Source organism: Bidens hawaiensis, unplaced genomic scaffold (genome assembly GCF_021521415.1).
Source record: "Bidens hawaiensis isolate Kalapana, Puna unplaced genomic scaffold, B.hawaiensis_p1.1 tig00003760_1, whole genome shotgun sequence".
Lineage (NCBI taxonomy): Eukaryota > Viridiplantae > Streptophyta > Magnoliopsida > Asterales > Asteraceae > Bidens > Bidens hawaiensis.
Window position 1 is genome coordinate 977238 of NW_027491216.1, and position 72089 is coordinate 1049326.

The 72089-nt window shown below is 36.4% G+C and overlaps 3 protein-coding genes and 2 pseudogenes across 3 annotated transcripts; 1 reads left to right on the top strand and 4 right to left on the bottom strand.

The window, feature by feature from the left end:
* The first annotated feature begins 1084 nt into the window (after window positions 1–1084).
* Window positions 1085–4705, top strand: LOC143624327 (GTP-binding protein ERG-like). Its single transcript, XM_077095021.1, has 8 exons — window positions 1085–1636; window positions 2232–2321; window positions 2413–2558; window positions 2712–2870; window positions 3316–3386; window positions 3512–3615; window positions 4127–4266; window positions 4478–4705. The coding sequence occupies exons 1-8, from the start codon at window positions 1085–1087 to the stop codon at window positions 4560–4562; spliced, it is 1347 nt and encodes a 448-aa protein (XP_076951136.1). The 3' UTR covers window positions 4563–4705.
* A 710-nt stretch (window positions 4706–5415) lies between these two features.
* LOC143624301 (protein disulfide-isomerase-like) lies at window positions 5416–12173 on the bottom strand. The gene is made up of 13 exons (XM_077095001.1): window positions 11804–12173; window positions 10517–10924; window positions 10055–10102; window positions 9345–9441; window positions 8466–8496; window positions 8078–8365; window positions 7363–7551; window positions 7160–7285; window positions 6943–7080; window positions 6738–6854; window positions 6534–6651; window positions 5681–5793; window positions 5416–5604 (listed from the first exon to the last, which is right to left on the bottom strand). The coding sequence occupies exons 1-13, from the start codon at window positions 12171–12173 to the stop codon at window positions 5416–5418; spliced, it is 2232 nt and encodes a 743-aa protein (XP_076951116.1).
* Window positions 12174–13044: 871 nt separating this feature from the next.
* LOC143624328 (L-ascorbate peroxidase T, chloroplastic-like) lies at window positions 13045–17288 on the bottom strand. The gene is made up of 9 exons (XM_077095022.1): window positions 17187–17288; window positions 17006–17093; window positions 16824–16891; window positions 16664–16750; window positions 16461–16535; window positions 16290–16367; window positions 16104–16208; window positions 13531–13614; window positions 13045–13211 (listed from the first exon to the last, which is right to left on the bottom strand). Exons 2-9 carry the CDS (start codon window positions 17067–17069, stop codon window positions 13059–13061), a joined length of 714 nt encoding a protein of 237 aa, XP_076951137.1. The 5' UTR covers window positions 17070–17093; window positions 17187–17288; the 3' UTR covers window positions 13045–13058.
* Window positions 17289–17373: 85 nt separating this feature from the next.
* Window positions 17374–18342, bottom strand: LOC143624302 (L-ascorbate peroxidase S, chloroplastic/mitochondrial pseudogene; annotated as a pseudogene).
* A 26890-nt stretch (window positions 18343–45232) lies between these two features.
* On the bottom strand, window positions 45233–55704 carry LOC143624303 (serpin-ZX-like; annotated as a pseudogene).
* Window positions 55705–72089: the final 16385 nt, after the last annotated feature.

The following is a 72089-nucleotide window of genomic DNA, read 5'->3' on the forward strand; positions in this document are numbered from 1 at the left end:
ACCCCTACCTTACACGGGTATTCGGTGGGATCGAACATCAACCGTCTTCAAAGTTCCCGCTTTTAATGCTGGTCCCAGAACTTGAAAACAAGTTTCAGTTAGATGAGGATAGTGGCTGCTACAATCATATACCGTTACCATGTGGCCCAGTTGTACCAAGTGATTATGTTATCCTTGAGATAAAGAATGGTTCACCCCTCAAATCAAATCAAATTAATCTTCAACAATGATCGGAAACCACCGTTGAGATATACAATACGCCTTCGTCCACGCCGCTCATCTCAAACCAAATCAGGTATTGTTTAATACTCTCTATGGTACCACAACAACAACCATACCCAGTAAAATCTCACCCATTATGAAGGTATTGGTAGGATCTAGGAAGAATATGATGTAGGCAAATCAAGGAATATATATATGTTGCTTATAATGAGACCTTTTGACTCTAAGAGAAACATGCATGCAAAGCATAGTACAAAATATATAGTGCTAGTGTGCCAATGATGGTTCATAACTACATAAAATGAACACCATCACTAATAGAGGATATCGTGAAAGTGTAAGCTAGGAATGAGCTCGATATCATACTGATATCGATCCTAAATATCCCAAAAACTTGATACTGGTACCATAGACAAAGGTTCAGTAAATACCGGTACTGATCCCGAATTTTCCGATTTCGATTTTTTAAAAACTTGGTACTGGTACCCGATATCATTTGCTCATCCCTAATGTAAATATAGTAATAGATACAACATTAAATAGATATCATTGTAGGAAGATCCTTAACCATAATCTAATCGACGTCTTCACGAACTTCAATCTCGAACCATATTCTATAATCCTAATGGATCCTGCCCACCGTATAGACATGGCCAATTTGGGGATGATTTATAGAAGTTTTAAAAGCACAGGGACACATCCTGCGTCATTTTGTAATTTCTACATCTGCAATCTTAAACCCTCATGCCTCCACAGAACCCTTCCAATTATTTGTTTCATTTCATTGTATTCACCGATCTCTATATTCCGATAATGTTTAATCATATCACATACTCTTGATTAATCTAATCAATCACTCACCATGAAAGCTTTAAGACTTGTTCAAACCCTTTCCAAAACCCACCAAAAACCCCAACTCAACCCTTATTTCCTTCCAAGATTCTTCACCTCCCAAACCCTGACCCAAGACCCACCACCCGAACACGACGAACCCCCCACCGGCGGATTCGGATTCGACAGCAGTCATTTCGAATTACCGGAGCCAGGGTTTAAAACCCGAGAACCCGCGTGGGACGAAAAGTATCGGAGGAAGGTGGAGAAAACAATATTCAAAACAGAAGATGAAGAGGAATTGGTGAAAGATAATAAGAATAATGATAAGAATAATAATAATAAGAAGAAGAATAAGAAGAAGATGAAGAGTAAGAGTGAGAGGATGATGGAGCAGGAGGAGAAGCGGCGTCGTAGTATGATTCTTTCCAAGGCGTTGCTTGAAGCTGCGGTGGCTGCTACTGATGAGGAGGAGGATGAAGTGGAGGAAGGTGAAGCGGTGAAGACGGAGGATCAGATGTCGTTATCCGTCGGGATTATCGGTGCTCCTAATGCCGGGAAATCTGCACTCACTAATTTCATGGTTTAATTTTGTTTTGTTTTAATGTTTTGCATGAGTTGAGATTGATACATTGCTAATGACTGGTTTGAATGATTAAAAATGGATGGTGTCATGAAACAGATTATTAAGATTAAGCGATTAACTTAAAATAACCAAATTGTTTTGAATATATTATTATCATGTTCTGATATCGGTTAAGTTCCAAACACCCTGGGTCATACTAGAAGAGAATGAAATCACTTTGGACAAATAGTTTCTAAGCATTTTATTGATGTTCTATAAATGTATTGCTGATATTTGTTTAGGCAGAGGTGGGAATCATGTTCTGATACCGTACAAGTTGTTTTGTTCAAAAGATTTTGATTATTATTGAAGTGATATACTTCTTGTAATCATTTTTGACACCCTAATTATCCATAAGTTTTTCTTTGACAAAAACTGTTTTCACATTTTTACATTAGGTAGACATTTTTATCTATGCTTTCTGCATTAACTGATACTCAAATTACAGAATGTTTACATTTTTGTTGGTTGTTTGCTGACAAATATCAACTTCTCTCACCTCATTTGGTGACTTGAGTTTATGTTTTGAATCTTTTTTATAAATATTTTTTAGGTTGGGACGAAGGTTGCTGCAGTTTCACGGAAGACCAACACAACTACACATGAAGTGTTAGGAGTGATGACCAAAGGAAAAACACAAATAGTATGTTCCTCTGCACACGGGTTTACCCGTGCATTATTGTTTAAATTTCTTTTCATAGAAATAGTCAAATAAAGTTTTGTTTTGTGAGCAGTGTTTCTTTGACACCCCGGGGCTTATTATGAGAAGTAGCGGACTCCCAAAGTCCGATGTTAAAGTTCGAGTTGAAAGTGCATGGAGTTCAATGGATCTTTATGACACGCTCGTGGTTATATTTGATGTTCATAGACATCTTACCAGGTTTATTTTCTTTTTATCTTTTAATGCTCTCATTTTGTGGGCCCTATTGGTATGATTTGTGAAAAGTTGAAGATGTGATTATTGGGAAAAATGTAAATTTATCTGCCTACCCCTAGGTCCATTTAACTGATTATCTCTTATATATGTATTTAGGCCTGATAAAAGAGTGGTTGGACTTATTAAACAAATGGGTTCACAAGTAAACCCAAAGCAAAAACGAATATTGTGTATGAATAAAGTTGATTTGGTAGAGAACAAGAAAGATTTGTTGAAAGTTGCAGATCAGTTTAAAGATCTTCCTGGATATGAAAGGTAATTTACATGCATCATCATCATCATCGTACTCAGTATATCCCACCAATAGCAATGCTATGGTAGGGTCTGAGGAGGGTAAGATGTAGACAGTCTTACCTCTATCCCATAGGGATAGAGAGGCTGCTTCCGGTGAGACCCCCGGCTCGATAGTAGTTTTGCATCAAGCCTTGGACATAAGGCACATAGCACTCAATCATCAGGGACACCGGCTGATTGGTGCATGTGCCCTTGTCTTTCGGCTATCAACGCCACCACATGATGCCTGATTAACCTTCCGCCACTTTTAACGTTATTTTCACGAGATTAGTAAAATAACGTCAAAATTAGTGCACTTTACATGCGTTCTTTTTTATTTAATTTTCTAATGATATTTTTTCATCCTGGTTTTTATCAACTTATAAAGTTAATAATTTTGTTTTTTTTCTTCTTCTGTTTCCTTTAGGTATTTCATGATTTCTGGATTAAAGGGTTCTGGAGTCAAAGATCTTACAAATTATTTGATGGAACAGGCATGTATTTTTTTTTACTTTTTATTCTAATGCACTGCTTTTGAACTCATTTGATATCATATTCATTTTGCTACTTTTGAAATGATGATTGTGTATTATGATAATAATTGTGTTTAATTGTTTAGGCAGTCCAAAGACCATGGGATGAAGATCCTCTCATCATGACCGAAGATGTCATGAAGAACATATCGTTAGAAGTTGTTAGGGAAAAATTTCTAGACCATATTCATCAGGTATTAACAGAGTTTGTTTCTTTATCCTATTCACCACAATGTGTCGGCAATTTTATTCTAGTTTCATCTGGTTAAGCTTAATTTTCCTGCTAACACGGTTTAATTAACAACCTCTAGTTAACATTGGAACACTTTAAGAAGTTAAAGTTATCTATAAGTTGGAGGTTGCAAATGTGACTCCTTATGTTACAATTTAAATGAAACGGGTCATATGGATTGAACGGGCTGAAAGTTGCCTTGTATTTTCTAGTACATAAATCTTGCTAAAACATTTTATTAAAAAATGGATTTTTATCCAAGTAATGTGATTTTCAATCATATTAACCAAACTATAAACAAATAAAAAATATGGACAAGAGGTGTCCCGGTCAACCCAACGCTTTTTTGACTTTGACTCATTTGGCCCGTTCTACCTATTATACTCTCGAAGACTTGAATTTGAGTGAAAGTTTTTATTTTTTTAATCTTTTGATGGAGTTTATATATCATGAGCAACTTGATTTTGTAACAGGAGATTCCATATGATGTTGAACATCGATTAATAGATTGGAAAGAATTGAGGGATGGTTCTATAAGGATTGAGCAACATTTAATCACCAACAAAGTTAGTCAACGCAAGATTATAGTTGGCAAGAACGGTTCAAAAATAGGGTATTGTTCTTTTATGGCACAACTCACTTCTTTCTTATGGATTGTTTTTTTTTTTATTTATTTATATAATCTTTAATAATGTTAATATGTATTGTTCATTGAAAATTAGCGATAACATGTGAAATGCTCTCTTATTTTAGCGTAATGAAGTCTGTATTAACGTATTTTATTTGTTTATATGAAATCTCATATAAGATTTAATTTGTTTCAGGCGAATAGGTGTTGAAGCCAATGAAGAACTGAGATCCATATTTAAACGACATGTTCATCTGATCCTTTTGGTCCGACTCAAATGATGGAATAAAGTCATTGATTATTTGTACTTGTGTTCTTTCTACTTATAGATTTAAGAACAAAGCAGTGAGCTCCTGCTATTTTGGAGCTTGTATTAGGGGTTTAGATATTTGCAGGATGGATGGTTTTGAAAACCGAGATTTGGATCTGAATTGAAGAATACTGCTGCATTTTATTTTCTTGTTCTTTCTAATTCCTTTGTAGACATACCCGAAAGGTGTAATTTTGTCGAATGTAATCTATCTGTTGTATAGTTATGGATTTAATACCGTATTTCAGTGAGCGTGTAGGCTTCACTTGGCGCATCTTCTTTTCAATTGCATGAGTTTATTTTATATATTCACTAAAAACTTAGTTTCATATTTGTTACAAAAATACGAGATGCAGCCATTTTTATAACATATATACTGCTTCCTTAAAGCTTCCATCATATTTACCAAAAAAAAAATGATGCTTTTAGGTAGATTAGTGGCATTTGTATGCTCATGATATGAAAAGGATCACATAACAAAGTAATTGTTATTGTAAAACAAAGTAATGATACTTCAGCAAACAAAAGGTGTCTCATCCTGCTACTCTATCCTCAAAACTACAAACCTCTAATCTTATTCAACTTGAGTGGATATTATATAAATATCTTGGAAAGATATGATTGAAGGAAACCATCGCGTCTTTGCCATACTCGTCGGCATCTGACGCTCACACACGTTCAATGAATCTCCTCGAGTGATAAAAACAATATTCCTGCATCCATTACATGAAAACAACTAATATTCAACATAAATGTTTAATTATTTCCAAGATAATTATAATAATCGGTTTTATAGATCCAAATGGTTTTATTTGTTACCTGAACTATAGTTCCTCTTTTTGTGAATCCTGTTGTGTTATATCATCCTTGTTCTTTTTAATAAATTCAATAATCTTATCTTTGGTTCTCTTGCCCCTATACTGCAACAACTTTCCACTTGCTGACTTGAAGTACAATGTAGGGTAACCCTTAATTTCAAACCCTTCATGCACAATATCATTTGCACTAGCATCCTATACAAAAAAAGTAAAACACAATTACAAAACACTACAGGTTTAAGGTTTTGTAGGGAATAAGGTCATCAGTTACCATCTTAGCAATGACAACATTTGTGTCTTTTTCAAATGAAGCAGCCACTTTATCCAAGATTGGAGACAACTTTTGGCAATGACCGCAACACGGAGCATACATCTCCAACATAACTGTCAAATTTTGAATTCCTTGTTAGCGGTTGTTGATGCAGCAATTGTAACTTGTAACTAAGGTTACAATGGGTCAAATTACCAATGACCCAATTAAACGGGTCATGACCTGACTAATACAGCAGTAAATGAACCAAACGTACAACAAACTGTTCATGAACCGTTCGGCAGGAAGTTCTTTTATTTAATAAACGAACGACCATTAACAAATTTTTTAGAACGCATGTCTCGTTTGCTCATTGATGTTCATGAACGTCCATTTATGTTAGCTCATTTATATTCACTTATGTTTATCCGTTTACGTTCATTTATGTTCATTAGTTTACTAGTTTACGCTTGTTTAAGTTCGTTCGTTAATATATTTATTTAGCATTTGATGGCCTATTACAACTTAGTATTATTTTTAAAAGAATTTAGGACCAACCAACTTTTAAGACCAACACATTGTTCTTCACATCACTTTTAACTAGTTTTAGCTCATCTATGTTCAGTTATGCTTGTTTGTTTACGTTTGTGAACTATTGGCTTATACTGTTAACGAATGGACATAAACGGACATGAATAGTTTCATTTACTTAAAATAACGAATGCAAACAAGAAAACCTCATTTGTTTAACTATTCATGTTCGATCGTTTGTTCGGTTAAAGCTAACGAACCAACATGAACATGCCCCATTTCCCCTGAAGCAATATTGTGTATAAGATAAGTAGAAATGGTAACAAACTAATGTTTGGCATACCATTTTTCCCCGACTTGTAAACGATATCGTTGAAATTGTCAGCAACAACAACCTTAACCGGCTCATCATTAAACTCAGGCACAGGCTCAGATTTCACATATGGTGCAATTTTCCCATCCTACACGTTCATTTCTTATGAAACTTCATAATCATCCTTACATATTAAAAAGCCACTAACTTTTTTAACGAGAAATATGTAATCACCTTGAACTCTTTCAACCATGACTCAATGTGGTCAGGCTCTAAGTTTGGTTTCACATACTTGTCTTTTTCATTGTTTATAACAATGACAGGAACATGGTCTTCTTTAAGTCCAAAAAACTGTTAAGAGTTAAACATTATTATAATCATGTGAAAGCCTAATAATCACGTGTTACTACAAATTTAAAGCGGTTTAAAAGATGCTGACCTCGAAAGCACCTTGACTAGCCTCAACATCTCCCATAAGAAAACTTATTCCTTTTCCCTTGTGCTCATTAGCAATATCATGATATTTTGATTCAAAAGCACCAAAAGGCTTGCTACTGAAGTTCAAAAACAACATAGCCTGACAATTCAACAATATCTTGTTATTTAAATTAAGTAACTATATTGGCATAAGTACAAACTAATTAAATCTTGTTCACCTTTGCATTGGGAGTGTTAAAGAATTTGATGATAAAGGGGTGATTCTTTGGATCATTATCGAAAACAGTTACAGTAGGAGTACTTGCTTCTTCAACAAACTTCTCTAATGCATCCAAATTAAAATCCTGAAAATAATGTTGATTATGTTTTTACTAGGACTTTCATCAAATTCATGTTATATCATGTAAAAGTGTAAACGCACCTCAGAATCTACCACGAGTTCATCAAACGGTTTGAATAATCGGGCAATAGGTCCCGAGACAGAAGAATCACCTCGTGGTAAAAGTTTTGCATCTAATGTATGAGCAAAGTCATAATCAGATCTAAGTTTTTCAGCTAATGCTAAAAGTGTATCAAATTTATCTCCTGATAATTCAGGGAAAATTCCAACCTATGAAAAAAAACACATTATAAATGTTTGCAACATAAAATATAACAAATGTAGAGGTGACAATATAAACAGGTCGGGAGGTCAAAATAGACCTGAATGGGTTAGGTTGACCCGGAACACTTTTTTGTTCATTTGCTTATAAATGAGTAACCTTTTCTTAAATAAAACAATTTTAGGATGTTTTATGCATTTAATACACATTAGGATATTAAAACCACCAACCCATTTGACCCGTTTCCTTTATAGATTTACTTTATTTATCCATTTGGGTAACGGGTCGAACCGACCAAGCTGGGTTAGGTTGACCCGGAACCCTTTTTTGTCCATTTGTTTATAAAAAAATAATCATTTTGTTAAATAAAGCAATTTTAGTAAGATCTAATATAATGCATAATTGAAACAACTGACCCGTCTAACCCGTTCCTCTTTTTAGCTTTTATTTTTTTTTTTTCTTATTTACCCATTTGACTCATTAGAGATAAAACATAACCGAAATGTAATGTACATATCGGGCCCATATACTTACAATAACGATCTTATCTCCGTGAATAAGATCATTGGCATCTTGTGTAGATTTGATTTCAGTCGAAGCGGGCCCGGCTTGTTTCATCAAGTAAGCAACTATTCCTTCAGCTTCTCTTGGTCCTTTATAGTCTTGAACAGTTTTCCCTCCATTTTTTATTATTTTAAGTGTTGGGAAACTCTTTATGCCATATTCACTGGCCAAGTCTTTGTTCTTTTCATCATTTGCATCCACTTTTGCTAGAGTAATTGCAGGTTCGTTACTGCTTAATACTGAGGCGGCTTTTTCATACTGTAAAAAGTCTTAAAATGATATATGTATCCCAAGAAATAATATTGTATCGAGAAAAATAAAATTTGTCTAGATGAATATTGTTGGGGATCGCGAGTACCTCGGGAGCAAGTTCCTTGCAGTGACCACACCTGATGAGACATGAGAATGTGTTAATGGATAAAATAAGATGAAAGCATAGCCATATATCCCAACAAGAGCTTTTTTGATGTCTTTAATGTTGTTTGTGTTAAGAAGATTTTATTATGAATGTGTGACCTTTTTTCCATGTAAAGATTTTCTGCTTGATTTCTTGTTTTTATGGCTCTTAGTGGTTATATACTTATACGTGTCTTCATGGTTTAACTGGCATCATCATGACTAAAACATTTAGCAGTTATACGGAACCAATTTTAAGTGTATAAACCATATAAATACTTGTGCTGGTTGATTTAGTGGTGACGTATAAGGCGGTTATGTAGCCCATTCAATACAAAACTCGTGTTTAGGTTGAGATGTTTAACTTGTTTAGTTGAACGGGTGGTGTATCAGGTTGACCCATCAAGGTATTTAAAATTATAGTTAAAACTTAAAACAATAATAATGAGAAAGACTTATGATAAGGTCAACCCGCTTACACCCACTAACTTAGTGCAACCCGCCACCCGTTTAACACTTTTAAAACTTGATTGAAACCCAACCGTCACCCATTTTAATTCGTTTAAATAAACGGGTTAAACAGGCCGTGCATGTTCTATTTAGGGTTTACTTCTCTATGCATGATCATATTTTGTTAACCAGTATTAACACGTACCCTAATATTTATATCAAATGATGTATTGAATTTGAATTCACATTAATCATCATCACAGATCTAGACATAATTAAACAGCCCAAATCTTGATGCCACATAGATCAAAAGGACAAAATGGCACCATAAATACTTTTTAGATTTATAAAACTGAAATGATAGAATATAAAACGAATGCGAGTTAATTACCAAGGTGCATAGAAATCGACGACGAGAAAATCATGTGTGGTGACAGTTTGGGTGAAAGTGGCTTGTTCAAGGGTGAGAACCAAGTCTTTGGTATCATCTGCCGCGACATAAATGAGAGAGCAAACGAAGAAGAAGAGGGTGATCGGAATCCTTGACGGCGTCATGGCCGGAACTGATCAAAGTGAGAGAGATTAGATCGGGAGGTATAAGACCAGTATTTATAAATTATAACTAACTACCTACCTAAGTGTCTACTGGCTACATAGTCATCCTTTGTTACGTGGCATGTCACTGGTGGTTTTCATATAAGGTACGTTGCATTAGTTATTTTCTGGGAAACAATTAGAATAAATGAGTTTTATTATAATTTTTTAAAAACCCTACACTTGAAATACCGGCCAACAACATTAATTTCATCTCTTAATTAAACTCAATTAATAAATTATACAAATTGCATCATAAAATTGTTTTTTTATATAAATGATGCTTAATATAAGCATTTTTTTTCTTTCTTTTCTTAAAAGTGTAAATTTACGTTGTCCATGTGTACTTGTCAAACTGTTAATTCACATAAGAAGTTATACATGAATTTACATCCACGATTAATATATAATATTAGTTAACATGTGAACTACGTACTGTTGATTAACATATTAATTAATTTATACTCTGAATTTCACGTGTGGTTACAACTTTCATACTGCATTCACATGTGAATTTAGATTTTAGACTACTATGCAATATGATGAGAACTAAACCTAACGAACATGCATAAATTTTTGTTTCTGTTATTACTGTTATTATTCCTTTAAATTTAACAAGTTTGATGTAGTAGTCAAGAACAAGATTTACTAAATAATAACCAAGTTTATTGTATTTACGACACAAGAAAATACTAAATAATAACCAAGGTTGGTGGAAGTGGTTTTCTCTCTCTGGAGTGGTGAATTTCATCTTGCTTCGTCCCCAATTGAAGCAGGGCGGTGTTCCCACTTCATCCCATCCCAAAATTCTCTCCATCCCGAAATTCCTTTATGTGTACTTCAATTTCTGGTTAACTGAATCGGGATGAATTTCGCCAGTATCGAAAGGGGGGGGGGAATCCTCGACCGTTGCACCTTCTCCATAGTTTGCTCCACTATATCGGCCAAGTTCACTAGTTGGTGTGTTACCTCTTTGCCGCTTTGCCGCCGACTCATGAACCGCATTCATCATGTTTATAAGCTTGTCTTTGCATGGCTTACTTGATGTTGCTTGCCTCACAAAAGTCGACTTTGAGCTGGGACAATAAATTTTGAAGTAATGGTCATAGATTTCCTGAAGGGATTTTTTGAAAGAATCCTTTGCTTCTGTCGACACCATTGGATCGATATCGTGCGCACCCATGTTGTCATTTTCCTCGATCAACGTCTCAACCCCGGCAACATTTATGTAGGGGTTTAAAGCGGCAGCACAAGTAAACACGGGTGGTATTCCTTCAAAATATTTTAAGAACTTCTTCTTCATTGGGTCAACAATATGCTCGAAAAGATCATTTTTGTTTTCAAACTCTTTGAAATTCAAGGAGATGTTGTATAATTCTTGCAACACCCAACAACTAGTAGGATAGTAAACCCCCGATAATTTTGTTGTTGCGGTTTTGAAAACATCAAGATACTCCAAAAAGTAACCGATATTATCCCAAGCACCGTTTGGAAACATATCGGCTTCGCAACGATCCACTAGCGTTCTATGAAACGCTTGTATAGTTTTTTTTTGGGAAAAAGCACAAGCGAGCATATTACAAGTCGAGTTCCAACGGGTTGGAACGTCCCATTTCGTTTCTATCAACCGACTTGCAATAGTTTTTGTATTCAAGATGTCTTCTTTTTCCACTTTTGAAAATATCTTGTAACATCAATCTAAATAATCTCAAACCGCCCTCCATGGTTTCGTTGTCAAGACCATCTTGAACAACCAAGTTGATAATGTGGGCAACATATCGAGTATGAAAAAACTTTCCGTAGCAAAGTGGTGTATATTTTATATATAACTTGTCTACCGCTTTTGTATTGTTAGAAGCGTTATCAAACGACATTGAAAATTTTTTTTCCTTGAGTTAAAAGTGGTTATTACCTCATCCAAAATTTCAAACAATTTTTCGGCGGTATATGGAAACGGAAAGTTTTCAAACGCGATGGTGTGTTTCATCATTTGCCAAGATACCGGATCGATCCAATGCGCGGTCACACAAAGGTACGATACCGGTAACCCATGGGGTGCCGACCAAATATTGCTAGTTAAGTTGACACCCGTTTGTAAAGTGTCAAAAAAATCAATTAAATCTTTTTTGTCACATACCCACGACTTTAGACAATGACGTTGAAGAGTGGTACGATTTACATGGGTGTAGCGCGGTTGAAGAGTCTCTCTAATCAAGACCGTCAATTAAGGGTTGTCGAAGTGGTTAAACGGCAAACCTTGTTGAATCACGAACTTCGCCATCCTATCGTGAACTGTTTTCACGTTGTAACGAAATATTGCCCCATCTTTACCCAATTCGGCTTGGACCAATTCAGGAACTTCTTTCAACGCCTTGCAAAATTTCTTCTCGATGCGCTTTTTTAAAGTAGAGTTTGAATCATGCTTTAAATAAGTGCCACAAAATTTGCAACGAGCCTTAACGTCTCCATTAAGCAACTCAACCAAATCCCAATTCCGCCATACTTCTTCGTTACGGTTATGAGGGAGGATCTTCGCAACTTCGGGGTCATCTTCGGCTCGAACCGGGTCAATAAAAACAGAATCGGCAGCCGCCGCCTTTCTTTTGCCCTTGTTTTGGCTTGCCATAATAACTAGTTATCAAGTGGTGGTGGAATGGAATTGAAAAAAAATTAGTGTAAACCGATAAGTTTTCTTGATGTTTTGAGTTGGAATGGTAAAACAAGTGAATGATCAAGCCTTTATATAGTTTTTTAAGCTCAAAAACCGGTTCCAACAGCTATATTACCGTTGGAACCGGTTACAACGGTTATATTACCTTTGGAACCGGTTACAACAGCTCTTTTTCAAAAAAAAAAAACCGGCGGAACCGGTTATTTCGGATAGGAACCAGCGCCGGGTTGGAACCGGTTCCGGGTAGGAACCGATTTTTGGGAAAATATATGGGTCCGGGTACGTTTTTTTCGGGTATAATGATACCCTAACCGGGTATGGGGTACACCGGGTACGAACCAGAACCGGTTCCGGGTCGGTTCCACCGGTTCGGGTATGGAACCGGTTTTTTTTTCACGTCTACGTTCACCCCAATCACTTAATTTCATAAACTTCTACTATTTATACAAAATTTCACAATAATAAAACTTTAAGTTGTTTACAGTTACCAAAAGCATTAACAAACTTCATTAAAAACTGATTATTTATTTATAATTTTATCCAACAATTCTAAGCTTAAAGCTGTTCTTATATATAAACAGCTAAACACCATAAATAATTACATTAGCATCCTTATATCATCTGCCAATTGACCTCTCCTATTTTATCGGTTAACGTAGTTACCCACCCCCCCCCCCCCAACCCATCCTTTTACCTGTAACTGTAAGTTGTAACTAACGTATCAAAGCAATGTATATCTAGAAACAAACATGAACAATTTGCCAAACCACACAAAATATGCATTTTCTCTAACTTTTAATCAGTTTACAATGGCAGCAAGCAGCAACCAATGTGCATGCATCAGTTTCGAAGAAGAGATGTCAAAAGTGCCAAAACAGCAATGACAATCATAATATTCAGAAAGTAGTTCGATTGGAGAGGTTTATCCGGGCTTCCACCGAACCCTTCATACTCCGCACGAATCTTCTGCTTCATCGAATCTGAAAGCTCTCTCTGCAATTATTATTCAAATCATTGAACACACTTACCATCTCCATTATTATTACTCTTACTCACCCCAACTTTTTATTTCATAGCTTCATTCTTGCATGGATTATTTTTAAAGATATGCTTAACAAAACAACACACTTTTTCTTCTATTTTAATCCTGCATCAATCATCAAACACGACAAATCTAAATGGTGTTGTGTTAAAAAAAAACCTCCTCTAGGTTAGTTATACTTTGCATGAATTGATGCAATTCCCACTATAACTATCAGCTCAAAAGACTTTTAATGTAAAAAATAGTTTTAAAAAGAGATAGTGGTAAAACCTTTCCCGACGAGTACTTGGCTGCTACAAACTTCTCAGGGGCGGCGGTTGCTGCTTGTGGCGGTTCATCATTAATTGAAAAGCCCTGACAAGGATTTACAAAAAGATGTCATATATGATGGAATTTCAAAATTATACTGATTTTGACCTGTTTAGTGTTACATCTTAAACGAGTCAAATGGAAAAACTGGCTAAAGGGGAACACCTCAAATAAATTTAGAGGGTTATAAACATAGTGAGAGTCACCCGAAGTCTATTTCCAAGAAGTAACTAAAAGGCCAAGTGGTGTAACGGTGGTGTTAACTTAGCTCTGATCAAAATGGTTAAGTACTTACTGGTTAGGGCATAAGCTAAAAAATGTGCCCACTGCCTGCTTCACTTGCAGCCTCTTCATATAAAAAGCAACTAACCTTTCAATGGCACCAATATTACTTAGTAGCATAGTTATCAAAATCGACTGCTTAAGGCGCTTAAGCGCATTTATTGGGCGAAGCGCATTAAATGCGATTTCAATGCATCGATATTAAAAGCGCCCACCTGTCCTGTTCTCAAATGGCATGCGTATTATTTATTAAATGGCATTTAACCCACCTCTTCCTATTCTCAAGTAAAAACTAACTCCCACTATTTAAGGGCTCAACTAGTTTATTTAGCGGTGCAAACAAGCCGAGCTGCTCACGAGCTACTCGAAATCGGCTTGTTAAAAAGCTTGATCGAGCCCGAGCCTGAGCCTAAAAGTAAACTCGTTTAATAAACAAGCCCGAGCCCGAGCTTCACTTATCGAGCTCTAGCCGGCTCACGAGCCTAAACGAGCCTGTCATTTATATGATTTTTAAGAATATATATTTAATAATTATTAATTAATATATATATTGTTATGAAAAAATAAATAAAAATAACTAAATAATATATATTATTTTATACATAAACTATAATAGAAAAAAGTATATAAAAATTATTATAATTATATAATAGTAAACAAGCCGAGCTCGAGCTTTGAAAATATAGCTCGAAACTAGCCGAGCTCGAGCTTTGAAAATATAGCTCTAGCTCGAAACGAGCCGAGCTCGAGCTCTGTGTAAGTTTAGCAAGCTGAGCTTGAGCCTAGTCGCGCTCGGGCTCGGCTCATTTGCACTTCTAAGTTTATTATTTAATATTTAATTTATATACGTTTTAATTCTTTTTTCCTGTATTTATTATTTAATTTTTTTTATAAATAACACAATATATGCTGTTTAGTATTTAGCCATTATTATATACTTATATAACTATAATTATTTTATATATCAAATTATGATAAACATGACTAAATACTATGAACTGTTTCAAGAATGAATCTTTGTTTTCTTATTAAGATGTTCTACGTTAGCTAAAATTTTGTTTTTTTAATGCACGCTTTTTTTTAAACCGGGCGCCTTTTTTGCGCTTTTATTATGGGCGCTAGGCGAAGCCTCAATGCTTTCGAGCACTTATCGCATTTGATAACTATGCTTAGTAGTCGCACACATTAAGTACAACAATTTCCAACCAGAGTATTAAAATATATTCTTATATAATTAAACTATTAATGTTATTGTTTTTAAGTAAGTTCTAGTATATCCTAGGGTGAGACTATGACTCCTAAAGAAACATGTAACATTTTAGCAAACATGCATAAATAATAAACTAACTTGTTTATTTAACACATTCTTTTTATATGCGTTTTAACATCATGAGTCTTATGAGTCAAGCCAGGTGTCAAAAATTCAGGATTTCAAGTCACAAGTCAACAACTACGGGCAACAGTGACTCAAAAAAATACACACATAAGACGTCCAAGAGAAACAACATAAAAAGATAAGTTGAGTAACCTTTTTTTGTACTTTCAGACCATAATGAACTAGTTATCCGGCTCATATTTTTGATTTTTTGTTCTATAACTACACTAAGCTTTTCGTGTAGAACCACAAGCCTCTAACTCTAGAGGTGGCAGTCTTGCCTACTTAATCATTAAGGGGCTGTTTTGGGTTCTGTTTTATCTTTGAACGGGCCAAACAAGCTAAATAAAAGGCTAAAAAGGAAAGCGGCCAAATGAATCAATCAGGTTGAAAGTCGGGCAACGTGTATATTTTTTTTTTCGAAACTGTAAATTTTATAAACCAAAAAAACCAACACCACAAACTACCACCTCCACAAGCGGAGAGGAGACACCTAAAAAAAGCTAACAAGGGAAATACATGAACAAGAATTTACACCACTTCGACCAATCTAATTGGCTATTTTTTGATCTAAGGCAACGTGTATATTTTAGTGCATAAAGCCTCTTATTCTATTTCTTCCTAAAAATATTATATTGAATTCACAACTTTTCTTAATTGTATTTAACACCATAAATTAAAATAACTTTTCCGGATCAAACCAGCCCATACCACAATACGAGACGTTCCAATCTAAACCTGTTTGAACTGTCCCAGAAATTACCCAACCCACCAATTTTGTGACTCCTACATAATTCATTAAGCAATTATTTTTCTATGTCAAAAGTAGCTGTACAACATATAAATAAAAACAGTAGAAGAATTAAATCTTACTAACCTCAGGGGGATCAAACTTAGCACCAAGGTTGCTGAGTTTAGCATGCGCTTCAGCATAGTCATCAAAAAACGCCTTTTCATCTACAGCATATTTCTCAGAAAACGCCTGAACAGATTAAGATTTCCACATAAATATAAAACAAAATCCAACAGAAAAACTGCTGACATCCAACCAAGTATTTTCAACCTTAAACGAAGGATCTTCAAAAAGAGCAGCATCTGTAGGCAAAACCAGTAGATCTTCATCACGCTTTTCTTTGATATCCTGCACAACATATTAGTCAAGTTGATCATTTATCATTTTTTATACTATTTATCTCAAGTATAAACAAATTATAAAAAACTGTAACGGCATCACCTTGAAGTAAGAATTATCAAAGCGTAGCCACTTCACTGTCCAAGACTGTCCACCTGGAGCTCCGGGCCCATCTTTCTGTCACTCATCAAATGTGAAATAAGATTATAGAAAGTACACATACGCATATTGGCATATACATCAATTTATGTACACACATATATACAAATACATGACAAGATTTTCTTGTATTTAATGCTTCTTACCGTGTATTTTGTCTCTGGCTTGCCCCACCCGCTGCGTTCTGGTCGTGCCCTACCCAAAGTGTGGGCCCCGGATAATGCAACAATATCCTATAAACCCAATTATAACCAATTAGAATAACTATTTATTGTAGAAATATAAGTTAAAGCTAGAAAAGTATACCTTATCAGTCAATCCCATTCTGTAGAAGACATCACGCAAGTGAGAAGCTGGTGATGGAGGACCAGCATCTAATCATCAAATGAAAAGTTAGTTAGAAACCACGAATACAAAGCGTGTATGCATATTTACGTGAGAACAAAATTATACAAATGAAAAATGATCATTTTTTTTAGTAATATTACCTGGAAGTCTGCCTTCTTCTGGACATTGTTCAGGTCCCGTGACATCAACTCGACCATACTTCATAGGAATCTTAGGACCACCAGCCTCCTGTAATGGTTAATTTGCGCACCAATAAAAGTCAGTTTTTTTTAAAATGTAGCTTTTTTTATTTAAGTTTAATAAAAGGGTTCTAAAAGTTACCTCTATAGCTGTAGCACTAGCCAACTGAAACAAGTCTGCCCAAGTTACACCTGCATGCTTGTCTTTGATAGGTTGAAGAAGCTTCAGTGCATTTACAAGCCCTATATAAACAACAACCAATATAAGAATCACCCAAAGCAGCAAAAGACGAGCAAAATGCCAAAAAAAAAAAAACTAGAGTTAGAAATCACTTGCCAGCATTGGCAGCATGTTTCTGTTCAACATCAAACCTTAAACTTCCATTAGCTCCACCTCGTTGAGGCCAGTCTTCAATGTTTTTATTGTAGGTACCAGCATCGTGCCATCCTAGGCGAACCTGTTGTCACATATTGTTCATCAACTTAAAAAAGATTACAAGATTGTGAGCATGACTGTTAGAACTTTTAAGCCTGAGGCATAGGCCTGTAAATGAACCAAGTGATCATAAACCGTTCGGTGAAGTTTGTTTAATAAATAAATGAACATGAACAAGAAATTTTATTCGATTAATAAACGAAGACGAACAGAGGCCATGTTCGGCCAATTGTGTTCGTGAATGATAATGTGTCCGTTTTTATTCGCTAATGTTTATTTGTTTGTGGTTGTTCATTAAAGGTTTTTAGTATTGTTTAACGACTTCTCTAGTCTTATCATATAAATTTAAGCAAAACTATTAACTATCAAACAAAAATATACATGAGTATTATGTGATTAAGTAGCATGTAATTTAATAGATAAATATGAATGTTAAAAAAGAAACAGTAACACACACATATGGTTGTATTAGGTAAAATAATAAAATGATAAAAATCAGTCACCATAATGGGATGAGAGAAGGTAGTTTTAAGGAGGTCCTTAATATCTTCTCTGGCACTCTTGAGCTGCTCAGGGTTAGATGCAAAGCAGTGAGGAGTAGTAACCACTGCGCCCAAATTACCACCGGATACACCAGCCTTCGATCGTCTCTTCTGCAATCAATCAAATAATAATAATAATGCGTGGTCGAAATGTAATAAGAAAGAAAAGCAACCTGATTGGATGATAATCTGAGAGATTTGGAGGAGGAAGAAAGGAAGTGAAAGGAGATGGATGAAGAAGGTCTGGCAGCCGGAGAAAGGCGTTGAGTGGCGGCGGAGAGAGCCGCCGTAGGAGGCAAACAGTTAGTAGATGATGCCATTGGATTGGATGAGAAAGTGAAGTTGAAGTTGAAGGTCTGTCAGTCAGTCAATGTCGACCGATCATTTGTTTTGTTCAGGAGCCGCAAAATATGACACAAACTACAAGGGGTTTACACGGGTGTATCTAGGGAGGCGATATTGCCGCAATATCGCCCCAATGTTGCCATGAACTCCATATCTCTCGGTGATTTTTGGGTGATTTTCTTTTCGGGGGAGGGGGGGGGGGGGGGGGTGGGGGGTGTTAATGAAATGATCCGCAAGCCCAAAGAAGATATTCGCGGATCATCAATAACACCCACGAGTCATTAATAATACCCGCAGGAGAGATCCGCGGACCACAAGAAGCCCCCCATTAGGAATGAAACAATAAAGAGTTCTTACTTGGTAAGGAAAAACAGTTATAACAACATAATTCTAAAAGATTGCTAAAACATTCAATGACAAGGATGTCAGCTAATGATAGAAGGACAGTTGAACAACTGGTAACAACCATGCATATAGCCAGGCTGTCACGTCCTATTAAGGCACGGCACGTGTCCATTCAGGTAGAAAAGAATCTTCTGGATAGTGACAACTCCACAAATCACCGTCCCCCATCCCCAGCTATAAATGCCTTCATCACCATCATGAGGTACTCATTGACTCTTCACATAATACATCTCACTTTGTACTTTCTATCCTTACAAGAACAGTACTTATTCTCACGCCGGAGGGTGGTTACGGGAAGACCCCCAGTCTTTTTCTTCCGGTAACGAGACTCACGGTGGTCTGTTTTGCAGGAATTTAGTTGAAGATCTGATTCAATCTGACTTTAGATTCGTGTAGTAGTTCGTTTGGCGAAAATACAGATCCCATCCCCACTGGATTAGATCCGTGTTTCTGCATAGGCGCCATCCGTGGGACTCGAACCCACGACCACATGTTCTTTTAGCATGGAGGAATGAAAGTTTTTAGGTGTTATTGTGACAATTGAAGGGTTCAAAGCCAATCCAGAGAAAGTCCAAACAATTGCGCGTATGCCATCACCTTCCTCCCTTAAGGAAGTTCAGACTCTGAATGGGAGGTTGGTCGCTTTGAACAGATTCCTGGCCAACCACACGTCAAAATCATTCCCTTTTGTTTCAACACTTCGAAATTGCCTGAAAAAGGCGCACTTTAAGTGGACGCCAAAACCTAAAAACGCTTTTTTGGAAGTTAAGAAATGTTTGATGGAGTTGCCAACGTTAACCGCACCGCAAATGGGTGAACTGCTAACGCTATAACTTTCCGCATCAGACATAGCGATAGGCATAGTTCTGCTAACAGACAGGAAAACTGTCCAGACACCAATCTACTACGTCAGTAGAACGTTGGTGGATGCAGAGACGCGCTACTTTATGATGGAAAAGTTAGTGTTGGCTTTAGTATATGCATCTAGAAGACTTCGGAGGTATTTCCAGGGTCACCCGATTAATGTGCTAATGGGTTACAAGTTGAAGAACATATTGAGTAAACCAGAATTGTCCGGCTGGTTGGCGAAGTGGGCGATTGAATTCGGCGAGCATACCGTTGAGTACAAGCCAAGACCCGCCACAAAAGGATAGATTCTGGTGGATTTTGTCACATAAGTCCCGAATGATAAAGAGGAAGAATGTTTAGTCGAGCAGCAACCTTCCGCACCGCCAGAGCAAGATCAGATGTGGTCCTTGTTCAGGACGGCGCATCTAGTGAGGAAAGGTCAGGTGCGGGTTTAAGGCTCGTAAATCCAGCAGGCCATGAGTTTACGTATGCCATTAAATTGGACTTTAAAAGTATAAACAATGAGGCCGAATATGAAGCATTTCTAGCCGGATTACGTATCATCAAGAAACTTGGCGTCCGCCATTTGGAGGTGCAGGTGGATTCAATGCTGAACGCGGGACAAACCAGTGGGGCGTATGAAGCAAAAAATGAGATTATGGCCCCATATCTGTCCCAAGCAAAAGAACTTATACGTTAGTTTCAATCTTGCAAGGTTATCTACATCAAAAGAAGTGAAAATAGACTCGCGGACGCGTTAAGTAAGCTAGTGTTGACAAGCTTCAAACACTTAGCAAGGGATGTTCGCATAGAAGTTTTGGATAGACCGTCGGTTCCCCAGCATCAGGTTTTGGTCATACTGACGGGGACCGTCTCGTGGATGACACCAATTAAGGACTACTTTTCTTTTGGAACCCTTCCAGAAAATAGGTCTATAGCACAAAAAATCCGCCACAAAGCTCTGCATTACTAGATGTAAAACAGAGTCCTTTATCGGAGATTCTTTCTTGGTCCACTCCTCAGAGGTGTGGACACAGAAGACGCGGACTATTTGATTAGAGAAATTCATGAGGGTATTTGTGGCCTCCACATGGGACCAAGAATGGTAGTAGCGAAAGTCATGAATGCTAGTTATTACTTGCTAGGAATGCATGTTGACGCAGTAAAGGAAATTCGAAAGTGTAAATCCTGTCAGCAGCATGTGCCAAATGTCCTCTTCCCTTAGAACGAATTGGTGCCGGTATCATTCGCATGGCCATTTCAAAAATGGGCAATTCATATCATGGGCCCATTTCCAGAGGCGCAGGGGCGCATTAAATTCTTGATTGTTGCCATCAATTACTTCACAAAATGGGTGAAAGTCAAACCTTTGGAGTCTATTACAGCTGCAAACGTCAAAAAATTCATTTGGAAATTCATCATCTGCCGTTTTGGTCTTCCACAAAACATTTCGAGTGACAACTGAACACAGTTCGCAGACAAGGGTTTGCAAGAATGGTTAATTGAGTTGCATATTACTCAGATATTTACTTCAGTCGCTCATCCGCAAGCCAATGAGCATGTGAAGCGAGCGAACAGAAGTATTAAAGACGGAATCAAAACGCGATTGGGCACAAAAAGAACAGGGTGGGTAGATGAGCGAGAGAGCAGAAGTATTAAATCTTTTTTTTTATCTATTATGTTTTGATTAATTATGTTAATTGGAGAGAGAGTTACTATGATTTAATTAGTTGCATTAATTAAAGAAAGAGAATATAACTATGTTACTTTTATAGCCTTTTTATTTATGTGTTTAAAATTTAAGATTATAATTAAATGAGTGATTGAGATTGATTTCTCGCACTAAGATGATTTCTCGCATGAATCATCACACACACACACACACATATATATATGATGTGAGGGGCAATATTGGGCTACAATATCTTAAAATGAAAATCGCCTTTCCTGCTGACGTGGCGGCACATGTAAATAATCGCCTCTCAATGTAGCCCCTCCACTACACGTAGCCTAACTGATGGTTCCATGAGTCAGCCGGTTAAAAACTTTCAACGACACAAGGTAAGTGAGTTTAATTATAGTTTGTTTAGGATTGCTTACTACAAAAAAAACAAATGAGTGAGTACTTTTTAAAGTGTTTAGCTTAACTTATATATGTAAATTGGTAAAGGGTGGAGGTAGAACGATAATTTATGGTCATTTTTAATGTGATGTAGTGGTAAGAACATGGTTCTTCAACGGAAGCCCAGGTTTGGTCCCCACAGACAACACTTTGAGGAGAGCATAGTGGCTCAATTAAGGAAGATTAGGATCTTTATGATATTTAGTTCGATTCTAAGGTTGTCCAGGTTTTATCACCAGTAGCCTTCGGGTGGGTGGTTTTTCCTGGAAACAGAGATTACTTTGAAGGGCTTAAGAGCTCAGTATGGCTGAGTTGTGCCAACTGCCGGTGACCTTTTGTCAATGAATGGCCCCGTACGAAGTATATAGACAATTCTTTATGTGTTGGCTATTAAAAAAAATTGGTAATTTATGTTAAAAGTCGAAAGCTATTTAAAAAAATAGGTTTTTGGAAAACAACTTTTTAACTATTTTCAAACTGCCAAAATAAAAGTCACTTTTATCAATGCCAAATACTTTTTTAACTTATTGACTAATAGGTCATTTCGAAATCCAATTCTAAACACCCTCTTAAGTTTTACAATCAACCAACCCAGATACTGATTAATATGCGACACATTCAACCACGGTTGCATATCCAATTTTATTCCAGCAACGTTGGAAAAAAATGGTGAACGCAACTTCGTGTTTAGTAAAATAAAACATACATTTAGCCTAGAAAATTCAATACATATGTGAAAAAGACTGCGTTATTTTCCTCTTATGAGTTACGCATATGGCTCTTTGCTTTTCATATTTAATGCATATCAAGTTTACACATATATAATCACTATTTCATGACTAATCTATACACATACAAGAGAATGTGATCTATGTTAAGATCGAGTTGCAAACACACACACAATTAGCATGCCGAAAAGTAAAGAACACGAGGATTTACGTGGCTTGATCTAAATTAACCTATGTCCATGGAAAGAATACAATATTAATGTTATCAGCTCTCCTCATGAGAGATTACAAGTACAATAATGTAGAAGCATGATGTGCGTGCGAGTGTTATGAAAATTTGTTAGTTTTTCAAAATGTTTGTTTCACACAAAGTCGAGTTTTAAATTTATAAAAAATGATTTTTATCTTAACTAAACCACACACAAATAGGCAAGTGTAGTGTAACATTTTGGTTTTTCCGTATTCGTATTTGTATTGTAAAACCAACCCGGGTTTGTTATCCGGGTCATTCTCATTAATAAAAGCACATATTTATTGAGTATTTACTTGCATTCATTTCATTTTACATAAATCATCTCTCAAATCCCTAACTCGTACACCTTAGTCTTATATTTTTATCTACTAAAAAGGTCAATGACCAAGTATGTAAGTTAAAAAAAAAAAAAAAAACAGCGCGCCACGCCATGCAGAGGGATGGCCCTCACCAGTCGTGGCGCACAGAGAACTCACCTGAACGCCATTTTTTGTTTTTGGTTCATTTATTGTCGGTTTCACTTATTTTGGCAACCCAATTTCATGTATCTTATTCCTATCATGATTGACCTTGACATCATGCCAAATCATATTCTCTTGTTTCCTTGGAGTAAGTAACAAGATTTGAGTTAATTTTGTTAATTTCTTGATTTCTTTCATTTTAATCATATTACAATTAATACACCTTTATGACGATTTCTTCCCCTCTAAGCTCAATCAAACCTATATATTCGACCCCTACCTGCTAATAATCGTTTACCACGCCTCATTTCAATCAATTCATGTTCTTACTTATTAAGTTGAAGATTCTTGACGGTTTGACTTTCAAGTGTTCAAGACTTTGATTTTTCGGTTTCTGTTTGTTCCATCTGTTTTCTGGGTAAGTTGTCTTCATGAAAGTTTTTTATCAAACTAACAAAAGCCCTCTATTAATTTTACTAATCGGAGGGGTTTTTCTAGTCAATTGTGGTTTGACCCGTTTAGGGTTCTTAGACATTAAAATTGGGATTTTCAATTACACCACTTTATGATTAAAATAAGCTTTCGCTCTAGAAGAGTTTTAGTTTTTTTTTCACATTTTACATATGACGGACTAGAAGCCAAACCCTAATTCACTGATCGGATTCTGACCCGTCTCAGCTTGCTTATCTTGTTTTTATCATAACTTGAGAACATCATAGAGTTTTAGCAAAATTCCAGTTGCTAAATGCCCGCTTTTAATTATATTATAATCTGTGAGAAATTTAGGTTTATTTTCTTTAGTTTGCTTAGCTCGCTTATTTCCGCATCCTCATCTTAATTAACTCGCATACTATTCTAAGGTGAGTAATCATACTCCCTTTTTTTCTATATTTGTTTTGGGGAATTTATGCATACACAAAACCCAAGTTTATAATGCGCTCAATTAAATTGTCAAACTCAATTCCATTATTTGCATACTGTGGTATTGTTTGATTAGTTGTTAAATACTACTTAATTATGTGTTTACAGTTTTATGGTTAGTTGGTATCTCATCCTCATCCTCATAGTATGATCATACGTAGTCTTAGTAGTCATAGATCGTGTTCGATGGTTCATAGCCAAACGACACCATTATTTGTATTTATTTTGTTTTTGTAGCCATTGATTGTGCTCGATGAATCATAGCCAAACGAATTTTATTTATGTTATGCTAGTTGAAGCAATGAATGATATAGCAAGGAATTGCCATTTATATATATATATATATATATAGGATCAGGTTCATTTCAGAAACGTTTCTTATTGCGAGAAGTACGAGAAGAGATTCTAACCAATCACATAATTTCTTTTTTATTTTCTAATTATTTATATGCAAGAGTATGTTAGTGAAATATAAAGTATTTTATTTTGTAACTCATGCTCATTAATGGTTTAATAATTAATGATAAGTTACTAGCGAATGGTAAGTTACAAACTATTATTATTATTTTTTATTTCATATAAACTTTGAACCCTTGGAATCTATTTAATCTAAAATTATTATATTCTATAAATGGCTAATTATTGTTGTTGTTGTTGTTGTTGTTGTTGTTGATGTTGTTGTCGTCATCATTTGATCTGATGTAATGTAGCTACGTAATGTGGTGTAAGCACACTTTAAAATGTTGTGTAGTTATAATTAGTGTAGTGTAGACATATCTAATGTAGTGTAGGCACACTTTTAATATTGTGTAGTCATAATTAATGTAGCTTTGACATATCTAATGTAATGTAGGCATATCTAACGTAATGTAGACAAAACTAATTTTGTGTAGGTAAACTATGTAGGCAAAACTAATGTTGGTTAGACATATCTAATTTAGTGTAAACAAAACTAATGTTGTGTAGGTACACTTTCAAATGGTTGTGTAGTCATAACTAGCGCAGTGTAGACATATCTAATGTAGTGTGGGTAAAAATGTAGTGTATGAACACTTTCGAATGTTGTGTAGTTATAACTAATGTAGTATCTAATATAGTGTAGGCAAATCTAATGTTGTGTAGGAATTAATTTGTTCATATAATAAAGTGTTGGTAAAACAAATAAAAATATGCTTACTTCAATACATTATATGCACTATATAAACAAATCCGTAATATACAATGTAATTTTGCAAAATTTATTTGTTTTATGAACAAATTCTAAGAACAAATAAACAACTTACACAACCATAAAAAAAGATCATAATTTTAATGAAACAATAAAATAGTATTAACCTTCTAATGCGCATTAAATGGGCATAAAAAAATAACCACTTAAAGCATTAAAATCTGCTTAATGAGGCTTACACCACAAAAGACATATCTAACCTTTTTATTAAATTATATGTCATAAATTTGTGTTTTTAATTACGAATTTGCCATTTATAATATAGACCACTGATTAAATACAATAAATGATTCAGATTTATTTCTCGCACTTCTCGTTATAATATCACTTCTCGCATGATCCTTCCCCTATACACACACACACACATATCAAATTGTGATTGCATGCTCAACTTTATGTTGACAAAATATATCTATTTTTACGCATATCATAGGTAGCTATTTAGGATGATTGAAGATGCAAGACCTAGTTGGACTTTAGGCTTTATTAAAATAAGGAACAATTTATTTGTTTAGTATGATGTATTGTTTTGAGTTCTTTTTTTGTGAAAATCTCGTGTACATTGACTTGAATAGATAAATTAGATATTGACACTTTATATTTATTTTAATGTCTTTGAGCTATGATTCAAATATTGTCGCACCCGACATATTCTGTCGTTAGGTCGGGGTGTGACATGTGCCTATCGTATATGTAATATACTATGGGTAAGAATCAAGTATCGATCCACGGACACACTTATTTGATTTTTACTACTAAATCGTTGTATTTATTTTAACCGGAAGTGAACATCATGGTAGTTTTGATTTGACAAGTAAATTTAAAAGAAATTTAAAAACATAAATTAAAAACAATATTTTTAGGTTTTTGTATTTTTTTAGAGACGATCAAGGATAAAAGTGTATCATCTTGATTAAAAAAACTCTTCTTAACTTGGTTTAACAATTAATTAGTAAACATGTGATATAAGCTTGTTTTGGTAATTAAATGTGGGAATAACACCTTATTTTCTAAGTCATGTTATTCCATGATAATTAAAGAAAGAGATGCATAACTTCATAATCTCCACTAAAATATTATTTTATGTAAGTGATGTGCTAAAAGTAGTTTAATAATTATTAACTAATTAACTAAAACTAAACACTAAGTAATACTCTAGACTCTCTAAAACTCGACTAAACTACTAACCGGCAAGTGAACCGGTCGACTCTAGTAAAGCAAAGTAAGTCCGGATATCGAACCCACGAGACTCTCTAAATTACGTTTATTAGCTAATTAGACTCGACTACAACACGACTTATTAATTTATATTTGTTTGGGGGGTTTTATTTAAAATACTAATTTAATACTATAACTAAAAACTAATTAAGAAGACAAGTAATTTAAACGAAAACAAAGTTTGTTGTGAAAATAAGATGATGATGAGAAAACTACCTAGGCTAGAATCCCCTAAATTTCAGTAATGAATTAACACGGGAAAATATTTAGTTATGGACTGGGATCGTAAAATAGACACTTAAAAGAAAACCCAAACAGGACCCCTGACCCTTCTCAAGAGAAACCTATGAATTTCTAACAAGTTTTAACGCACACCAGTATTAAAAATCAAGTTCCCTTACGGCCACCTAATTAATTATGATCTAGTTCCTTTATACGAAATCCTACCTTAAAGCGCGGAAATCAAAGGCAATTTAAAATATTTAATTGATTCAATAGACAATAATAAATAATCAACCCTAGACGAACTCCTTACGAAGAACTAAATCTAACAAGATTAAATAATAAAGATCTATTAATAACCTAGCACTTTACAGATTTTAGGTTAGCAGCACACTTAGGTTTATTTAACAATATTATTCCTATGATCTTATCATGAAATCAACCATAAAATAATCAAGAACACAAAGTAATTGATCTAATAACACCCTATCATATGACAAACAATAATCAAGGAAAGCTATGGAATAAAACTTATCAAACAATCCTAAATATCCATATGCATCAATTAATTATAAATAAATCTTTTACTAAACCATAAAAACCATAACAATAAATAAATCCCAAGTCAAATCAAAACATCAAAGTAGGTTCATCATAACCTAGGCGGTCTAGATGTTTAGCCAACAACCATACTAAAGAACAAAAGAAAGTAAATAGGTTTAAACAATAAAATCATGACGAAAATAATAAATTCAAACCAAATAATAAAAATGTTTAGGTGAGTAGGTGTTGAACCCAGATGCTAACTGCTTGAATCAAATGCTTTCTCTTCCTTATGTTGATTGGACTCCCACAAGAACCTTCTGTCCGTAAATCGTACCCCTTCTGTCTTCTAGATTTTTCACCTTTTCCGTAGGGATCTACCTCTTCTGTCCACAAGTTTTAATTTAAATAAACTTCCAAGAAAACTTCAGCAGCATTCCAAACCCCCTGCCGACTTCTAGTTTTATTATTATTATTATTATTATTATTATTATTTAAAGCCCACAAATCGTCCACCAATCTCACAACCTTGTTTTGGGCCTGGTGATTACAAAATCTAGAAAAAATTAAAGTTCAAATATATCACCCAAATAATTCATGAGTAACTGAAAGTAATCGACGTCAAAAGTAATTGTATTTAACATATTTTCATTTTTTTTTCTTTATTTAAAGTCATTTTAATAATAGTAATAACAATATATAAATGTGTCAGACTTTCCTCACTCGTTGATGTCAACCTAGTAGAAACACCTCGTTTTAGCTCATTTTATCATGAAACATTTGAAATGCATTTATGAGCCAGCTATGAGTAATGCTAGATAAAAACTAACTCAAAAATAATTGAAAGTGCGACAAATATTCATATAATTTATATATATTTTAGAGCACATCAGTAAGCAAGTGGTTTATATTAAGTATTCATGTGATAACTTACTTTAAAGATTAAACAACTCCTTAAATTGCTAAGTGAATTATTTTGTACCTTACTTAAAATAACTATTAACATTAGTTAAGTTGTAAAGGATTAACCTTGAGTTACCAATTATTGACCCACACAACTTTTGAACAATTATAGAACTTATGTAATAATCATCCAAGAGTTGTTTAAAATAGGTTATGTTGCACACTCACTTGACAAGTAATTAACCGATTTAAGTAGACTAACATCAACAATCCTTTTCCACAACATTGTCAATATTCCCATTTTAAGATGACTAATTACTACTAATACTTAATTTGATCCATGTTCATATTAGGATTTATGTTTTTTTAACCAAGCCCTTACATGAATGGTAGTTTCTCGGCTTATCATCAAGCTTGGTACTTGGTTTCTCTTTTAAAGTTTGTTATCCAAGGCCTCACAAGAGTGGCGGTTCCCCGGCTTAACGTTAATCTCGGCACTTGGGATATCTTTTAAGATTATTCTAACATTCCTCATCGAGGGATAATTACAACATAACATTTACTTTTTATAAACCGATCACATGTTTAAACAACATTATTAAACTTCAATTAAGATTCATTATAAATCAAGATGATACTATGAAAGTTTAGTTAATATTAAGCATAATGTTATACATAAAAGTAATAGATACAAACATGATCAAATTAGAGCAATCTAACCAATTTGGATGACTAATATTTGATGCTAATGACTTCTTCTAAAAGCTTAATCTCCTTAATCTTCAAATGTTGGATGGATGAGATAATTCCCTTATTAATGATGGTGAAAGGGTAAAGTGTATTAAGCGATGTTGTAAAAGTAAGTCTCCAAGGCCAAGTACTCGCCACAAGGTACGCCACCGAGGAGAGTTTCTTTAACGCTGCCTAGTTACTAATAATCGATCAAATGTGATTAACCTCGGACATAATCGCATCTAGTCAGTCAACTTGGGCTGATATTAACTTAAAAATAAAACATAATTCATATTTCTATACTATTAAAAAAAGAATATCACCCTTTTTAGTTATTGATTAGTAATATTTTAGAATAATTTAGTATTTAAAAAATGTTCTTCTCTTATTTATAATGAATTTCACTTAGTTTATTATAAATATTAGTATACTTATGATATTTGACATATATATAATATAAAAAAATTAATTTTCTTTATATTTATCATTTCCGAGTACTCTCCGACTACTTCCTAAGTACTCCGAGTACACCTAACTCCCCAGTCGGCCACATAGGGTCCGCCTAGCGACTTTTGCAATTATTAACTGTTCTCTAAGGGTGTGTTCAAGTCCATTCAATGTGGTGGATGAGCATTCTATAACATTCGTCATGTTTTCAAACTTAAAACCCGACCCGTTTTATTATTATTTCTTTCTCTCTCTTTCATTATTTGAACTTTCGTTATTAAACGAAATCTCGCATTCGTATACTTATTGGTATTTTATTTATTTATTTACTTATTGATATTAATATGAATTATGTACAAAACACCCCCTTAAACTAACATTTTGCCATTTTTGCACCCACCACCTAAACCCAAGGGCTAAATTGCAAAGTTTTAAAAATCATTTAAATTATTTCCTTTTTTTTTCTTTCTTCCCCGCCGATGTGATCCCCCCCCTCTCTTGATTCTTGACCCACGATTATAGCCTGGAATAACAGAATTGACCATGTCTCAACGTTAATGGATCAAAAACGCGTTTAACCACAGAGTAATTATGTTAATTATTAGCTAATTGGTACTGATTTCATGACATCACTAACCGCGGCCTAATTGACACTATAAATAAACGACTAGAATGCAATTAAACCCGTCCACACAATTCTTGCAATACGGCGACACTAACCCATAAGTTAATTGCACCATACGAAGCCGTCAATAGCCATAACGAATTCAAGTTTAAGCCGAAAACCCTAAGTGGCATATCTCTTTCAATTCGTGTTCATCCAAGGTAATTTTAACATGCATTTGGGTCGGATTTAGGCAATGAACAGGAGCCCTCTGTCAATTGCAAGTGACAGAAGGCAATCGGTAACCTCTTTAAGGATTTATTGAATTAGGGTTTCTATTGGAATTGGGATCATTGTATGTTATGTTTAAATAATTTTCCGTTTCATCCTATTGCAAATAATCACACCAACCCAGTTGGCTGGTTTGGGTTGTCTTAAATATGTAAGCCGCCCAGGGACCCGGGTTCGAACCCCTTGGTGCTCATTTTTGTTTGCTTTTATTTTGAGTCATTTTCTATAGACATTTTTCTAACTTTTTTGATAATAATAATAATAATAATAACAACAATAATAATAATAAGCCGAGCTAGGTTATATGTTCAAATAAATCTTTCCCGTTAATAAATATACTTGTGTATAACATTTTTATCAATAATTAAGATTTATGTTTTTCATCGAACCTATTATATAAAATTTTATGATTAATTTTATAATGCCTATTTATTTATAAATACATGCATATAGGTTAATATTAATACAAAACGAAATATTAATACTAATGATAATAATAAAATAAAATATAAATACTAAATAATCAATAATATATATAATAATCTCCAATTTATTAAACTAATGGTTGTGTTAATCTCAAAGCAGCATCAAATTGCAAACACGTTATAAGCCTCGTTAATTTTTCATTTATTAATTAATTTATATCATCGTTAACTAGGAACTTTTGTCGACGTATCCCGAGGAACTCAGTCGCTTTATCTTAATTTTATCGTAATCTCGTCTTCGTTAATCCACTTGTCAAGGTGAGTTTACATACCCCCATTTTTCCATCTTTTATATTTTTGGGGTAGCATGTATACCTTATTAACTTTACTCATGTTTTATTTCCTCATCTATTCAAAACACAATTCAATTTATGTTTGTGTGTGATTATTGAATGCTTTATGATTATGCTCTATGTGCTTAAGTGTTTATTTTATGCTTAGTGGTTGGTATCTCATCCTCATCTAGTATGATCATACATTTACCCAAGTACATTGATTTTGTATCAATAGGAATGGGTCCACATCTATTTAGTTGTTTACATTTTCATAAGTGTTGTAATGCTCACCATTTACATATGAATTGTGATTTACCTATATATATATACAACTAAAACTTATGTATTCTCACAAACATTCGTGTTGACAAACTCTATTTTTATACATGTTACAGGTTCAAGTATTTGATATATTCAAGATCGAAGATAATTAGTTGACCTTAGGATATTTTTTCAAATTACAAGTTATGATGTATTTACTTATTGAATTTGTGCACTTGTTTAATGTTAATGAAGTTAAATAATTATTGTCGCTTTAATTAGTGTCTTTTGAGCTACTGTCCAATCAATACGTTACGCCTCGGCATGTTCCGTTGTTGGTCAGGGTGTGACACATTCAATTATAAGCTACGCTGGGCTCTTAACACGGCCCGTGCTGAGCTGGGCATGGCCGTGTTGATCACTTTGTCTTATTGCATTAAATGCTCGTGTCAGGTGGTACAACAGGAGAGAGAACACGACTGTGTTGACCTTTGGGCACGGTCGTGGTGAGCCTGGAAGTATCCTTTTTTGTATTTTCTCTTGTACTATCAACATGGGCGTGTTGAGAGTCAACATAATCCGTGTTGAGCTTCAGAATCTTCTATTTTGTCTTTTCATCTTGTACTTTCAACATGGGGTGTGTTGGTGTTAACATGGGCCATATTGTGACTTCTAGATTTTGTTTTTTCTTCATAAGCTTGTAACATGTGGAAGGCCCCGGCGGCCCTACAATTGACGTGTTGGATTTACTCTTTAACATAGTTCTAGAATTAGAGTTAATTAAAACTATTCGTGTAATATAAAAGCCAATCATTTCATACAAACCATCAAGTACTAGTTTTAAACAAACTAACAAAAGTCTTAACGATAACATAAATGACACATATGTCTTCTTTCCACGGATGCCAGTCTTCACATTATTGCCACATGTCTCCCATCAAGCTACCTGTCTCATTCTATTTACATGCGTGCATACTAAAAGTCAGCTACGCTGAGTGAGTTTTAGTTAATCAATTAACATACAATTCATTGATTTACTTATTAATACGCGTCCGAAGATATGTATTAAGTACTTAACTATTCATCTATCGTACATACATACATACATACATACATACATACATACATACATACATACATCCATGCAGGCACGCACGCACGCATGCATGCACGCACACACGCACGCACGCATGCATACGTACTTTCTTTTTATATTTTATACCGTCTTTCTTTATATTCTTTCATACTTACATTACTTTCATACTAACCCTTCGTTTTAAAGAATATCTCACCCTACATACCTCGGAAAGGGTCCTGTCCCTACGTACCTCGGATATTATAATGGTTAGGCATCCTACGTACCTCAGATATTATTAGGTCTGACACCCTACATACCTCGGATATTATTAGGGTCCAGTACCCTTCATACCTCAGATATTATTAGAGTCTGGTACCCATCATGCTTCGTTCCATACAACCATACTCGTCTTGTCAATCGACCATACATTCGTTAACATACGCTCATGGATACTTTACATATCTTTCATTCACACAAATACACACACACACACACACACATATATATATATATATGTTTATATATAAATACACATATTCATACGATAACATACATATTCTTATTCTACTAATAACATTACATTCTTAAACCTTTGCGTATCATACACTTACCACTTAAGGTAAGTGTATTAACTAATACATAGGAGTATGCACACAGCCCCAAAAAACGTCATAGAGGAAAGGGGCTAGAAACTAACCTGTAGTCGGTTCCTTCTGAGTTAACGGTGATACCATTCTTCAACTGAGCACGACTAACTGTTTTATAATTACACGTATTAATTCTCTATCTTTAAATATCTTTATATTCCTAAGTTAATGATCCGGACTTATAATTCAACAAAACCGAACTTTATCCGTTAACGAACCAAACTTATAAGTTAAGAAACCAGTCTTTTTAATAAACCGACCTTTATAAGTTACGCTTCCTTAACAAAAGATTTCTTAACGAGTTGGGTTTCAGGTTGAGTCCCATAGTTACATTCGAGTTCTAGCTTGAGTCAACCCCACCCTATTTCCATCTGATTCACCATCGAGCCAAGTTTCTAAATTCCACTCAACTTCACCTTGAATCGAGTCTCCCTCATCTTATTTGATTCTCAATCGAGCCGACCCCTCTATTTCGTTCGAGTCACAATCGAGCTGACCCTCAATTTTATTTGACTCAATCGATTCGAATCACTATGTTTCAGTCGATTAGATTTTGAGTCGAGTTCTCCAAATCTAGTCGACTCATTCCAGTCGAATCCTTTGCTTCCATTCGAGTTGATCGGGGACTCGAACCCCCTTATCTTGGTTGAGCCGATTGGGGGACTTGAACCCCTCATCTTGGTCGAGCCGATTGGGGACCAAACCTCTACCCACTTGAACGATTTGGGGTTCGAACCCATAGCCTACTCGACCCGAGTTGGGATCGGATCCTATATCCATTTGGACCTTATCTACTTGAGCCGAACCCATTACATATCTCTATATATGTTTGTCAATTTATTTAAACTGAAATCCAACCCGTTTACATAGTTTAAATAAAGTTTACTCGAGTCGGGTTACTCACTTTGTCTCGTTTCTAATCTTACAAGACCCGTTTGTTCATTATTAATATATAACTATTAGAATGAGATGAAGATGAATAACATGATAAATCTTTAACGTATGACATACCTTATGGATTTGGTTAGTTTAGACCTTGAATCACTTGAAATCTTAGATGGGTCCTTCTCCTTAGGTGAATGAATCGAAATGTATAGCAAACCATTAAAATAATAAAAAAATAAATAAAATAATCAAAAGAAGAAGTGAAGAAATTAGAAGGAAAAGAAAAGAAATAAAATAAAAGGAAGAATGGAGGAAGTAAAGGGAAGTAAAAATTCCATCCCACATTGGTGGAGGATAGAAAATGAAAGGCTTCCACCATGGTATAAATAAGATTTCTAATTCTTGTCCTACATCGCCTGATTATAAACTTGCAAGCTCTTTATAAGGAAGACAGCTCACATGATAATATTCTTATGTGCCAAATCACACCCAGTAGTCCTAGCGGAAGGTGCAAAGCACCCGACGCGCACGGGCACGGGCTCGGGCGATGGGCGCAACGTGGCGCTTTGATGGCGCACTTTGCACTTTGCATGCTCGCGACCTTCACTCTTCATCCCACATCAAATCTCTCTTGTATTTCTTATATAAGGTTGATATAATACCTGAATAGTTGTAATGGTACCTCTTCGATTGAAAGAAAATTATATACATGAATCCGAAAGCTCTACCTGACCAAGGTAAGACATTGTGTCATCGTGTAAAGTTTCATGTCTCGGGATTATCGTTATGATTATGGGGTTTATACTAACTTAGATATACTACATTGTGCTTAACCTAGGTTCTTATTATCAGGAGGCTTATTAATTGTAAACTTTCAACGTGAGACATTCGAGTTTTTGCACAACTCACATTTACGTAAGACAGCTAATTTTCCAATACTGTCATGATGATTTTTCTAAATCCATTAAACTCATGATGGATAGTCCGAATGTTTTCAAACATATTTTAAAGGATTTTAAATACATTACAGTGATTAAGTCTCTGTATACTTACGGGATGGTTACTACTGGTATTGTGGGGTTTTGTATACAAGGCCTGCCTACTGGGCCATTGAACGTTGCTTATTGGACAAGTGTTAGCCAATAAGTAATATGACCACAGTCACAGATACGGTCTAGTGACAAGTACCTTTAACTTTAAAATGTGTCATTTATAAATGAATGTACTCACCAGTATTTCCTGCTGATCAAATATTTTTAAACATGTTTCAGGTGACTTGTTAGAGACAAAGGAATGATGCATGAGGGCTTCCAGCTTAAATAAGTGGCTTGTCACCAGAATAAAGAAATATGTTTTGTAAATTAGGGTTTATCCCTATAAAACCTATGTTTGTATAAAAATGGGCTTTAATCCCAGTTTATGAAATAAGAATTTGGTGTGTTTTATAGCTCTAATTATTTTCTCTATCTACGGTTCAGATAAAATATTCCGCTGCAAATTTTTTAATAAACCCCGACACCACCACTTAATGTTCACGGCTCCCCTTTCGGGGTTTAAGGGTCGGGGGCTGTGACAAAATCAATCTTGTTTAACCTTATTAGATCTAGGATGAATGAGATGGAAGGAATCTTTGTGTGTGCACAGGAGGGTGTGTGTATGTATGTCTGATGATGATGAAATGATGAAATGAGGATAATTAGGGTTTTAGGATAGATTCATGGCTTAAATACTCTAGGCCCGTAGACTTTAGGCCCATAATCATTCTTGGATCCATAATCAATTCCTAAGTTTACCCTTTCATCATCATTATTTAACGGATTTAAATAACGACACACGACTATTAAGTAAATAAACTTATTTATTTATTTGTAATTCCTTAAACTACAGATGTAACATTGCCATGCCTTGCTTCAACATGGGTGTGTTGAGTTGGTTTCCACAGTTTTTCTCCGTTTTTCTTTGTATATTAGCTCATTTTATTCTTTAGGGATATATTTACCTGGAGATTGAAATTATAAAACATTAGTTGTTATTTATTCTTACATAATTGCTGATATTATACCTATTTTGAGATATATTAGTGCTGAAAAGATGAATAAATTTATATACATCAAAGCATTAGGAAGCGTTTGATATAAAAGAATGACAGATGGAATGAAATGGTTCGTTCCAAGGGAATGAAAAAAACCATATTTGGTTGTCATGTGGTAATGGAATGAACCATTCCAGAAATTCCTTCAAATATAGGGTAGCGTTTGGTATGTAGGAATGGAGGACGGAATGGAATGACTTATTGTGGGGGAATGGGAAAATGTGTGTTTGGTTGATCAAAGGAATGGAATGACCCATTACCTAGTCCATTCAATTCCCTCTAAAATACCCCAATTTTATTCCATTCAACCCCATGTTTTTTTTCCATTCAATTCCCTCTTTCACCCTATATCACCTCCACTACCCTCCCACCATCACCACCCACCACCACCACCAACCACCACCGTCGCAGCCACCAACCACCACCATTGTCATCCACTGTCGCTGTTACCGCCACCACCACCACCAACCGTTTCCATCAGTGCCAACTGCCCACCACCGCTACCTGCCCGCCGCCACCATCGACCATCGCCCCCGCCCCTCACCACCACCACCACCCGCTGCCTACCGTCACCGCTGCCCACCACCGCCACTGCCACCACCGCTGGCACCTCCACTGTTATCGCCACCACCCACCCCCAACACCACCACCACCCACCTCCAACCACCATTATCTCCCGTCGCCCAACACCACCAGTCACCACCAACAACCATCATCGCCCACCAACGCCACGACCGCCACCTACCTCCCACCACCACCACTCACTACCATTTTAGTTTTATTTTTCTTTTTTTCCTACATACCAATCAATGCAAAGTAATCATTCATTGCATTCACATGTAGTAACCAAACATTTCATTGGAATGGTAATAACCCATTCCATTTCTTTGTCCATTCCATTACCACATAAATTCCATTCTATTGTCCATTCCAATACCTCATACCAAACATACCCTAGGATTTTCATTCTTTAAGATATATGTGTTTTTTTTATTCATCTAAGGAATGGAATCAATAATAATAATAGTAATAATAATAATATATTATGATTATTATTATTATATTTGGATCATTATTATATTATAATTATTATTACATTATCAAGGTTATTATATTATTATTAATTTTATTATATTATCTTTATTTTTGTATATTACAATATAACAATTATTATATTAGACTTATTACTGTATTAACAATATTAGTATTATTATTTTGCAACTCAGCGCTTCATAACACGCATGGGTGGTTCAACATTTTTATAATTGTTTTTATTCGTTTAATGGTCCCATTGAAACGCGCATGTCTTAAAAATGAGCTAATAGGAATATTCATATTATGAATACTTATAATAATAATAATGATAATAATAATAATAATAATAATAATAATAATAATTAAAGGATGATCAGTCCATTCCTACATGGTAACCAAACATGATAATGAATGACAATGATTTATTTCATTCTTTGTATATTCTATTCTCTTATCTATTCCATTACGTCATATCAAACAGACCATTAGAGTTAAGTTGAATCTTTTTTTTATTAGTTTATCTTTTATTATTGGAATATTGATTTTAAATAATCCCAACTATGCCCTGTTAATAAATATAAGTCCCAACTTTATACTTGCCTACTGACAGTCCCAACTATTGGTGTATTTGTTTTTAACGGGCCGCGACTAACGGATGACTAACTCCGTTAGTGATTTGCTGTTGTGGCACGCCTAGTTGTCAAAAAATTGCTTATGTGGCAGCTGAGGTGGCAATCCCAACAACATAAGCATGAGCAGCACCCTAGATCTCAATAAATCAATCATCTTCTTACTTCCACCATCTGCAGCTCCTCTACCCTTTTCACTTCACAGCCACCCACTTCCACCACCGGCCATCGCCACTACACCAGACTCTATCCGCCACCACCGCCGCTACAATATATTTTCCGTGCCACCACCGCCTCTCCTCTAAGCTTTCTTCTACGTCAGCACCTTCAACCTCCGTTACCACCTCTTCCGCCCCCCGCCACCTGCAACCTCTGTCCACCCTTTGCCACCGCTGCCGCCACCCGCAATTTCCGTTATGCACCTCTGCAGCCTCCGATTTTCTTTAATCAGTAAACCTTTGAAACTTGAATCAGTCAACCTCATATGCATTTGAAATGTGAATTGATGAATGGTGGGGAGAGATGGTGGTTATACAGTGGTTGCCTAGTTGGATTTATAACTCATGTTTGAGTTATGTTTTTGATTCAATAAACACGGAATCGTAACTCTTAACGTTTTGGTGGTGTATCGGAGAAATTTGGGGTTTGGTCAGCGGAATAAAACAAAAGAAACGTACCACGAGACTTATTAAGAAAAGAAGCAATCAAGTTTCTGAATTATAACAGTTTGTTTCTCCAACAGTGTTGACGAGGCTAGGGTTTGGTGGCGGGGTGGTGGTGATGGCAGGTGAATTGCAGGAGAGAGAGAGAGAGAGAGAGATAAAATTCTTATACTAATCCATGTAAGCTGCCATATAAGCAATTTTTTGACAACTAGGCATGCCACATCAGCAAATCACTAACGGAGTTAGTCATCCGTTAGTCGCAGCCTGTTAAAAACAAATACACCAATAGTTGGGACTGTCAGCAGGCAAGTGTAAAGTTTGGGCTAATATTTACCAATAAGACATAGTTGGGATTATTTAAAACCAATATTCCTTTATTATTTTAAATATATCTTGTTTCCAAGTTTTTCTCTTTTCGTTGTTTAATATAAGTAGGCTTATGGTGGTTTAGTTTTGATTGAATTTAAATTTATTACAATATGATTTTTTGAAACCCTGGTTCGATTTATTGCACACAACCGGACTTATTATGTCTTCCATGCGAGGACTTGGATAATTACGTGTCGACCGATAATTATTTTTATCGTCGGATGGTCCACATAATCCTTCCCATAGTGTGGGTTTTTAAAACATATACAATAAACACAATAAATAAAAACTTGGAAATCAAGAACCATGAACTATAGAAATCAAGATTAACAAAACGTATAAACAAGTCCTTAAGATAAAGATCAAGCGAAGATATTAAGTCTAACTAAATGAAATCGTTGAAGTTTTAAATGATATAAATGATGGTATTGAATTTGCAACGAAATAAGTGAAACTCTTGAAAGAATAATGAGTGAAACATCAAGGTTATGAACCAGTGGTTTTTTTATGATTGAACGGTTTACCTTGCATTAGCAAGTTAGAAACCTCATTAAGTCGATTCTAAAATATTCAAAACTTGAAATACAACTTCCTAATGGGTTCAATAAAAACAAAAATTGATATGTAAACACAAACAAAGTGTAATTGAGTTGAATATCATTTCCAAAAAAGTCCCCTAATATTATTCACATGAGGTTGTCAGCATAGCATCAAACTATTACCAAATCTTATTTACTCTTGCAGTATCGTCTATCATTAACCACTTAAAAGCTATTACCATAGATCACTGTACTTACGCCTAACGCTACCATAAGTCCCTCATTATATTACCTTGCATTGGAAAATGAATAATTTAAACTACTTAATGTATATATATAATATAGATAAGCAGTTACTATAGAACACCAAGTTATCGCGAGAACAAGGGGAAAACCTTAATCGATTAATTTTTCATTAATAATTCATATTTTGCGTCTGAATTTATACATCTTAGATGCAAGCACATAACCGAGCGGAAGATATTTCAAATATATGCAAGCCACGACGCATACATCCACAACAGTATGACCCAGAGCACCCATTATAATGTTTAGCATCTCCATGTACGATGTGTTTAACATCCCAAAATTGAAACCAATGAAACTGGATTAATAGCATATCAATACAATACAATGTGATAACTATTATTCTAGCGTAGAATGTACACTGTTAGGTTACATGTATATAGAGTATCCGGCTCAAGATTAAAACCCTAAATACCATATATTCCAATAACACAACCTGACAAACAATACATAAAATAAATGTAAAAGCAATATTGTGACATTTGAGCCAAAACAAGGTACACCTCAGTACGTATTTATTGATTAAGCAAATAAACGCTTTTTGCGTAACAAACGAACGATTAACCGAGCGGGTCGGGTTATGACCCAGATATCCCGGGGGGGCACCTATAAGTGATATACGTTTAATATAAGCTAAAATATTAGTAATATGGCCTTAGTTCGATAGCAAACAAGTTAAACGAAAACATGCTCGTTTAACTACCCGCTATAGATTTAAACACGAAAGATAGTTACAAACCAAGCATTGTATCATCCGTTAATCTGAAAAAGACTTACCAAACACTTAATTGAAATGTTTTAAGTGATCCGTGAAAATATTTTTAATTTTTACAAACATATAGTATGTTTTTATAATTTTACACAAAACTAGCCAAAAAACACTCGTTTTCGCACTGTTTGACGCACCCGATAAGTTTTTCGTGCCAAAAACCGAACCCGAACTAAATTTGGACTAGGCTTTTCGTATTTGGGCTTGAAAAATCAGATGTTGGTCCAAAATGGGCCCAAAGGAGGCCTATTAAGGGGTCCGGCCGTAATTTTTTTACCCTACCCCCTAAGCATGTTTTTTTTATATTAAACCAACAAGATATTTTTGTAACATCAATTTTGGTGAAAACAATCTGGAACTTCATCTTCTCCATCAAGTTTCCAAGAAACCCTAGGTATTTTGATCATTTTTATCATTTTTAACTTGATTTAATTATGTTTAATAACATATAAACATGTTTTAATTACCAAAAATCATTCCTAACCATGTAAAAATCCTAAAAATGGTCCATAAACAAGTTTTGATCATACACATGGTAAGGAACCTGGTTTGATAGTTTTTTGGCCATAAACACGGATTAAAGGGTTGAAACGGCATTTTTACGGTTCAAAAGTTTGTTTTTATACCCTAGCCGAAACCCTAAGTTAAAGGGCTGTTCTATTGATGAAACTTGTTTGTTTTGTGATATAGGACTTGTATCTAGCCTGCAAATAAGCACAAGAGCTTGAAACCTTGAATAAAAAAGAAAAAAACGAGCCAAACCCGCTAAGGTAACGCCAAAACACTCGTTTACAGGCTGTTTAGGTTAAGATTGTGCTGTGCGTATTGTTAGGTCTTGAAATTTTGCATGGATATCAGGGAGCATATCATTGAGTCCTTGTTCAAATTTGGTAATTTTTCGACTATCCGAGAATATTTGGCGAATTTATTACCGAATTGGGACGTTTATTTGGGAAAAATAGTTAAAATATTTCAAAACTTATGAAAATTTTCAGATAACTCAGATTTAATGTATTTTGATCACATATAAAATTTGTGATCATTTGGAAAAGTTTAAGGGTGTTTTGTGCATATGCGTTTGTATGAATTTTTATAGCCGAATATGGGCCGAAAAGAATATTGAACAAGCTTATTGCATTCTGGAATTGATACAGGTTGTTTTGGGACATAATTTGAGTATTCAGGAATTTTTGTGGAATTTTTGGAAATTGTTTGGGATAAACGGATGATTTTCAGACAAAATATAGCTGATAAAATGAATTTTTATAAATTATTAAATCAGTAAATAATTCAAGAAATATTTTCATAAAAATATACATATTTTATTTGATAAGTTGCTAAATTTTCATAATTTAATCATTAATGGTTAATTAATTATGCTAATTTAAAGATTAAACAAATTTAATTTTAATTAAAAACCGGCAAGTTCGCGATTAATGAACCTGCGGGAATATCAAAACACCAAGAGTGATCAAAAATCATATTTTTGGATTTATTAAGTAAAAACGAACCTTTTTATGAGAAACCTGGACAATATGGATAGATTGTGCACGTTTCTCCTCAAATCAAACTGAATAAACGGAAACGTGCCCCGTAGCTAATCCGGGACCCCAATATGTGATCTTCCTTTATAACTTAATCATTTTATTAACCAACACATTTACCCAAGTTTATTTCCCCATAACTGTTTTCAGAATGCCTAAACGAACAATTTGTCCCAACTGGGAAAACGGGAAACTGAGCCAAGTTCGGTTTTAAGTATTAGACATTGAACAACATCACAACCTAGGCCTATTGCCACTTTCTGGGCGTTTCAGCTATACCCAGATTAGTTATACAGCCCAGTTTAGTATTGAGATTATAATAATATTGAAATATTAATATTATTATAATATTGATTATAGGAACTAGTGATAGCGAACCGAACAAACCTCAAGCTGACACAGTGCTGAGTATCTACTAAATAGTGAGTTTCATGACCCCACTCTTTAAACAGTTTTACGAACTTTTGGGGTGAAAATCATGTTTGATTATGTATACATATCTAAAATTTGTAGTGATGTGAATTATCTAAGTGCTAACACACGAAAGTCCCCACGATCACAGTGATTAACTTCGAGCCGGTGGCTTGTGAATAGTACTATTGGTTTGACAAACCCAAACGGAATCAGCCAGGTTGCTGTGTCATATAGCGCCGTTTGCACATGACCATATTTATATATACAGGCTATGTAGTGTTAGACATAGCTACAGGGGCGTGTTGTGGGCGGAAGGGGAGCCACAGTGGTTGATTGAGAGTGGGAAATGGATGCACGCAGCACATACAGTCAAGGCTTCACTGTAGCTTAGCATAATTACATCATTTATATACATACTTATATCATGATTACAAGTGTTAACTTGTGAATATTCATAACTGTTTTCTTGAAACTCGTGAAACTTACCAACTCCAGTAGTTGATCCGTTTTAATCTGCTTTTCAGGATTACCAAAGTTGGAATAAAGTGATGTCGTGCTATCTATTGTGGAACATGCTCGATGCTATGTGAATAGATGCAAGGTTATTAGTACGAATAGAATAGTTTAACGAACGTATTTTGTTGCAACACCTAGTTTGAACACAAAGATATATCAATGTAATATAATGCAAATTAGTTTGTAATGTTTCTTTATAAACAATGTTGTTGATACCAGAGGTGTCTGTTACATTCCCATTTTACGCTTCCGCATTGTGCTAGTCGGGGTGTGACAAATATATAGTAGTAATAATCAAATCATGGTCCAATTTCCAGTAGCCGTTCAACATCCGAAGTAATATACTGCCACAGAACAAATCAACCAAAGCAAGAAACTGTTAATAACAATACGAGGAACACTTACCTCCATTGCAGGGAGTGAGATGCGATAAGGAATTGTGAGGACAAACATCAACCTATTTATAGCATAGAATAGAAACTGCCGACCATTTAATCAAACCTTTTGATTGCACAGTGATTAATGGGTGTTAAATTTGTATTGTAATTGAAGGGAAGAAAGGGAATGGAAGAGCCCGAATTGATTGAATGAATTAATAGGCCGAATTGAATTGAAGGGTTGGAACGGTTGAAAGTTCAGGCAGATGTTTCAACAGTTATTACGGGATATATTTAGGGTTATGGTGTCATAAGTTGAAGTATAAATGGTCATTAAATTGGCATCATCGGGCTTTGTCTTATTCCCACTAAACTAAAATATTATTGTATATATTTAGGGATATGGTGTCATGAATTGAAGAAGTATAAATGCTCATTAAATTGCCATCATCGGCCACTAAACTAAAATCTTTTCATTCCTATTATCATCATGACAATCACAATATATATCAACCATAATCCTTCATTTGTAATATTTGCAAACATCTATGTTGTATTCCTATTTTGTCCTTGAATAATTGCATTAGAAACTTGCACCGAGCGCTTTAAGAACGAATCAAGGGGTTGGCAAATTACTTTTTCTGCCCAATTGTTAATTGTCTATTTTGTCCATAACCTCTAATTGTGAAATTACCATGTTGTCCATCACTCTTTCTTAATAATATAATATAAATACAATATTGATATATATGTGAATTATGTACTAAAAAGTCAATGTGAAAGTTCTATAGAGGAATTTGTCATTTTGCTTGTTCGTGATCCGTTCGGCAGAAAGTTCATTTATGTTGTGTTCATTTAAATAAAAAAATAAACATGAACACGTGTTTCATTCGTTCATTTATGCTCGTGAATGCTTGTTCATTTATGTTGTTCATGTTCGTTTACATATTTATATATGTTTGTTTGTGTTTATTTATGTCCGATTATGTTTGTTTGGGTTCGTTGCACATATATGTTCATTTATGTTCGTGAACTGTTCGATAAGATTTTAAATTAACAAACGTAAATGAATACAAACATGTTCATTTTTTAAACAAACGAACATGAACATAAATATTTGTTTGATTAAGTGTTCATACTCATTTTAAGTTAAAGTAACGAACATGCCCTTGTTTGTGATCGTTTGGCTAGTTTACATGACCCACATGCAATAATCTACCTATATATTAAAGCAACACAATTTTTCCACTTGTCATTCAATTAGACCTTCCACATAGGCTTCAAGGGTACAAGTTTTCATTTTTATAATTTTTCCTTCATGAATGATAAAATAAAAAATATATTGTTGGTGGGAATTAAACTCAATACCTTACTTTTTAAATGTTTGTGGCTTACAAACTCAATTAGGATTAATTGATGTTAGTCTTCTCTTTTTCGTATAAATTCACAACCATCCATTTTATTACTTTTAAAATGAAAATACAAATTATTCTTACTAATCTATGTATTTTAATAAATTATATATATCTTATGAATCCATAAGATATGTTAATATGTATATTATTACATTTAAGTTTTTATTTTACTTTTTAACAACCCATGTATCATATGGGCTTTATCCTAATAAGATATATAATTACTTGAGAAAGAAATTAAAAATTCAGTGGAATGAGAAATATTGCAGCCAACAGGTTACCAACAACTCAACAAGAAAATCAACTTAAAAATATAGAGTAACCGGATTAACCCGACTAACCTATTAACCCAAATCCCATAAACCCGAACCTTGATAGGGTCGGGTTGCGGGCTAGATGACTTATTTTCAAAACCCGACTAACCCGAAACCCGATCGGGTTGACCCGATTAACACCCTGTTTACGATAAGTCCCATAAAAGCAACGAACAAAGAAAAAAAATATAACAAATCATCAGCATGAATTTGAATTAAATTGCCAAAGATGCAACAGTCTTAATTACTCCATATACCAGTCAGTATAAAAATCGACATCACACACAAAAAGAAACAATTCCTCTCAGCTGATTTCGACCATCATTTCAACCAACACGTGGATCAATCACGTGCCCCATAAACAACATGACACCAGACACATCCTCTCTGATCACAAACAAAAACGGATGATCCGCCACGAAATCAACCTTCTTGCGCTTTTGTACTTTCCGTTTCCGTGAAAGGAGACACCGTATCGTCATTATATTGACTGCTGCAGCTTCAGTGCCTTCTTCACAAACATCCACATACGCTTTATGGTATATGCTTGAAACACAAAGGCTTTCATCGGCAACTGAGTCACCCAATTTGGTCAAATCACACTCACTGCTGAAAGGCACACAAGACCTAATTCCTTCAACATACTAGAAGCTTCAAACCGGAATGAGATCTTAAATTTTGGTATCAAAAACTGGCCAACTTCTACTTTTTGGTGAGGAATGTGACGGTGTATAAAGTCGGATGTGGAACCGATTTTTGTACTAAAGATTGAAGGCCATCTTTTGCATTCGGGAGGAAACATACATTGTGAACTTACGCTCATCTAGACCTTGTAAGTAGGAAAGACCTAGTACTTTAAAATCATCATATTCACAAACGAATTGGTTTTTCGTACTGGTCATGAAGGGAGCTTTAACTTTGTTTCCATCAAGGAGGTGGAAGTTGTCGAAGCACGAAATGAATCTGACCTGATCCATGACGATGTTTCCACGGATTTTCGAGATGAACGAACCACGTCTTGATCTTCTTCTCCGGCTGCTTGAGACCTGCAATGGTTTTCGGGGGTGTGGAGGCGACTGCTAAGAAATCCTGAGGAATCTCTTGTTCACAGACACAAAAAAGTGGTGGTGGCTCTTATTGAGCATGACCCCTTAATAAGGAGGTGGAGACCTCCTTATATAGAGAGTCTCATGGCCACCATCATGGTATCCTAATGGGCCTAGCCCAGTTAGGGTTACCTCCACAAAACCCCCTCAGCCCAATAACATTGTATTAGTCCATATAATAAAATAAGCCAAACATAATAAATTTAGGGTCGTAAAACCGGGTTTAGTACCATACCCCTACAAGCCCCCCAAGTCCAGCGTTGCTCCTGGGCGCGCAAGCGTCTAGGTGGAGCGCTGGACTTTATGAGGTGTGTTAGGTCGTGGGGCGGTTTTTTCCCTTTTCTTTGGCCTTGTCTTTATTGTCTTTGAGTTTTGAGAGGTTTTCCTCATGATGGTAACATATTGCGGTCCTTATGATGATGATGGTGCCCTGGCTTAAATAAGATATGGCACGCATCATAGTGGCGCGAGGCCTGATAAAAGATGGAGCGCGCATCTTGATGATAATGTAACATAACTTGCGCGCGAGGCAGCTTATGAGTTATGAGAATAATAAAGCCTGCGCGCGAGGCGACTTACGGATCTATGAGAATAATAAAGCTTGCGCGTGAGGCGGCTTACGAGCTATAATAATAATAATGAAGCTTGCACGAGTTGCGGCTTGCGAGCTATGAGAATAATAAAGCTTGCGCGTGAAGCGGCTTACGAGCTATAATAATAGAGCTTGCGCGTCAGGCGTCTTACGAGCTATAATAATAATAACAGCTTGCGCACGTGGCGTCTTACGAGCTATAAGAATAATAACAGCTTGGTGCGAGGCGTCTTATGAGCTGTATGAATAATAAAGCTTGCGCGCGTAGCGTCTTACGAGCTATAAGAATAATAAAGCTTGCGCGTGAGGCAGCTTACGAGCTATAATAATAATAATGAAGCTTGCGCGAGAGGCGGCTTACGAGCTGTAATAATAGAGCTTGCGCGTCAGGTGTCTTATGAGCTATAATAATAATAACAGCTTGCGCACGTGGCGTCTTACGAGCTATAAGAATAATAACAGCTTGCGCGCGAGGCGTCTTATGAGTTGTATGAATAAAAAAGCTTGCGCGCGTGGCGTCTTACGAGCTATAAGAATAATAAAGCTTGCGCGTGAGACGGCTTACGAGCTATAATAATAATAATGAAGCTTGCGCGAGAGGCGGCTTACGAGCTGTAATAATAGAGCTTGCGCGTCAGGCGTCTTATGAGCTATAATAATAATAACATCTTGCGCACGTGGCGTCTTACGAGCTATAAGAATAATAACAGCTTGCGCGCGAGGCGTCTTATGAGCTGTATGAATAATAAAGCTTGCGCGCGTGGCGTCTTACGAGCTATAAGAATAATAAAGCTTGCGCGTGAGGCGGCTTACGAGCTATAAGAATAATAACAACTTGCGCGCGAGGCGTCTTATGAGCTGTAATAATAGTGGAGCTTGCGCGTGAGGCGGCTTACGAGCTACTTTATGTCCCGCGCCACGCGCAGATGTTGCATGCGCGTGCGCGTAGACTTTGGTTTTGTGTTATGCGCCACGCGCAGATGTTGCATGCGCGTGCGCGTAGGCTTTATGTCCCGCGCCGCGCGCAGATGTTGCATGCGCGTGCGTGTAGACTGTGATATGTGTGAGCATGTGATGCGTAAGCATGTGCAATATGCGTGAGCATATGTGATGCGTGAGCATATTGGTGCATGAGCATGTGGTATGAGGATTCCCAACCCTTAAGTTTGGCGCGTGTCCATATGGGATATTATGAGGATTCCCAACCTTTAAGTTTGGCGCGTAGCCATATGGGATATTATGAGGATTCCCAACCTTGAAGTTTGGCGCGTAGCCATATGGGATATTATGAGGATTCCCAACCTTGAAGTTTGGCGCGTAGCCATATGGGATATTATGAGGGTTCCCAACCTTGAAGTTTGGCGCGTAGCCATATGGGATATTATGAGGGTTCCCAACCTTGAAGTTTGGCGAGTAGCCATATGGGATATTATGAGGACTCCCAACCTTGAAGTTTGGCGCGTAGCCATATGGGATATTATGAGGACTCCCAACCTTGAAGTTTGGCGCGTAGCCATATGGGATATTATGAGGACTCCCAACCTTGAAGTTTGGCGCGTAGCCATATGGGATATTATGAGGACTCCCAACCTTGAAGTTTGGCGCGTAGCCATATGGGATATTATGAGGACTCCCAACCTTGAAGTTTGGCGCGTAGCCATATGGGATATTATGAGGACTCCCAACCTTGAAGTTTGGCGCGTAGCCATATGGGATATTATGAGGACTCCCAACCTTGAAGTTTGGCGCGTAGCCATATGGGATATTATGAGGACTCCCAACCTTGAAGTTTGGCGCGTAGCCATATGGGATATTATAAGGATTCCCAACCTTGAAGTTTGGCGTGAGGCCTGATGCGCGCATGCACGGCGATGGAGTGGTGACTCGCGAGTGCGCGTGCATGGCGGGGGTCTCTTGCGCAAAACCCACATGGTGGTTTCCGCGGCGGCACATGCACGGCTGCGGAATGAGAATCCGCGGGCGCGCGTACATGGCGGCGGAAGTCTGGTAATTTTTGGATCTGCAAATTAAGAGTTAGACCTGCAATTTTAAACCTAAAATCCAGGTCTGTAATCTAGATCTAGATCTGTAAATCAGATCTGGATAGATCTGAAGCTTGGAGCAGATTTAAAACCATCACAGATCCGGAGACTCGATCATTCGAGTCCCGGCAGTGTCTTTTCGCACAGATCTGGAAGCCTCTTTTAGATCTATGGATCTTTTTGAGCTTTAATAGAACAAGCCTTGAAGCCTTTTTCTGTAAACTTTCAGATCTGGGTTTTTCCTGGGAGAGATCTGACAGCCGAGATGAAGATCGAAGGGTAGTTCGTTGCCGTCCCACGGATGGCGCCAATGTCGAAGCACGAAATGAATCTGACCTGATCCATGACGATGTTTCCACGGATTTTCGAGATGAACGAACCACGTCTTGATCTTCTTTTCCGGCTGCTTGAGACCTGCAATGGTTTTCGGGGGTGTGGAGGCGACTGCTAAGAAATCCTGAGGAATCTCTTGTTCACAGACACAAAAAAGTGGTGGTGGCTCTTATTGAGCATGACCCCTTAATAAGGAGGTGGAGACCTCCTTATATAGAGAGTCTCATGGCCACCATCATGGTACCCTAATGGGCCTAGCCCAGTTAGGGTTACCTCCACAAAACCCCCTCAGCCCAATAACATTGTATTAGTCCATATAATAAAATAAGCCAAACATAATAAATTTAGGGTCGTAAAACCGGGTTTAGTACCATACCCCTACAGAAGTCATATTCTTTTGTCGTTGACTGGTCAAACTTCCGACTCCATGCACCCTTGAAGTAGATGGAATTTGCAACGATGAGTCTGGTGAGATAGTCAACTGAAGAAGCAGGAATGACGTTTTTTATAAGGCCATCAGTTTGCTTTTCGGCCCATGAATTCACTCTTTTGGCTACCTTGACAGCCTTTAGTCAATCATTAAACAATATGTTAACTATATCATATAGTAAAAACTAGTACTAAAACGTAGCAAAATCACCTATCGAGTTTTTACAACATGAACAAGACCTTGCTTGGTTCGATTCGTTTACAACCCAAGAACAAGATTCAGGTTAATATAATATATATTGTATCACATAACTAGAACTAACCTTGGCCTTGAAATCGACTCGTTTGCAAGCGGCTTTATAAACTTTTTTCACAACCTTTTTGAAAGGAGGTTTAAGAGAAAGGGTTTTGTCAAGCCAAACCCCGTTTACAAAAGACAATCATGGTCCGCCGTTTGGGCTACCGTCGACTAGGGTCTCAGACCCAAGTTGCGAATAAAGGGAGGCGAGGTCATCGGTGGTATTTGTTTTGAGGAAAGCAAGGAGTTGGTCGAGTGTTCGGCCGTTAGAACCAGCGGCCGCCAAGCTCAACCCCGCCTGCATGGCCAAGGGTGAGAAAACAACGTTAGAGTCGTGTTTGTTGGAGAGAAGGTGAGTGGCCAGAATGGTTGACACGTGGGTTTGATTGCTGATTGATAGTTCATTGTCCGTAATTGTGGGAGGAGCCAGAAGACGATGAAGTTTTGGACTTGAAGAAGAAGTATTTATAATCTAATAATAAAACCCTACTCCTTCAAAAATCTAATATTGTCTAAAATTTGGTTTCCTTTTTCTTAATTAATCATACATACTCAATAGAAAGAAATCAATAGTATTTATAATTTGGATTCTTTAAATTGTGTATTTAAAAATATCTCAAATTTTTTTTGAACGACTTAATTAAATCAAATATTATTTATCATCTGGTTTTCTTTAATAAATTATGTTTTTTTTATATTATATTCTGTTGTAAATTATTTTATACTATTCTTTAAAAATGACGGTTCCTTCCAATAAAAGTTAGACAACTGAAATGCATTTAATCTTACATTGGTGCGTAATATTCATAATAATTCATAAATATATTAACAAAAATAAAAATAATACGTAGTCAGATTGTATAAAGAAAGAAAAACAAATAATAGTTAGAGCTAATCAGAAGGGCACATAGAGGATTAGCTTGCTAAGACGGCTACAATTCAGGCTAGCACAAGCAATTGCATGTGCATAAAGGCCCTGTTTAATAGCCTCATAATAATTCTGTTAATAGATTATTGAATCAGTAAGAGTTATGTGCTCGTTTCAATGGTCTTTGGAAAAAGATTATCTGGGGTTGTCACAGGGGTGCTCGAAACTGGTCAATGATGCCTTTGAGATCCTCGGCTAGTGGTTGTTGGAAGGATATTGTGAAAATCGGGGAGCGGTGTACGCCAAATGGCAAGACATTTAATAGTTTTCTGGTTGAATATGCCGGGGACGGAAAATGTATAATATTTTGGTGCGATCCGTGGCTGAACGAGCAACCGTTGCGGTACGTCTTCCCTCACCTTTTCAGGTTAGAATCCAATAAATGAGTTTGTGTGTATGAAAGAATTAACAAACACAATGGTGTTACTGTGTTGAATTGGGATTGGCGTCAACTGCCTAACTCCCCATTTGAGGTTTCGGAGTTGTTCAATTTATTAAATAAAATTTATGATTATAAGTGGGGTGAGGGCAAAGACATGGAAATGGACAGGTGATGGGTCAGGTTTATTCTTGGTTTCGGCAGCTAGGAAACTAATAGTCAACAACCGTAATTATCAACCTTTTTTTAAGCTTAAGTGGGAAAACTGGATTTCGGTTAAGTGTGGCATTTTGGCGTGGCTCGCAGAGCAAAATAGGATTCCTATGAAAGATACTCTTACTAAAAGAGGGATGATTTTTTCGGATGACTCCTGCCCGTTTTGCGAGTCGAACCAGGAATCTTCGAGCCACATCTTTACTGGATGTATTTTCGCAGCAGAGGTTTGGTCTAGGATTTTAGGCTGGTGTCGGTTGAATCCTATTTTCGCTTTCGACATCCGTGATCTTCTTATGCTTGTTAAAGGCTTTAAAATGGGGAGGTATGAGAAACGGGTGATGCGTGGTATCATTTTAACGACCCTTTGGTGCATATGGATTGCTAGAAACAAGCGGATCTTTCAAAGGAAAACTATCAAAGCTATTGAGGTGGTGACCAAGATCAAATCGACTTCTTATTTTTGGATTACAAATAGGTCGAGACATAAACATTTAGATTGGAATGATTGGTGTACGTTTCCTATTGGTTTGATGTAACTTGGTTTCCCTTGCGGTCCTTGCTTTGAGGACTAGCAAGTGCCGTTTTTATGGTTGAATGAAATTTACCGTTAAAAGAAAAGTGCTCGTTTCACTAAAGTAATAGAACCTAATGGTTTGGTAGCCCTCTTACCCATTGAGTTTCAAAACTACACTGAATGAAAAATACAAAGCACACTCGTTCTTCTAGGGTTTGTCTATGGTTCGAACGGCTAGGCTTACAAGCTAGGTTTAGATTTTATGATAACAAAATAATCTAATTTTATAGAGTGGAAAGTTTTATGGTTCGAACGATAACTCGTAACCTCACATGTGGCCTTTTTTTAGACTTCCATTAGTCTAAATATGTTTTTTTTCCGGATTTGTATAGGGTTGAACTTACTAGATTATAACTATTTAAGTTATATTTATATATATTGTATTATCTATATTTATAATATTAAGCACGACTGATAGGCTGCCAAGGTAATTTCATAATTAAGGGACAAGGATAGAAAAAACATTTTATAATTGGGTAAGAAAAATAACTTACCATTACATTATTTTGTTCTTAACGCGTATCGTACAACTTAATGAAACTTCACGTTTTGTAAAATCACTCTTCTATCATTTAGGGTTTATGGTGCTATCAATTCAAGGAGTTTAAAGGGTCATTAAGAGTTTTGCATGATATTTTATGCATGTTGTACAACCTTTTATTCAACACTCTTAAAGGCAAAGTTGTTAACTTGTATATTATTGGATATTGATCGTAAACTAATTGCTCCCGTTCATTTTCACTTACCACTCCTAGGCAGTTTCGTTCCATCACATTATCACACTCACCGTGCATTAACTTAACCCACCCCATCTGTGATGATTGAGACTCACCTGCCAGCAATTGAAATGTCAACTTTCACCCAAGGCAATTGAATGTCAACGGACGGCTCTACCCCTACCACCTTCAATTGAATGCGAATAAATTTCAATTCAATGTGTACTCCCTTTACCCATCCATCCGTTTCAATTGAACATTATTTTAGAATCGTCAGAATATGTTTTCCCGGCAGTTATGAAAGGATACGTTTCCGGCAGATGGCGGCGACAAGTTTAACATGTTAGGATTAAACCCACACACGGAACTGAACACACACGCGAAAGCAATAAACGAACACGAGGATTTAATGTGGTTCGGTCTAATCTGACCTACGTCCGCGGGTGGCAACTATATATTCTTTATTTAGTGACAAACAATTACAAGTACATAGCGTTGTTTATATAGAGACTGAGCTAGGGTTTGTAAATTATTGAACAAGAAATCTAAACCGGGCCGGGATTCGTTCCGGCCACCCTACACCCGTCTGCCCTTTGGACTTCAAATAATAAGCCGGGCCAACAAAAGGCCTACGAACCCAACAATCTCCCACTCGGAGGCCTTGAATACTCTCGTCTGCACTCCTAATTGTACTTCTGTAATATGAATATTAAACATCTTCTAGTTGCCATCGCCTTCTCATCAATGAACCTGAAGGCCCGTTGAAGCTCCCTGGAGCTCCAACACGTCAGTCACGGCTAAAACTACCCCTGACCCGTTCTCTGTCCCTACCGGCTCCCACTGTCACGAACTACTGGATTCTGAGATAACCTGAGAACAAACACTCCCCATATTCAGCAAGTAATTCACTGGAGATACTTTTTCAGCTGGAATACTAGTTTTCTTAATCCACTGTTGACCTGGAAATGTAACTGAAACACGACATGTGCTCCCACTGTCACGATGTCATCCAATTGATTTAACCTTCCTAGCTCGTTCATCCTGAATCTTCATTTTGGCTCTAGGTTTGTTACTTGCAAACCGAACCTTCTTCTGCCCACGAGATTCTGTGAACCGGACTCTGTCTTTCATCAGAACTGGATCAACTCCTTCCGGTGATGTGTCGACCATATATAAGGATCCCCTTTTCTTGCCACGAGCAACCACGAGATTTCCTTTGACTACCTTCCACTACCCATTCCCGAACTTAACATCATGACCCTGGTCATCCAACTGCCCAACTGAAATCAAACGTTTCTTCAAACTTGGAATAACCCTCACGTCTTTCAAAGTCCAAGAACTACCGGCTGAAGTTATCAAATCAATGTCTCCCATACCCGTAACCTCTAAAATATCATCGTTCGCTAGTCGAAGCTTTCCAAAATCCCCAAATTTAAGATTCTTCATCGTTTCACTACAGTGAGTGGCATGAAACGATGCACCAGAATCAATCACCCAAGCATCAACGTTACTCTCAACACTATAAACCAAAGCCTCATCACTACTTACCCTGTCATCTGTGTCGTCTTCTGTAGCGTTCACCTCTTTCTTACCATTCGGACACTGATTCCTAAAGTGTCCCTTCTCTTTACAACTCCAGCATTCAATAACTTTACGAGTCTTAGACTGACTCCTCTTCCTACTCCCACTGCCTCGTTCTTTTCTCCTACCTCTGCTTTCTGTGACTAACATATTACCCGATGATTCACCTGAACTTCTGCGTCTTGAATCTTCTCCTAGAATTAGGTCCCGAATCCCATCAAAAGTAATTTTTGTATACGAACTACAAACCGCAGTCACTGTTTGCGGCCAACTGTCGGGCAAAGAGGATAATAACAAATTACCTTGAACTTCATCATCAAACTTAATGTCAACTGACACTAAGGTTCTGTTTGTTTTTGCTTAAAAGGTCTGCGAGGGGCTTACGTCGCGCAGACATAAGCTTCTGAAGACTGTTGTTTTTTTGTAGAAAAAAAGATCTGAAAACTGCTTTTATGATCTTAAAAAATAAGCTATTGTTCAACTTCTTCACACTTCTTAACATCCTACCAACACCCAATGTCCAACACTACCACCACCCACCGTGAGCCACCACCACCACCCACTGTCCGCCACCACCACCACCCACCACCATCATTCGCCGCCACCACCACCCACCCACCACCACCACCACCACCACCCCACCGTCTGCCGCCACAACCACCCCACCGTCTGCCGCCACTACCATCCACCACCACCGTTCGCCGCCGCCACCACCCACCACCCGCCGTCCGCCACCACCATCCATCACCCACCACCACCACCACCACCACCCACCACCATCACCATCCATCACCACCACCACCCACCACCATCACCATCCATCACCACCACCCAACACCATCGTCTGCCACCACCACCCAACACCATCGTCTGCCACCACCATCCGCCACCACCACGGTCCACCACCACCACCACCCCACCGTTGGCCACAACCATCGTCCACTACCACCACCCACCACCACTGTCCGCCATCACCACCCACCGTCGCCCACAACCATCATCCACTACCACCACCACCGCCCACCACCCACCGTTGGCCACCACCACCGTCCATTCCCACCACCCCACCGTCCACCACCACCGTTCAACTTAAACAGACGATGTCCAATTTATAGGTAACTAATTTTGAGCTTATGTAGACGATATCCAGTTTATAAAACAAACAGTATTATATTTTCAGATTACAGATCTTCAGACCACATCTTCAGTTGCAGACATGAAATCAGATGAAATAAGATTACAGACAGTTTTTGTCTTAAAAAACAAACAACACCTAAGCGGGACAGGATCGAATTAAGATTATTAATATGCGCTGTAACTGACCCACCCTCTTTCATTCTAGTTGTCACAAGCTCTCTGATAAGATAGACCTTATTCGCTGCCGAAGGCTTCTCATACATGTTGGATAGTGCCTCCATCATACCACGGGTTGTGGTTTCTTTTATGATGTTAAATGCCACATCTTTTGACAACGACAGTGTAATACAAGCCCTAGCTTTCTTGTCTAACTTTTTCCAATCTTCATCTGACAACTTTTCTGGTTTTTCATCCTCAAGCACTACATCTAAATCTTTCTGACAAAGCAACGCTTCAATCTGCATCTTCCACCAACTAAACTTCTGTCCATCAAACTTCTACATCGAAACCTTTCCGTCTTCTACCATGACAGTGATTAAAACGAAAATCTGGATAAAAATAGACACAACAATGGCACGAGCCTGAACTTAACGGCTGTTCTACTGAACTCTGTTAAAAAAATCAACCTATTTATACGCAGCGGAATAACGAACTGAAAATCAGAAACTGAAACTTTATACTGAAACGATAAAACCTGACAAGCGCGGTTGGCACTGGTTTTGGTTTCTTTTAATTTCTTCTGACTTGACAACTGTTATTTAACAAAAATAGAATATTGATTCAAACGTTCTTGGCTCGCTCTTTGCAGAAAAAAAAAATGATATTGACCCAAATAATTGTTGGGCTAAACTACCCAACACTTTTGGCCACACAAATTAATAGGGTTTGCCTTGTATTGTAAAGGCCTAAAGAAAAATAACAATAATCTAGTCAACTTCTTAGAATGTTGGTGGCGGCTTGTAATTTGACTTTTGCTTCACAATTGCTTAAAAGTTAAATGGTAGGTAGGAGGTATTCAAAACACAAAACAAACACAAATATAATATATTTGTTTCTTGCTTCCCTTGAACGACGCAAAACCCCAAAGAAAAAACACCACGTGATTTTCTTTTGGTTAAACACAAACACCCACGGCCTATTAATGGATTCACGTCGGCTATGGCTGCCGACAATGCAAAACCCTAGATTGACCTAAACCTCTTCTCTTGCAATTGTTCACGTGCGAAACGAACACCGATCTCTTGTCGGCGACGGCATAAGAGATGGTTCAACGTGTCCTTCGTGTGATCCGAACCTAAGCTGTTGATACCACTTGTTAGGATTAAACCCACACAGGAAACTGAACGCACACACGAAAGCAATAAACGAACACGAGGATTTAACGTGGTTCGGTTTAAACTGACCTACGTCCACGGGTGGTAACTAGGTATTCTTTATTTAGTGACAAATAATTACAAGCATATAGCGTTGTTTATATAGAGACTGAGCTAGGATTTGTAAATTAATGAACAAGAAATCTAAACCGGCCGGGCTTCGATGGCCACCTACACCCGTCTGCCCTTTGGACTTCAAATAATAAACCGGGCCAACAAAAGGCCTACGAAGCCAACATAACACTCCTAATACTATTTTTGTTCCACCAATTAAGATGATTTGGAAGGCTTTCTAATATGCCGGTAATCTAAAAAGAGGTTATCTATCAATCTATTTCATGTTATGTGTTCCCTCAATTTCATAATGGATTGCAAATTGCTAACTTTAATAACATGAAACTACCATAAATTATGGTTGTTATGATTGTTGATAACAGTAAATTTTAAATCTTTTTTTTTGTTTAGTATGTAAAGGCTAAATGAAGAAAGTTGAAGCCTATCAGACTTCTGTATCCTTTAAAGTAAATGTAACTAAGTATCATAATGTGATTATAAATCCAGTATCATTAGTATAACTATGCTTCATGTATAAATATGTTGGGTTGCTACTTGACTAAATTCTGTTTCAACAGGTGTTTGCTTTGTTATATGTTGACAACTTAGCTGATCAGGCTGCTGAGGTTCGATATCCAGGTAAAGTATATGATTTATTATTTTTGGCATGTGTAATTTGTTGGCTTTTGAAAACTATAAACTTGTAAATAAGAAAGACGATACGATAGTGTGGGGTTTTAACAAGATTATCAAAGTGATAAAACCTTACTTTTACCAAAAACGTAGCGGATATATGTTTTAAATCTTGTTAATTTTAGGTGTATAAAACCAACTTTATACATGCAAAACCCAATCCCGGATCCATATACGAAATACATACTAATAATCACATGCATGTCACTATAAGTCCAAGCATGTCAAGACTACCTTTCAAAACCAAGGAAGAATGAAAGAGATGATGAAATGGTAGGCAAGAACTTCAATGGGGGAGTTCCTCAAACTTGTATACCCCAAGCCTTCCAACAAACACCTTGTTTTAGCTAGGATTTGCTTCAAAACTTTTTTTCTTCTTCCCTTTGGTCCCTTGGCCAAAATATTTGAGAGAGAAAAGGAGATGATTAAGTTTTGTTACTTGTAAAAAAATGATAGTGTGAAAGAGAGAGTTTTAGTGGTCTTTCAAGGCACCACCCACTAGTCTAATGAGAGACCTTGCATGCACCCACTAACTAGTAAATAATAATAAAATAAAGACAATTGAAATCCAATTTTGTTATTATTTGTTATGATATAAAACATTTTCATGTTTAATAAAAATGTTACATAACATAAGACTAGTATACATGCAAATGAACAAGTCTTACACATTGTTATTTAACCAACTTAAATAACACTATGTAATATCCTCTCTTCAAAATATAAATCATCCATATGATCTATTCATTTCACAAGTACAATGATTTAGAAACCCCATTCCAAATAACGCAAATGTTAATATTTATTTACATATGATCATATCATATATAAACAAATATAATTGGTGTTTGTCTAGCTTGTTATTGGGTATGACCCGACTTGGATCATAACGTACTAGCCACATCAATTATAATATGTGTCTTGGGCAGATCGAGTCCAACAGATAGTTCGATGGCTGGTAAGCATTTGAGTACGCTTAAGAGCTAAGGCTAGGGGTTGGCAATAACCCAACTGAACCAAGCACTAACGAAACCAAATTGAAATTAACAGAAAACCGATTTAACCAAAAATCGGCTATCAATTATTTTTTGTATCCTCGGTTAACCGAAATTAATCGAACCGAACCATTAATTTTTTCATGTATTTCATGTTTTTTACCACCATCTTATCTTATCTTACATCTTATCTTACAATACTAATAAAAGAAAATGTTAAAGCTTAAGTGTCAAGCTTACATTTCTCCTAATTTATAATCTCTCATCTCATTTATTCTAGCTATCTATGGATCATGGGTCAAAATCATTTTGTCAAATGGGTTATAACATAGTGTGAATTTTATAACATAGTGTCATTTTCATATCTGAAGTTTGACCAACTACGCAACTTTAGTACATTTTTTAAAATTCTTGCAAACCCACACTCAACGTTTCCAAAACCATTTTTTGTAATTTTCGTTAACCCATTTGTTTTTCCTTTAAATCTACATTAAATTAATCCATAAGTATTTTGAGAATCACAATTGAAATAAATGAACTTTTTTTATTTTTATCGTTTGATAAATCTCGTGTAATACACGGATTCAAAAGCTAGTTTCCTATATACACACATACCGTTTCATGCATTTAAACCTTCATTTCATGTATTTTTAAATAAAAGTGTTAGCCCAAATCTAATTTTGGTTGGTCAAAACCAAATAAATTGAACCGATTAACAGAAAACCGATTGGTTAGTTTGGTTGGGACTAATAACCAAACTGAAGTGAACCACGCACACCCCTACTTAAGGCTGTTTTCGACCTATTAAAATCATTTGACCCTTTATCAATAAAATACAAACCGAACTAACCTGCTTTGTAACTGTAAATGATAGGAGGAAGTCTTGAAGATGGCAAAGCTTGAAGGTCACACTGTCAAATCATTTTTATAAGTAATGCATAATTAGAGCAATATTATTTTTTTACTTTGGTTTCAAAGTTCTTAATTAAACAATTTGAGAATTCTATTTATGAGACTATTGTAGCCGTGCCACATTTTTTAATTGAGATATTATAGATGTAGGATAGTGAAACTATCCGTCATCAAGATATACACCTCGCAGGTCCCCAACACAATCCGTGGATTACCATTGAGCATCCGCGAAAGAAACCCGCGGGTCACACAAAGTACCTCACACGTGCAAGGTCATCACGTGATATGGAAGAGTAGTTGTAACAAACTACTTCTAAAAGATTATTCCAACTAGGGGTGAGCAAATATCGGGTAACCCGAAAAAAACCCGAAAACCGACCTGTATATATGTTTTTCGGGTGCCCATCGGTCCTAGGTTTCAAAAGATTTCGGTTTCGGATCGGTTCTCGGTCTTTACCCGAGTAAACCCGACTTTCTAAAGACCGATCCGATAGCCTCTTGTGTGTCTCCATCGTCCATGCAAGCACCTTTCTCTGTCCAGATTATCATCTCTTTATTTTGTACATGATATGAAGATCACTCTTTTCACCATTCTTTTATCTTCAAAAAATTCCCTCTTCTTCGTAAAGCTTTAGAGAAAGAAAAAAGATGAAAGAAGAGAGAGAGTAAAGTACTTAGCTTATCAAAAATGTGTTGTATATGGGAATTAAAAAAGCAAGCCTACACTAGGTTGTCAGTCTAGAAAATGACTCCTCTTAAATTTCTTCGAAAAGTCCAACTGGTTTAGAACCAAATTATAAATGCTTTTTTTTTTAACGACCAATCAAAATTTTATAATTATAACAACTATCGTTACATGCAAGACACTAGCAACGAACAAAGAAACAACAAACCACCCCCATCCTTTATACCAAAATAAACCCAAACAAAATGAGATACACACATTTAGTTATTATTCTTTTTACTATTTAATTTGATTAAGTTGGAAATCACCTATTCACACCAAAAAGTTTCGTGTGTCAGTAGTGAAAACCCACAATCCCACATCTTTTAACTTTTGAGTTCTTTTATGCTTTATTATCTCTCCTCACCATTCAAAATAGTTTTACTTTTCATCTTCTTCCAATAGTTGCAGACGACACTGATTTCTCTTTCTTCTCTTCTCCTTCTTAAACCATTCACCCCCCTAACAGCTGTTCAGCAGAGAGAAGATGGAAATTCAGCGACATTCTAAGTTAATTTCACAATGAATTCAACCCTTTTTGTCAGTTTCGGTTTTTGCCTACAAACCCGAAGAAACGAACCCTGATATACCCGATACCCGTTATTATGTGAAGGTCCAGTTTTCGGTTTTGAATTTTCTATGTGTTTCGGTCTTGGGTCGGGTTTAATGCGGGTCGGGTCGGGTTAACTCGTTTGCACAGCCCTAATTCCAACATTCCCTGATAGCGACATCAACCAATAGAAAGGCGACAGCTGGACTGTCACACTCCGTTAAGCGAATTGCGGAAGCGTAAAACTGAAATGCAACAGATACAACTGGTATCAAATACATTGTTCATAAATAAACATTACTAACTAATTTACAATATATTATATCGTTCTAATCTCTTTTACAGACTAGGTGATACAATCAAACCGGTTCTTCAATTACTTTACTTCTAACTCAAATGCCCACGACATCAATCATCAGTCAGACACGTAACGCACAGGAAATTACTTCTCATATCTGATTACCTGAAAAGCATGTTAAAACAGGTCAACTACAAATAGTTGGTGAGTTTCATAAGTTTAACAAAATCAGTTCTGCGTACCACACAGTCATAGTTTGTATGTACGCGCGTATGTAAAAATCTGTATTTACGTTTGTATAAATATGTACAGCCATATCCTTGTGTATGCATATGCACACATGTAAGTTTATAATATGAATTCGAAATTTCGGTAAAATCGTGATTGTTTGTTCGTACTACCTGTTTCCAATTTCCGTGTTTAACCAACCACTGTGGACCCCCTTCCTCCCCCAACGGTTCCACATAAACTCAACCACTGTGGCCCCCCTTCCGCCCACAACGGTTCCGCGTTAACATCAACCACTGTGGTCCCCCTTCCACCCACAATGATTCCACGTAAACTCAAACATTATATAGTGTACACGCAAATAATTAGTATATTCTACACATAGTATTTCCTACATCTAATCACATAGCATGTATATAGACACATATAGTATTTATCACGTATCACCAAATACTGTGGCTCCCCATCCGCCCACAATACGTATAATCACATTATTTTCTTAACATTCAGGTCATAATCAAGTTAGTTCGTTTAATAAGTTGCAGCAGAACTTGGCTCATAGGCCATACTCAACTTTAGTTTAGTAAGTTGCAGCAGAACTTGGCTCATAGGCCATACTCAACTTTAGTTTATAAGTTGCAGCAGAACTTGGCTCATAGGCCATACTCAACTTTAGTATAGTAAGTTGCAGCAGAACTTGGCTCATAGGCCATACTCAACTTTAGTTTATAAGTTGCAGTAGAACTTGGCTCATAGGCCATACTCAACTTTAGTTTGTTACTATTGTGGCCCCCCTTCCGCCCACAATAGCCCCATGGCCATTACAGACCACATTATTCCCAAATTAGTTATGTTTAACATAACATGACGTGTTTGTATAAACATGCTGTCACGTGTAATTTCATTATGTTTTGCAATTCGTATTATCTTCACTCAATATATCAATCAACGATAATAATCATCTTTCATCAGCACGTAGTCAATCATTATGTTTGTAGGGACTTTCATATATAAATGTTCAGATATTTTATATCCTGATCCGTTTTCAGATAGATAATGTGTATAAACATGCTTTCCACCCCAAAAGTTCGTAAAATAGTTTAAAGAGTGGGGCCATGAAACTCACGGTTTTGTAGGCACTCAGTGCGAGGTCAGCTCGGGGTTCGTTTCCCTTGCTATCACTAAGTACCTATAGTCCACATTATAATAATATTAATATTTTAATATTATTATAATCTCAGTACTAAACTGGGCTGTATAACTAATCCGGGTATAGCTGGAACGCCCAGAAAGTGACAATAGGCTTAGGTTGTGATGTTGTTCAATGTCTAATACTTAAAACCGAACTTGGCTCAGATTCCCGTTTTCCCAGCTGGGCCAAGTTGTTTGTTTACGCGTTCAGAAAACAGTTATGGGGAAATAAGCTTGGGTAAATGTATTGGTTAATAAAATGATTAAGTTATAAAAAAGGATTACATACTGGGGTACCGGATTAGCCTCGGGGCCCGTTTCCGTTTATTCAGTTTGATTTAAGAAGAAACGCGCACAATCTATCCGGATTGTCCTGATTTCTCATAGAAAAGTTCGTTTTTACTTAATTAATCCAAAAATATGATTTTTGATCACTCTTGGTGTTTTGATATTCCCGCAGGTTCGTTAATCGTGAACTTGCCGATTTTTATTAAAATTGAATTTGTTTAATCTTCAAATTAGCATAATTAATTAACCATTAATCATTAAATTATGAAAATTTAGCCACTTATCAAATAAAATATGTAGATTTTTATAAAAATATTTCTGAAATTATTTACTGATTTAATAATTTATAAAAATTCATTTTATCAGATATATTTCGCCTGAAAATCGTCCGCTTATCCCAAACAATTTCCAAAAATTCCACCAAAATTCCTGAATGCTCAAATCATGTCCCAAAACAACCTGTATCAATTCCATAATGTAAAAAGCTAGTGCAATATTATTTTCGACCCAATTTTGGCTATAAAAATTCACACGAACGCATATACACAAAATACCTTTAGATTTCTCCAAATGATCCCAAAAATTCATATGTGATCAAAATACATCAAATCTGAGTTCCCTGAAAAATTCCATAATTTTTGAAGTATTTTAGCTATTTTTCCCAAATAAACGTCCCAATTCGGTAATAAATTCTCCAAATATTCTCGGATGGTCAAAAAATTACGAAATTTGTACAGGGACTCATTGACATGGTCCCTGATGTCCCTGTAAAATTTCAAAGCCTAATAATATGCACATCACAACCTTAACCTAAACAGCCCGTAAGCGAGTGTTTCGGCATTACCTTAGCGGGTTTGGCTCGTTCCGACTTTCTAATCAAGTTTTCAGGTTCTTGTGCTTCTATGAAAGCTAGATAAAAGTCCTATATCACAAACCAAGCAATTTTTCATCAACATAACAGCCCTTAACTTAGGGTTTCGGCTAGTGCACAAAAACGAACTTTTGAACCGTAAAAACGCCGTTTCAACCCTTTAATCCGTGTTTATGGCCAAAAAAAAACTATTGTACCAGGTTCCTCACCATGTGTATGATCAAAACATGTTTATGGACTATTTTTAGGGTTTTTACATGGTTAGGAATGATTTTTGGCAATCAAACTATGTTTATTTGGTATTAATCAATGTTAAACAAGTGTAAAAGTAGCTTATTTAAGTTGTTTACCTTAGGGTTTGAAGAGTTTCTGGAAAATTAGATTGCAGCTGCTTGGACTTGAGCTTTTGGTTAAATGGGATGAATAAATTTGGCTTGCATAACAAGTTTTATAAAGATAATGGGGGGGGGGGTCCAAGGTTGCGGCCGCAAGAAAGATTGGGCCACCTTGGGCCCAATTTGGCACATTAATCTGATTCTAAAGGCCCAAACACGAAAAGCCCAGTCCAAATTTAGTTCGGGTTCGGTTTTTGGCGCGAAAAACTTATCGGGTGCGTCAAACAGCGCGAAAACGAGTGTTTTTCGGCTAGTTTTGTGTAAAATTATAAAAACATACTATATGTTTGTAAAAATTGAAAATATTTTCACGGATCGCTTAAAACATTTCAAATAAGTGGTTGGTAAGTCTTTTTCGGCTTAACGGATGATACAATGCTTGGTTTGTAACTATCTTTCGCGTTTAACTCTATAGCGGGTAGTTAAACGAGCATGTTTTTGTTTAACTTGTTTGCTATCGAACTAAGGCCATATTATTAGTATGTTGGCTTATAATAGACATATATCTCGTATAGATGGCCCCTCGGGATATCTGGGTCATAACCAGACCCATTCGGTTAATCGTTCGTTCGTTACGCAATAAGCGGTTAAACGCTTATTCGAGTTTGTAAGTACTAAGGGGTACTCGGTTTTGCCACGGATGTCACATGGACTCCCTGGTAACCGTCCCAAACAGGGCCAGGCTGTCACACCCTGTAAACAAGCAACACGTCTCCACTCAGGTAGATATGAAATATCTCGATAGTGACAACTCCACCAATCACCTTCCTGTTGGGTCGGATTTTCGATAAGGAAGATTGGAATCTTCTCAACCTCCTCAGGAAACGGCTAAGTATGGACTCCGAGCAAGCTTAGACTATCGAGCATGGTTTTACTACTTCGAGAAAGGTCTTCAGAACCATTTGTGGTTGATTCTTCTAAGTGTTCGAGCAAGGTCTTTAGAACCATGTGACATGTATTGATTGTTCGAGTTTGGAAGTATGTTGGAAAAATTTTACTTGTATTCTGAACATACTTCTTGTGTCTCGAGCACAAAGACTGTGTCTGGAATTCTTTATGTATTTCGAGCACATGAAATGTACTCGAGCCAATTGAAACTTCAATGAAGTACATAGAGCACATGAAATGAACTGACAAATTTGAGTTAAGCCTATCGAGCACATGTTTTGACTTGAGAAATTTTATAGCTTGCTCGACAGAATACTTGTGTGCTCGATGTAAGAGTACATTCAAATCTGAGTGAATTTGCAAATTGTGTGCTACTTGTGTGCTGTTTGTTAGTATTATGTGCTTATATGACAAAATGTATTTGAATATTAGAAGCAAAATGAACTTTTCAAAGAAACTAATTTTTGATACATAAATGTTTTGAGAAAACAAACAGTTTTCGGTGATCTCATAAGAGATATGACAATATTATCCATGTTTCAAGCTTTAAAGAAGCTTAAATTGTTTTATGTGGAGATTGAATCCAACCTAAAAAAGGGAAATGATAGTATATTGTTTAATCTCCTAAACCCATGGATTACCAGCTTAAAAGATTTCTGTTTAGTAAATTGACAATTCGTATGGTATCATCTCATGAGTATAGTGACTTAAGTGATCCAAATGTTATAATCATGATAAGTTTGCCGTGGTGATTCATTTGAAAACCAAGGTATGTTTCCTTGCATATCTCTCCGAATGATAGGCAGAAAGGCAAGTATCCAATCATACACGAGCCTGTTGGTGTTTTTGGTTACACATAATTATATTTACAAAGTATCTGAGCAGATATATAATTATTGCTATTCAAAAGCATATCAAAAAAAAAAAGAAAGAAAAAGAAAAATATGAAAAATAAAATGATAATATATCAAAATATTATTAGTTATCAAATAATAATATATCATGACTTAAGGGGCACTACGAGAACTACAAGGGTGGGGCATTCAAATAAGTCCTAAACACCCTAAATGTAAGGCATGTAAGTCCGGATGGCATGCAAGTCCAACGTTCAACCTTATAGTCTGATATATATATATATATATATATATATGTGTGTGTGTGTGTGTGTGTGTGTGTGTGTGTGTGTGTAAATAAGCTGCTCAACTAAATAAATATTTTGACCAAGGCATCAGGGGGTTGAAGTCAAATTGGGGTGATTTGGAGAAAACTAAATAAGCTTTGAGAAGAGAAAAAGAACAACCTGAAGTTCAAAATGTAACCATTATCACTCAAGCAATTAATTGAACCTTAAGTATATCACAAAGTCATGAGAATCATGCTAAGCGTTTACACCTAGTGTCAACCTGACTTAAATCATAATAAGGCTGAAAATGATATGGTGTGACAGTTATTGGACAATCTGATCCCATGTTGAGATCTTTTCAAAATGGATTGAAATGAATTTTGAACTGGATTTTGATCTCTTGTTCACCTTAAACTTAAGCTTAAGCAATAAAAATGACTTTGAATTAAGCAAAATTTGAGTGTGGTATTTGTCTAGTCTACTAGGCAAATGATGTTGTGTTCACTTACACAATCTGTGTTTGCTATAAGAAATTTCAAGTATGATCTAGGTGCTAGACTATACTTCGAGCTTAGTTGTGACTTGTATGTGTTAGTTGTTGCTCTTCGAGCACAATGATATGTGTTGATAACTTTGATAAGTGTTTCGAGCATATATGAATACTTGTTGAATTCTGTTGTGTTTTTCGAGCATGCTTGTACTACACGAGCAAATGTTATGTCATGATAGATAGTGTTGTCGAACATGTATATACTCTTCGAGCATAGGTGTTCATTGAATTGTCTTAAGTACGTTCGAGTATGAGTTGTGTTGTGTGAAATATGTCTCGAGTATATTTGATTAACTGATTATTTCTTAAATACTTCGAGCATATGGATTAAGGGTAAGGAAATGTTTTAAGTTGTTCGAGCACAGTTGTACTTACGAGCATACTGATTACTTAAGATCTCGAGCATGGTCTTTTGCTCGAGTATGTACAACCTCATTGAGTGGCTAAGGGGCTCGAGCATGGGGATACTCGAACACAGTGATAAATTGTTTCAAATGGACAAACTTTTCCCAAGTGTCACTCGAGTATACTTACATTCGAGCACACCATAAATGAAAGTTAACCAATACTTGTACGTCGAGCATGTACTAGAATGTGTACTCGAGTACAGTGGGAGACAGTTGCCTATTTGGCTGTATGCTTGAGCAAGGGAGGTACATTTAATTTGAATTCAATGACAACTGCCGTGTACTAGACGACAAAACAGTACTGTACCAACCAAAAGTTAAGTATAAAAGGGGGACTTAGAAACTTTTTCACACATTTCATTTCCCACTCTTAACCTAATTGCAAACAACCCTCTTGCTCACTCAACCGTGATGGTTGGGTAAAAGTTGGTTTAGTTTATATATTAATTAGTTAATTTTAGTTTAATAAATGAATGAACATTGGTACTTCAAGCATTGTTTACGTGTTTTCAGGATATTGGAAGCTATGGAGCTTAACGAGGATATTTACGGGCTTGGAACGAAGATCGAGAAGTGAGAGATTGGACGTGCACGCATCACGAGGCATTCAAGAAAAGAAAAACGAAAAATATGAAATTTTACATCTTCACGATACGCGAAGATGCAAAGAAGGGCACCTTCGCGATACACGATGCTGCAGAATCTGGAACCGACTGTTTTGTCCTTCGCAATACGTGAAGAAGCATGCCTGGACATCTTCGCGATACGCGAAGATGCTTAAGTCGGCCAAAAATTTAGGTTTTGCCTTATATAAACCCTTTAACCTCCCCATTCAGTTAGAGAAGACTTCCAGAGGCAAAAGAGGCTGCTTAGGGCGATCTTCCACCATTCCAAGGCTTTCGGTTTATCTCGGGTTTGTATGTCATCAAAGATAAGTTGTTTACTTGATATGTCGATGTTCGGCTAAGTCCTTTGTTCATTCTAGGCTAGGGTTTTGTGTAATTCCTCTTGAGACCAGATTTGCTATGCTTAAAGTTATGAACTTGATTTGAGTTATTACTTTTATCTTGTTTAATTGATTGCTTGGTTGTTTAAACAATTTACATTTGCGATTATTGATTAGTGCATCACTTGTTTGGTTTTGTTCATCAACACTTAGGGTTAGACACTTGTGTCATTGAGCTTATAATTATCGGTTCATGTTACCTAATTAGTTGTCATAAAATATAAATTGGTAATTGTGTAGATCGAGTTCAATTGTGTCAACAATTCGGTTAGGGTATCATTTGTCATTACAATCAAACTACTAGGTCTAGTAATTACTGCGCAATTAAGACAAGTGAATCTGGAATTAAGTTGAATGTCACATTACCTGAACCTAGAATGAATGTTTCATTAATATTGTATACAAATCGTTTTTAAGTAATAATTAGTTTTAATAAATCTTTTTCCTAAAACCGCTTGACATCGTCTGTCCGCATTAGTTTAATAATCAAATTAGTAATAATAAACTTGCACTTTCCTTGAGTCCCTGAGGAGACGACCTTACTTACCTATACTTATTATAGGTATTTAAGTCTTAAAATTAATTGTTTGAGTAGACCACGACAGCCTACGTCAAACCGCTGCTTACTCGAATACTCAATTCTTGCTCGATTAAACTTCGAAATTAGCCATTGGCTCTGTTTCGACTTTGGTAAGATATCGATACTCGATTATCGTCTCACCGATTTCGGAACTAGGGTTTCTGCTTGATTTTCTTACTAATCGTTTCCTTGTTTGTGCAGGTACGCATATTACTACAGAACATAACTAATGGCGATAAAATTCAAAAAGAGACATAACATGTGTGCACAATTGGAGGTTGATAACGATAACAGGGAGGTGGAGCTGATGATAAATTTCCTAAATAACTCCAACTTACAAGTAGCTTTGACCGAAAACCCAACGATACACCGGAATCAGATTTCTGACTTTTAGGAATCCACCACATATGTGGATGATGTCAATGGAGAACAGATTGAGGCCGTGCTAAATAATGATGTTGAAATTACTAAAGCTTCAATCAGAGCTGCACTAAACTTAAATGACAATCATGTAGTGCAACCATCATACTCTGTTCCAAGGCTGTTGAGAGTATTTCAGGAAACTATGGGCTACCAAGGGGAGGTTAAGGAAGGACAGTTTCAAAAGGGCAGCTTCCCACTTATTTACAGATTCCTTATTCATCACGTTATTCAGTCCTTATCTCCAAGGAGAGGGACTTGGACTCTTTTGAGCAAGGAGCTTGCTACCTTGACAGTCGCCATTCTGTATCAACAACCATTTAATGTGTCAAGACTCATCTTCAATGGTTTGGTATCAAATGCTGAGAAGGTTGTGAACCAGAGATTCCTCATGGTTCCGAGATTCTTACAGATTCTTATAAATAGGTCTTTGCAAGATCTATAGCAGATGGGTGAAGTTCTGAGATTACAAGATCCAAACATATGTCAGAGGATGAAGGATGCCCATAGTAAATTCATTGACAATGATGATTGGGATGTTCTCCCATGGCTGCTTGTTCCTGCCTTAGGTGCTATTAATGTACCTCGCACTCCGGGAAATAGTGATGATGAGGGTGAAAATGATGCTGTTGAAGGAGGAATAATGATGACAATGATGACAAGGATAACAATGATGCTGATGATGAGCCTGTGAATGAACCAATTGCACTCGAGGCTGAGAATGTTGAAGATGGAGATAATACTAGTCCAGTTGGAAGTGAAATGATCATCTTTACTGGTGCTGGATCCGGTGTTCAGTTGGAAGATCAAGAAATGGATAGAGGTACAGAGGATGACATTGTTGAACCAGTTGTGGGTCAGAGCAACGTTGCACCTGAACCTATAGATGAGGATGACTTTATTGCAAATGTGGTGTCAATTGTTACTAATATTATTCATAAAATTACTCCACCTGATTCCCCAGACCCAACAATGGATAATGAAGATACTGAGTCAATTGATTCTGATTTGGCAAATGATGATATCCTTTCCTCCCCTGCCACCACAGATCCCATTCACTCAGAACCTGAACAAGATAAAGACACACATATTCCAACACCACTTACATCTCCCATCAAAGAAACAATAATATCCACACCACCTTTGTCACCACCATCTGAACCTACAAATGAAATACATATTCTAGTCCACCCAACTCACCCATCCAAGAACCATACATACACTCCTCCCCAACCTCACCTCCCAAAGAACACATACCTGCCGATACAATTCCCAAGAATCTGAAACCTACAAATTACCTTCACCCGAAACCTCTAAACCAGAACCGTATTCAGAACCTGACTTTCAGCCTACTCAAGAAACACCACCATCCAGCCCGAATCTCTATGACATTGTTGTTGAAAATGCAGAGCTTGAATTTGAAAACATTATGTTAAAAGAGAGGAATGTTGTGCTAACACTATGGAATAAATCACTTGAGACAGCTTTGAAACAGGCGTTAATGAAGATTCAAACCCTTGAGGGGCACTTTGAGATTGAGAAGACCTCAGATGCACCAAAACAGGGGGAGAATACTGAAGATTCTGGGGCTTTGAAAGTAATTGAAGATTTATATGCCAGGTATGATGAGGAAATTGCTGAAGCTGGACCCTCAAATGCTTTAAATATGATTAATTAAAAGTATGAGGGAGATGCTGATTATGAGGGGGATTCTGATAAGGAAAATGAAAAAGAAGAAGATAAGTTGAAAAGAAAGCAAAAAGGGAAAGGGATTGCGTACACAGATGATGATTTACATCCTAAGTCCCTACACAAGGTGGAATCTGGAGATGACATACTTCTAAAAGATAATGAAATTGATCCTAATATGGCTGAAGTAGAATCTGTCAATACAGCCATCAGACTCATAAATGAAGACTTGGATTCAATAATCCAATATGATCAAGAAGATGAGGAGGAAGTTCCCCAAGAAGTGCTTGAAGCACTTATGGAAGTGAGGAAGAAATAAGCAGAAGAAGAAAGATTGAAAAAGGAGGCAGATGAAGCCATAGGGGCTGCATTGGAGTCTTTAAAGGCAACACAAACTGATATACAAACTCCAACTGCACAGAGTGATGAACAAGAGCCAGTAGTATCTGAGCATGTACAAACTGAACTTGAGCATGATGAACCTGAAGCAGAAATACCAAACGAACAAGAGCTCGGTTTAGGTCCGGTTAATCAAGAAGAGGATGAAACAATTCAAATATCTGCCAGCTCAATGGTGAAATTGGTCATAATGAAAGATCTTATAGACATTCTCAAACCAGAAGGGCATCATCCTGAGATAGTAGAGGCTGCTAAAAAGGCACAGAAAGACTTTATAAACTTAAGTAGAAATTCTGAACCAGTGGTTGAATAACCAGATGAAACTACTGAACCTGTCGTTTTTGAAGTAAATGAAGAGGATGAAGATACTCATGTGAAAGAACCGGTTGTTGAAGAAATGTTGAATGAAGAACCAGTAGCATCAGTCACTGAACCTAAAATCAAAGATGTTATAGATGATGAACACGGTGATGAAACGCATGAACATGTTGCAACCAAACCAGCTGCTACTGAACCAACAGAACCTGACTTTGAATTTGAGAAAAGTGGAAAAAGAAAGGAGGCGACTGAAGTGGAACCCCCAAAGGCAAAAAGAAAAAAATCTGTGTACAAACGAGGTCTGAAATCCAAGTTTGTTTTCAAGTCTCCTGAACCTGAAATTGAAGAACCAATAATTGGGGCACTTCACAATCTGGATGAATAGTTTGATGAAAATAAAGAAGAAGAAGGATCGAAAGATGATGAGAGGGAGGATCAAGATAAAGCTTACTTGACAAGTCTTGACTATGACTTGAAATATCTTCAAAGATTATCAAAAGAAGCAATTGCCAAAGAAGCTGAAGGATGGAAGAAGAGGGAGTCATAATGAGAGTTTCTAATAAAGGCTGGACACAAGCCTGCCTTCCTAAATCTCCAGTCATTTGATTCTGTTGACAAAATCTACAAGAGAGCTCTCGTAGATGACATTGCTAATTTTGTGGAAAAGGCAAACAAAAGGAAGAGAACAAGTGATGATGCCGAATATCAGTCTATCAAAGCCAAACATAAACATATGAAATTTTTGCAAGTTCATGGATTTGAATATAACTCTCTAATCAATCTTTCTCTGGAAGAATTAAAAACGAAAGTACAAAGTGTCAAAGACTCTCACAAAAGTCAAAAGAGTGCTGATAATCTTGAAAGAGATAAGAAGTTGAAGTTGCAGAAGGAAAAAGA

Bases quoted from the DNA above. Each gene is read 5' to 3' on its own strand.
- LOC143624327 (XM_077095021.1), top strand. From the start codon at position 1,085: ATGAAAGCTTTAAGACTTGTTCAAACCCTTTCCAAAACCCACCAAAAA. The intron at 2,322-2,412 runs GTATGTTCCTCT...TTTTGTGAGCAG, and splicing joins CCAAAGGAAAAACACAAATA to TGTTTCTTTGACACCCCGGG. The intron at 3,387-3,511 runs GTATTTTTTTTT...TTGTTTAGGCAG, and splicing joins TTATTTGATGGAACAGGCAT to TCCAAAGACCATGGGATGAA.
- LOC143624328 (XM_077095022.1), bottom strand. From the start codon at position 17,069: ATGAAGTATGGTCGAGTTGATGTCACGGGACCTGAACAATGTCCAGAA. The intron at 16,751-16,823 runs GTATACTTTTCT...TTGGGTTTATAG, and splicing joins GAATGGGATTGACTGATAAG to GATATTGTTGCATTATCCGG. The intron at 16,209-16,289 runs GTTGAAAATACT...TAATCTGTTCAG, and splicing joins TTGAAGATCCTTCGTTTAAG to GCGTTTTCTGAGAAATATGC.
- LOC143624301 (XM_077095001.1), bottom strand. From the start codon at position 12,173: ATGGCAAGCCAAAACAAGGGCAAAAGAAAGGCGGCGGCTGCCGATTCT. The intron at 10,103-10,516 runs GTAACACACCAA...CATGTTCGTTAG, and splicing joins GGCGGCAAAGCGGCAAAGAG to GTTTAGTTCTCATCATATTG. The intron at 7,552-8,077 runs GTAAGTATATGG...TTTTTTTCATAG, and splicing joins ACGGAGATAAGATCGTTATT to GTTGGAATTTTCCCTGAATT.